This window comes from Lepidochelys kempii, chromosome 3 (assembly GCF_965140265.1).
Source record: "Lepidochelys kempii isolate rLepKem1 chromosome 3, rLepKem1.hap2, whole genome shotgun sequence".
NCBI lineage: Eukaryota > Metazoa > Chordata > Testudines > Cheloniidae > Lepidochelys > Lepidochelys kempii.
Window position 1 is genome coordinate 33,471,756 of NC_133258.1, and position 72,089 is coordinate 33,543,844.

Here is a 72,089-nt window from a genome sequence, read left to right on the forward strand (position 1 = left end):
GGGACAGTCTCAGGGTACAAGCTCCTTCCTACAAGCCACTCTTTTATTCCATTCCCCTTTAGTCCAAGCCTTCTTCCATAGACCAGCTTTCCTAGCCTTGCCCCTCTTTCTGGGCTTAATTCCCTTTTCAAAGCCCTACCCCAGTCCTATTCTTCTCTTATAGACTCCTGCCCAGGGGTTCTCCTTTCCCCAGAAGTCCAGTTTTTCTTCATAACCTTTTCCTAGTCTGGTTAGGATCCCAGGGCTTTTCTCCTCACTATATCTCCATCTCCAGAGAGTAACTGCAGACTCTTTCCCTGCCGGCCGGGAGGCTCTCCCTCCCTCCCTCCATCCCTTCCTTTCTTTCTTTTTTGTGGCACAGAGCCTATTACAAGTGTCCTTAGTTTATATTAACTAGCTGCAGGATGAGTTAAGCCTGGCTCTCCCCTCCAGGTTCAGCCTGATATGTTAATTGGCCTTTCAGGCCACATTAGCCCATTCAGGGTATGCATGTGGTACATACCCATATTTTTCTAGTTTGAACAAACAAACAAACAAAGTCATCCTGTTACTCCTAGTCAGACTCTGTTCTACCATGCTGGATTCCTCGCCCTCCTTGGTGTTCTCTAGTCATTGCTTAGCCAAGTGATATGTATTTAACTATTTTAAACTTAAATGTAATCTTTCCTCATTCTATCTCTGCAGCCCTTTAGGAACTAGTCCTAGCCCCTATTTAGCAAGGATGGGAAGAAGACTTTCGGACGGCAGCAATGTGACCATTCTGCTGTGCAACAGCAGAAGAGATTGGGGTGGGCGGGGGTACACAGCCCTTCATGGAGCCCAGTGTGTGGGGGCTCCCTGTGTGTGGGAATGTAGAGAAGGTCTGGGGGTCGAACTACAGTGACCAAATAGCAAGTGTAAAAAATCAGGATGTGGGTGGGGGGTAATAGGTGCCTAGAACCAAAAAAGCCCCCAAAATTGGGACTGTCCCTATAAAATTGGGACATTTGGTCACCCTAGGTGGAACAGAGCTGAGCTAAGGGAAGAGTGGTGGGAAATCTCTGACATGGTCTGGTGAACTGAAGCTTTTCTTTCTTCTCCAGAGGTCTCCAGTGTTATGCAAATAGCTCGGTAGTAAGATGAGGATTTATGCCTTACTCATTTTTTGTTGCACTTCTCTGAATTCCTTCCACTGTTCTAGTATGGTGGTATCTTTCTTACTACATCCTTCCCTGAAGTATGGCTACATACATGTTCTGTTGATATTGCTGAAGCTGAAGAGGAGAGGGTGGGAAATCATAGTGTGCTCTAACTATTTCTCATCTTTCCCTCCCTTTTTCTATCTTTTCTCCCCTATATTTTTCACTGGCAGTGGTGAGAATTGTGGGCAGGACATGTGGCACACATTGTCTACCTATGCCTCCCCACTTTGATCGTTGTACAGTAGTGTCATAATGTGCATCAGTGTATTACTGATGTGGCTGGTTTTCCTATTAGCTGTGATTTTAAAAAATCATGCTATAAGACCCACTGAAAGTTACACTGTTATGAGTTGCTTAATTACAGTGTTATGTATTATATACCATTCGTTCAGCACAGCTTTTACATGGTCCTCATAGCTGTGATGAGCATAGCCAGTCTGAGCCCTGGCACAGGAATTCTGGTGGTCAGCTGCCTACTGTTGGCATGACGTTGCATGGGGGCCAGACAGCAGCTCTGTTTAATCAGTGACCATGAGAATAGGTTTGTAATGGAAATGCCATTCAAAAAAAAATTCTTTATTATGACAGTTTCTTTTTACCACTTTATTCAAATCTGGCATGAGACACTCACAAGGTATCTGCTTTAATTCAGAGCCCCAGAAATTTGTGGGAGGAAAGAAGGGAGGAAGGAAAGAGAGAGAGATGGAAGGAAAGAACTTTTGTATCCTCTCTCAACCAATACAAGGAAACAAACAAGAGAACAAGAAGGTACAGGTGATCCTTCGTATTGGACTGACTCCAAATAATATGAATGAACTGAGAATCCTGGTCCGTGAGACCAAGTGCCTTATACTTAGCTCCTATTGTGTCTCTCAGCTTTTTCATTAAAGGAGGAGGCAGAGAGGGAATCAGAGGTTTGCAGATCTCTTTAATTAGATTAGTTCCATTTTAATTGAATCCTCGTGACCCCAGGCCTACTCTGTGGCCTTCGTTTTAGTCTCCCGTGCCTTCTCTCCTTTCCCAATTATTTAAATTTGTAAGCTTTTTTTGCACAACAGGAAGACATAGTAATATAATTATGACTGGAACACTGTGGCTAAAATGCAGAATTTCCCCCTCGTCCACCTTCAGTACATTTTGCAGGGTCTGAGTCACTGTTCCCAAGGCTGCTATAACAGAAAACCCACCCAGTGATGAACTGGGCAGTGGAACAAGCTACCTGCAGCATCAACTCTGTCACAGGGCATGATCTGGAAAGCACATTCCAGAAAATGGGTGGAATCTGGTGGGGAAAGGGGCGTGGCCTCTACAACCAGCCAATAGGGCTGCTATGGATCATCAGCAATAAACTACAGCTGCTCACTACTAGCTGAGCTCCTGGTACCATTAGGGGTAAAAAGGACCATAAATGTAAGCGAGAATTATTCCCACTGACAGAAAGGGGAGCAATCTGCTGGCATGGAGCTGGAGATAGGTGGCCTTCACCAGAACCCGCACTGCCTGCAGAAAAGAGGAACAGGAAATCATAGCCATCCCATTAGGTGGCAGTGCGGAGAGAGAAACAACATCTTTGGCTTCCCAGTAAGTGCAATGAAGATGGAGGTGAGAGCAGTGGGCAGCAAGGACCTTCCCACACGGCTGTGGCAGTCACAGGAGTTGGTGGCTGTGGCTTCCTCACAGAGTTAGCGGAAGTACTGAAGAAAGAAAAAGGAGTGAGCCTGTCTCATTGTGGCACATTGTGGTATGAGAGGGAAGCAAATTTGTTCATTCAGGTGATTGTTGGGCTGACACAGGGGTAGCGTGACCAGACAGCAAGTGTGAAAAATTGGGACGGGGGTGGGGGATAATAGGAACCTATATAAGAAAGAGCCTGAAATATTGGGACTGTCCCTATAAAATTGGGACATCTGGTCACCCTACACAGGAGGAAAGCTGCAGGTGTTATGACTGGGGATTATGAGGGGATGGAGTTTGACTGTGCTGGGAGCTGGAACTGTGTGCCAGCTGAGAATGGAGCTACTCCCTAGCTCACAATGCCAAGTATTGCTTATGCTGCTCGAGGAGGGTCCAGACCTGCCCCGGATGAACTTATAGATTACTGCACTGAGCTTCCACACTTTGCTACTTTTGGTAGTTTAATATGTAATACCAAGATTCACCATATAAACTAAGAGGTTTCAGAGTAGCAGCCGTGTTAGTCTGTATCCGCAAAAAGAAAAGGAGTACTTGTGGCACCTTAGAGACTATAAACTAAATACATTTTTGTTCTTTCTTCTAGTTGGGTCCATTTTCCTTTCCCCTTAATCTTGTGGTACGTGCAACACATTAATAGCCATTATGAGTGTTCTCATATTGTACAGGTATTAAAACTGAAGTCCTGTATTAGTTGCACAAACTACTAAGTTAAGCAGAGATCCCTTCTCAGCTATCAGCCTAGCCTTCTCACAATGCCCATCTGCAGTTTAAGCATAAAACAGATCAAGGGATGAACAGATCCTTTTAAAGGTGATTCTCTCACCTGTCTTTAAACCCCATATGTAAGGAATCATACCAGATTTATGTACCTGGCTTGAAATTTAGAACTCTACTGTTACACTATACGGTGCTATGTTTCCTATACATTACAGTACAGTGCACAATTTAAAAAAATATACAGCGGTGAACACTTGGGAAATCCTGTGTAGCGAGCAAATAACACTTCATATGAAATAAACAAGGCTCATGAAGCAAAGGGAGAACTTAATGCAGTTCATTGTAGATGTTAGTAACTGTACAGGTTTAAAACAAAAGTTATTTCTGAGGCACAATATGTACAGTCATTTCTCCTCTGTATTTTTCTTCTGATGCCCAGGTCTTAGAATCATAGAATCATAGAATATCAGGGTTGGAAGGGACCCCAGAAGGTCATCTAGTCCAACCCCCTGCTCGAAGCAGGACCAATTCCCAGTTAAATCATCCCAGCCAGGGCTTTGTCAAGCCTGACCTTAAAAACCTCTAAGGAAGGAGATTCTACTACCTCCCTAGGTAACGCATTCCAGTGTTTCACCACCCTCTTAGTGAAAAAGTTTTTCCTAATATCCAATCTAAACCTCCCCCACTGCAACTTGAGACCATTACTCCTCGTTCTGTCATCTGCTACCATTGAGAACAGTCTAGAGCCATCCTCTTTGGAACCCCCTTTCAGGTAGTTGAAAGCAGCTATCAAATCCCCCCTCATTCTTCTCTTCTGCAGGCTAAACAATCCCAGCTCCCTCAGCCTCTCCTCATAACTCATGTGTTCCAGTCCCCTAATCATTTTTGTTGCCCTTCGCTGGACTCTCTCCAATTTATCCACATCCTTCTTGAAGTGTGGGGCCCAAAACTGGACACAGTACTCCAGATGAGGCCTCACCAATGTCGAATAGAGGGGAATGATCACGTCCCTCGATCTGCTCGCTATGCCCCTACTTATACATCCCAAAATGCCATTGGCCTTCTTGGCAACAAGGGCACACTGCTGACTCATATCCAGCTTCTTGTCCACTGTCACCCCTAGGTCCTTTTCCGCAGAACTGCTGCCTAGCCATTCGGCCCCTAGTCTGTAGCTGTGCATTGGGTTCTTCCGTCCTAAGTGCAGGACCCTGCACTTATCCTTATTGAACCTCATCAGATTTCTTTTGGCCCAATCTTCCAATTTGTCTAGGTCTTTCTGTATCCTATCCCTCCCCTCCAGCGTATCTACCACTCCTCCCAGTTTAGTATCATCCGCAAATTTGCTGAGAGTGCAATCCACACCATCCTCCAGATCATTTATGAAGATATTGAACAAAACCGGCCCCAGGACCGACCCTTGGGGCACTCCACTTGATACCGGCTGCCAACTAGATATGGAGCCATTGATCACTACCCGTTGAGCCCGACAATCTAGCCAGCTTTCTACCCACCTTGTAGTGCATTCATCCAGCCCATACTTCCTTAACTTGCTGACAAGAAAGTCTTGTGTCTAGGCAGTTCATTAAAGGGAGCCTCAAACACACACACACACAAAATCAATAAATGTAAAAGGTCTGGTTCATAAAAAATAGTGGAACAGACTGAAGTTCAGATAATAGTTCTATAAGTAATGTATGTAGGGTTAATATGAAATTTATGCCAGAACCAGTGCTAGAACTTGGGTCTCATTCACTATACTACCTTAATGCCTTATCACCTGCAAAATCTCACTTTTCACTAAATAAATGATGCTATTGCAAAGATTGGCAATCCTCCCCCCATTGCCTTTGGAATAAGATTTTCAAGACCAAATAGTAACTACAGCTGTTTAGAAAGGTGTGTATGCAAATCTCCCCTCCTGGAAACAAGGCAAAGGGCAACATACAAAGCCCGATCCTCCTTATTGTGGCTAGCATATTCTATTAATAAGCAATTTACAATTCATTGGAAATATGGCTACATGGAACTTTTACAATAGTAGTGGGAAGCTGGTAGTGGTTTTCTGAGTTAACCATTACAAATGAAAGCATAGATTTATACAGAATAAAAGATATAGAACAACAAGAAGTGTTAGATTTATACAGAATAAAAGATATAGAACAACAAGAAGTGTTAGCCCACCATCTGTCCTCCCATACTTCTTCTGCAATTTAACAGATCATCTGGAGCTTAAAAGTAAACTGATAACTGTGACATATGGATGCAGGCTTCTTTGAGCCAATGTTCAGTGAGCAGAAAAGTATAGGTTGTTAATGCATGTAAGCGTACATTTTAAAGTCTATGTGAGTGACCAGGCAACTAATTTGTGGCTTTGTCTGTTTTCCTTAGCACATAAATATTCTCACACTTGAGATGCCAGAGCAAAGCCAAATCCTTACCCGCAAGTGCTGTCTTCTTGAGAAAAAGGCCTTACATTTTAAAAAGATGCTTTTACTCTAAATTTAATATTTAAATGCAGGGCGATGTCTCCTTCTTCTACATTTTCAAAGGTCTTTAGTGTGTAGGGATTGGCTGAGAATGGACATTTCTGTTTAGATAATCATGGTTTTTCTTTAGGTGATAGTAACTGAGTCATGCTGTTAACTCCCTGAATGTCTTGGGATGTGCAATGTAAAAAAAAAATCCTTTTCAGACGCAGTGATGGTTAAGATTGCATTCTACAGAGGCATGGTCAGTGGCTTATAACTTGCTCAATCATTCACCTTTCCAGTGGAATTTTTGAGTGTCTGATCTTAGATTGATAGTAAAAGATTGTGGAAAGTTTGAGCAAAATGGTTCAGCCTTTTTCAAGTAGGAAGAGAACTAAACATTCACTTTTACCATTATACTTTTTTACTTTATTGTTTAACAACTCTACTGCCTTAGATTTAGGTAGAAACTTAAAATCTGGAAGGGACACAGGCTCCAATTCAGTAAAGCATTTAAGCACCAAATCAACTGGTCTTAAGCATATGTTTAGAGTTAAGCATGTGCTTTGCTGAAGAAAGGTTTACTGCTGAACTGAGGCCATAGTCTCTAGTTGTAAGTGTGCTTTCCAGTCGTCTAATGAAAAATTTTGCCGATTTGGCCAGGTTTTAAGAGTTTAAAAAATATCTGGTTTGCACATGTGCATTGGTTTCTCTCATGCAACAATTGTTTTTTACTCACAGTCTTCCAATATTCTGTTACCATTGTGCATATATAAGTTGAGGGAAATTTCACATTCAGTATATGACCTCTGAGTTCTATTAGCTCTACACAAATGTGTAGCTCTGGCCCCCCAAACTACATCCATGTTAAAAAGTGGGGGGCATGGCCCCCGGTCTCCCCCCAGTTTTGGCACCACTGACTGGGTCTCAGGAAATGTGGATTGAATTCCTACCTGAGCCATAACTTTCCTGTGTGTCAGTTTCCCAACTGTAAAATGGAGAGAATGCCTCCTTACTTCATAGGGAGGTGCTGTGAAGATAAAATCCATTACATGATTGTGAGGCACTCAGGTACAACAGTAATGAAGACCTTATAGGCATCTACACAGACAGAAACCTAACTGCAGATATAAATCAGTAAGTCAGAGTTGCAAATACTCTGTTTCTACAGTTCATATTTCCAGGTGCAAATAGCAGCCACAGACCGGGAGGCTACACCCTTTGAAAATGTAGCCCAGGTGTCAATTAGTGTTCAAAATCATGTGCTTAATGAGGAGCTCTTTCTCCTGTTGTCTAGCAAACAGTCCATGTGATAGAATAACTTTGTTTTATATTTTTCATTTACAAACCTTTGGAAATTCCATTAAAAACATACATGACAAATATGTTATGGTTACACAAAGAAACAAGTATTCAAAAGTCAGGAAACGCAAAGTCAGGGTTGCCTGTGCAACCTTAACAACGCCCCATTGTTAGATGGTGAATAGTGAATGAGCTGGAGGAGCCACAGATTGAATAGTTGGGATTAAGATAAATCTTGATCAAATGACTCATTCATTATGCACTATCCAACTTGCTTCCCAAGGGAGGCAAGGGTTCTGCAGGGGAAAACAGTTAATATGTATTTAAATCATGACACACAATGGGGAAGAGTTACAGCTGCAGAGATAAACTTCACATTAGTATTTCCTGACTGTGTGCTTCACTGTGCAACGTTAATATTCTTTTATGTAATATTATGGATAGAATCTATATACTATAGTATCACACTCTCAGTGGGATCAAAGCTGAGTATAAATATCCGATATCCCTAACCCTCCGTCAGAAGTTCCACAGGCAATTCCACAATACCAGGACAGTAGTGTATGTGGATTCTGGCTTTAGCTACATTCTGTGGTGTGTGGGAGACATTATTCCGAATGAATGAATTCTGAATGAAATTTCCCAAGTATCATGAACTCTTTCAAAGATTTTTCTATAGAATTATTGGTTAGTTGATAACCTGTTTGTGGAATCATTTCTAAAGTAATTTCACAACTTTATTTATTTTTGATAAGTGACACTGGGTTTTTAGGTACACAGGGAGTTAGGGTACTATTTATGAAAGCTGGGTAGAAAAAAAAACAGTATTCTGAAATCTGATAACTGAAAAATGGGCACAGTGTCAAATTTAATCACATTTGTATTCACATGTTGTTGAGAGCAGATGCTGATTTATGATCTATCAACAGTCACCAGATTTTCTGACTGCTTTATATACATATGAATGGATGGACGGATGGATGGCTAGATAAACAGACAGTGAAATTATGTTGCAAATTACATGGCACCAGACCCAGTTACAACATATATCTCATCCAACTGATATTAAAAATATGGCAGATTTTGTCAGAGCAGATCTCTGGGAACTCTTCATTTTTTAATATGGGAATCTTTCAAAGGAAGATGTATCCCTTTGGCTATCCAGTGTTCAAAACTACCATTCAGCAATCCCTGTTTGGATATAATACATTACCTATATGCTATCAAAGACTGGAGGTAGGGAGCGTTATAATGATTTTTATTTCATGATAATATCATGCAACAAGTCATCACACACAAAAATGTTGCATTAAAAGACCACCTCCCCCCTAACAAATATACAAAACTTAGGAATACATATTATAGATGGGACGTAGAGAAAAGGATAAGACATCCAAAAGCGTGTATGTGGTGGAGAGAGAGAGAGAGAGAGAAAAGCTGAGCATTCAGGGAAAGATAAAGACAGCAGTTGAAATAACAATGAATAAAATGTATTTCTCCTCTTTAATGTATTTACACAGCGATACAAATGGAAATGACCAAAGCACACCACCGAAGGCTGGTGTGGATTGCACAGCCCTGATCTTGTTAACTGATCTGCACTCAGTGCTCTAGAGAAAAACAACTCGGAATGCCACTGTTAATGTGCTAGTGGGATAAAGATTAATTAATAATCTAACGAGTTTATATACTAATAGAGAGGAAGAGCGTTCTCAGCAACAAAGCTAATAGAAAGGTGGCAGGGGCAACTGTCCCCGCCCCAGCAGCCATTTAGGTGTATGTATGGCACCTTTTCCTAGCATACTATGCAATTGACAAAAGGAAGGGTATGACATGAATTTTCACACAGGGCTAAAGAGCAAGCCTGCCCTGCACTCACCTGGCATGTGGGGTCATCATCTTGTGCACTATTTTGCAGTGCCACACACTCAAATTTGGCCCAGCTGATACTCTGTCATGACAGAGGGATGCCCGGGCCAAACCTGAATGGTGCTGCCACCCTGTGCATCAGATTGCAACACCTGGAGGGGGAAGCCAGGCCCAGCCCCCTGGGACAGGAGCCGTGCTGCCGGGTAAGTGTCAGGCAGGCTCACTTCCCATCCCATCTCCAATGAAAGGCTCAGTTGCAACACCTGGCTCCACCACTGGTCGGTCTTGTGATTATGGCACTGGACTTGGGCTCAGGAGAGCTGAATTCTATCCCTGTCTGTGACACTGAATTCTTGTCTAACCTGGGGGAAGTCACATGGGGCCAGATTCTCAAGTGTTCAGCACCCACAGCTGGAGGGAGTGTGTCTAAAGAGCTCAGCTCCCACTTAAGTACCTAAATAAGGGCCAGTTTTTGAGAAGTGCCAGCACCTAGCAGTTCCCATTGTGGCACTTATAGCCATATTTTTAATGGAGCTTAGTGCATTGGGTGCTAAATTCTATCAAAAACCTGACCCTTAATTTCTCAGTACACGAGTTTCATCATGTGTTAAAAGAGGATAATAATACCTCCTTATTTCACAATTATGAATGGCACTTCAATGCTGTGATAATGGAATCCCATAAATTAATAAAATATAAAATTTGTACTGAATTCACGCAGAACTACGTTATTAGGACTAATTTCTGCAGGCTTCGTGTGAGTAGTTCAGTGAAGTCAGTGGGACTGTTCACATACATAAGTTTTGCTCATGTTTCTGACTTGCAGGATCAGACTCTAAGACTGAATAAAAACTGAATATGTTTCCATCGCTCTAAAGAAAGAGGACTGAAGCAATAAGAATAACACAGTCCCCTTCAAGCCTCCCACTCATCTTCCTTTTCCGCCATTTGACAAACTTCTGACTGCTACCGTGCCCACATTTCTCAATTTATTTTCATGAGGCATTTTGCTGTGATAATTTTGTGGATTTAAAAATAGGTTGATTCTACTTTTGAATGACTTATAAATCTTAGTCCTTTACAAATGTAGATCCAGAAATAAAGACTTAAGCTTGTAAAGAAAGCTGCTAGTGAGAAGAACAGGAGGAATGTTTTCTCAAAGGTTATTTAAATTTGTATTTTGGCCAGATCTGGTGTAAGTTAGTGTAGTTCCACTGAAAACAATGACACTATACTGATTTACATCCAGTGGGGATATGGCCTATAGTAGTTTATTTTAATATAAAATCGTCACTTCAAAAGGATGCAGTCATATAAAGAAACAGATAGCAGTTGCTACCAGATCATCCTTGAAAGAGAAAGAATTTCATATGGAATTTGTGTCTCAATCATGTTGGAAAACAGACTAATTTCTTGCACTTTCGACATGCCATTGTTGTGCATATTTCTTCTGCCAATTTTAATGTAAACTGCCCATCAGCCACTCTCCCACATTAGTCTATTAAGCTTATATACCCTGAGCATCCTAGAACTTGTATGTCTGAGCTGTAAAAAGCATTCTTAAAACTTCCATGCTAGCTTTGTGCCGCCTGTCCCTCGGTCTTTAAATCAGGATCTGTTCAGGGGGATTAACATCTAAAGGAGATGCGAAGTGTCCCCATTCATTTCAACGCACTGTTGACTCTGAAGCACAATGCTGATGATGATATATAATCACCAGTGCTAACTATTTCACTGGTGACCATTTTAGTAAAAGCATTTAGGTACTGGGTCAATTTAGAAGGCCAAATGGGTGGACAAACTGAAGCTTAGCGAACTGAGAGAAAGAGCAATCTGTTTAAAAAATCTACTCCTTCCCTGGAAATAGGAAGCCCTAAGACACAAAACAGGGGCCTGGTCTACACTTAAAATTTACATCAATGAAGCTATGGAACTCAGGGTTGTGAAAAATCCAGACCCCTGAGCCCTGTAGCGATATTGACCTAACCCTGGTGTACACACAGCTAGGTCAATGGAAGAATGCTACCATAAACCTAGCTACTGTTGCTAAGGGAGGCAGTGTTCCTACAACAATGAAAAAAACTCTTCCATTGATGTGGGCTGTCTACACACGACAGGGTTATGCTGCTGGCATAGCTACAGTGCCGTAGCTATGCCTCTATACTCCCCATAGCAAAGACATAGACATAGACTTGGAGACTTTCAGAGGGAAGAAGCTCAGGAAGCAACAACAGAAGCCAGCTCTTTGCCATGGGACAGGAGCCCAGCAATAGAGACATTATTTTTTAATTTGATGAGTCTCAAAGTGGGGCAGATTAGAATTTGAAAGGTCATTCAGAAGCTAAAAGGAAAAATCACCACACGACCAATTTACAGCTGGGCTAAAGATCTAACATTATATCAGTTATAGCCGTACTCTGCTGGAAAAGTGGACATGGCAAGAAAAACACATTGAGGCCATCTGCTGGTCAGTAAATATTTGTATTCAACTAACTATTGTCTGGCTCCAATTCAGCAAACTAACCACTATGATTTGAGGTAGACCAAAGTCCAGTACCTCCCATGCAGAGGAATTAACCTTGTATACAGACAGGACTGCACCTTAAGAGCAACATTAGAAAATAGGGCAGGGGACTGTTTAAAGCCATACAACAGTCAAGCCATGGCAGGAACTTAAGCAACTGGGAAGCAGAGATTCAGTTTAGCAATGGAGGTGGATAGACTTAGTTGGAATTGAAGTGTTTCAAGAATCAGCACTACGTTGAGTTTATTAACTAGAAAACGCCTTTGCCCATCGGCAGAGAATGCGAGGCTCCAGTCTGGGCCTAAGATTCTCACAGTGGCACCAGCAGCCAGAGGGGTGAGAGTCAGACAGTGGCAGCAGTAGGATGTGCAGGAATCAGGCATTTATTTATATTTATAAAAACATGCTTAACAACCTCTTGGCACATGTAAAAAGAGTTACAGGAAAAACATATACCCGATATTACACACTGCACCAGCCAGATCAAAAACCCCTACAACCTCTAAATTCATCCAGGCTAATATATCCCCACCCCTACCCCCGGCTATTACCCCTTTTACTCCATCCACCCTTCAAAAGCCTGGGCTAGAGGGAAAATCCTTGCAACTGGCCTAGAAAGACAGCAGCTTCGAGCTCCGTCAGAGTACTGAATATCCAAGTCAAATGCTCCTCATTGAAAATATGCTGTTCCCAGACCCCTTCCATGTAAAGCAGGGGGCTGCTAGGTCAAAATCCTGTGCTGACCTCAGCTGCTCAGAATGGCATAAACAGAGAGGCAGCCTCTACCTTTATGAGTAAAATCAAAATCTTAAATAAAGCAGGTAAACATATTAGACAGGGGTCAGCAACCTCCGATATGCAGCCCATCAGGGTAATCCGCCGGCAGGCTGTGAGACATTTTGTTTATGTTGACAGTCTGCAAGCACGGCACCCTGCAGCTCCCAATGGCCGCAGTTTGCCATTCCCAGCCAATGGGAGCTGCGGGAAGCTGCGGCCAGTATGTCCCTGCGAACTGCACTGCTTCCCGCAGCTCCCATTGGCCAGGAACGGCAAACTGTGGCCACCGAAGCTGCTGGGGAGTGTGCCTGTGGACAGTCAAAGTAAACAAAATGTCTCACGGCCCGCCAGCAGATTACCCTGATGGGCCGCGTGCTGAAGGTTGCCGACCCCTGATATTAGAAATCAGGGCAGACCATGGAGCATAGGTGCCATTTTGTCCCTTCAAGTAGGGTGACCAGATAGTGAGTGTGAAAAATCGGGACAGGGGTGGTGGGTAATAGGAGCCTATATAAGACAAAGCCCCAAATATCGGGACTGTCTCTATAAAATTGAGACATCTGGTCACCCTGCCTTCAAGCAACACCATTAGGCAAGCAAACATCTACATTCTGCAGTTCTACAGTTTCCACATGGCCTTCAAATGTAGCTTTGTGTAGCGTACACTGCAGTAATCAGATCTGGAGGCGCCAGAGGCACAGATCACTGTGGGGAAGTCCATAACTAAAGGAAAAAGCATACAACCTTCTTGCAAAGCACAGATAGATGGTACAAGGCGCTTTGTTACTGGGGCATTCCAGAGCAAGTGAAGATCTAACAAGCCCCCGGGTTACACACCTGACTAACAAGAGGCAGAATTTTTCCATCAGTTGAAGGAGTTGATGTGTTTTCCTCCATTTGTTTCCCCCATCCTGCTAGCATAAACTCAGTCCTATCCAGACTGAGCTTCAGCCATATTGCTGTAGTCATCCTCGCATACATGCTGAATGAGTAGGGATGACCAAATAGGACTTTACGGCACACAAGGGAGCCCTCAGGGCTGATAAAAAGTTGCCTAAAGCTGCTGTGTGCTTCCTCCCTTAAACAAAAGGAGTCGCCAAAGAGCAGTTCCATCTCTCCCCTTTAGGATCTGCACTGAGCCCCAGTAAGAGATTACTGATAGATGGTTGGGCGGGAAAAATCAGCGTAGCCACTTGATTTTCATCCATTGCTGGAGAACACTGTCATCCAACAAGACTACTGCAGCTCTGTGGCACACCCTGCCCTAAAACCATATTGCCAGGGAACAAAATTATCTAAGGACTCTAGATTTGCTAAAGATGCCTTTCTCAGCAGTTGTCCTTAAGAGATACATTGGCTCTGATTTTCCTAGGTGAAACAATGGGAATTGGAGGTGTTCAGCCTCTGAAAACCAGGCCCTAAGTGTCACTCTAAAATGAAGGCCTGCATAATTAATAGGTATTTTTGAAAGTCTTAGGCCAGCCTTTTTGAGTTGCCCCTATACCTTGCTCCAAGCAGAATACAGAATTGATATTTAAAGAAAAAACCCAGAATTTTCATTTAGATTAAAAATATTTTCTTTTTTTTAAAAGAGCTTTGTACAGATTTGAATTTATAAATTTGCTAGCATTGATCCAGTAGGAGTGGATAACATCTGACAAACACTCAGTTTATTCTTTCCATGTCTGTCTGAATGTGAGTCATGTGATCTGTCAGTCAAAATAGCATCTGGGGGTTTAGGAACATCTGAGGGATTAGGACTAGCACATTTACCAAACAATGGATGTTTAACATGTCTGAAACCTCTATACAAGACACTAGTCTAGAAATGCAGTTGTATTTTCCAGTACTGCTTTCTAGCCATCTTCCTGCAAAGGAAGGAGCTAATTTATAATCCCATCAGACAGGAGTTTTACCTGGTAGCAAATTGTATGAGTCACAGACAGCTAGCAAGGATGAGTCCTGAAAACTCGACTGATCTCCCTACATATAAAGAGGTTTACAGGAGGAATAGTGAATGTAAAAAACACCCCCAGTATCCTGTAGAATCTTAACACATCATTACTTTAGTATGAACAAGAGCCATTGTAGAAGGCCAAAGCCGTCACTGATGTAACTACAGTTACTGCCTAAATCAGTTCACAGCTCGCGGATGTGTTGTTTACTAGTCTTGCTTTCCCCGCTATTCCACTACTCTCTGCCAGTGACCTACTGTTAGCGTAGTGATGAGATTTTAGTTTAACTCTGAAATTTTTTGAAATCCTGGTGGAATAATCATGCTTTTACTTCTCCTGTTCTGTAGTTTCTAAGAGTATTTAGTGCTCATAAAAATATCAAACTGGAAGCATCAATGGCTGAAATTCTCCATCGAGTTTCAAATTATGTGGTTAGTGTTATTGTATTGCAAATGGTTTTGTTGCCTGCTCCACTAGGGAGCACCTTCAGGGTGGAGAGGGCAGTTCAGTTGTCATGCTCAGTCCTTGGCCTCTCTGCTGAGATTTCCAACCAAGGTGCTAACGGATATCATTGATGGTTGAGTTTCTGTGATACAGAAAGCTACTTGCTGGGCTGAAACTTATTTCTCATGGTATGGTACAGAACAGCTACCAGATTTAATGTCATGACATACAGGTCTCAAACCCAGCTCTGCCGGGTTCATGGGAGTGGCCATGCACCACCTCTCTGGCTGGCAGCCTGCTGACAGCTGCTTACGTGGGACCCCTGAAGCCCAGCCCCAATGTGACGCTCTGCCCCAAGGTCCAATTGGCAGAATCCCAGAGCCCCTGATTTGCCTTATGGTCCTAGGTAAGCCAGCAGCAGGAACAGGAAGCTGTCTGAACAACTGGGCTCCTGTTTGTTCTGGCTTGATTTCCTGGCATCCTGACTTGGTGTGACTCCTGGCATCTGACTTGTGGTTCAGATCTCCAGTTTCTCTCCTGCCTCTGACCCCTGGTATCATGACCCAGCCTGACTCATGGTTCTGATCTCCTGGTACCTTTACCCAGCCAAATCTTGACTCCTGTCTCATGACTATGGACTCTGGTGCTGTCTACTAGGTCCGACTGCTCACAGCACTGTTGTGACATTGGCGGTCTTGGGCAATATTTAAACAGGGACAAAGAAATGAAAAAATTCTGAAATAAAGTGGTTCCAATAGCACTGGATCATTCAGGGGCTGGGTACGAGGAGGCATAATGCACATTTCTTATCCAGGGCTGGCTATAGGTTTTTTGCTTCCCCAAGGAAAAGATTTGCCGCCCCAAGCTCCAAGAGCGCAACTGCCCAAGCCGAAAAAAGAAAAAGGGTGACCGGAATGCCGCCCCTGGAATTGTGCCGCCCCAAGCATGTGCTTGCTTTGCTGGGGCCTGGAGCCGGTCCTGTTCTTATCCCAAACATCAAAACCTCTTGCATCTGTAAAACTGGGATAAGTCAGGTGAAACCCCAATGAACCAATATTTCTGATGTGAAGGCCTCCTTCATAGTCACTTTTCAACAGTAGATTGCTATTTCACAATTTCAACAGTGCTATGATTGATAGAACTTCTCCAGTTTCAAATAGATAAAGCAAGCAGAAAAAAATACTTCGGAGGGCTGGGGCAGGTGGAAGTCTCCTTTATAAGAAAGCCAAAAAGATCATAAACATGAAACTTTTATCCCTTCATGTCACCTTTAGAGAACAAAAGTAGAATACATTTTGCAAGTTGCCTAAAGAAGAAACAAGAACCAAAACAGGCTAAAATAATAATTTTTAAAAGGTAAATAAAACCACTATCAAATTGAGCAATATCAAAACGGTCAATTTCAACTCTAAAATTTACCTCTACCCTGTAGCTAACCTCCCCACTGTATAAACGGATATCCTGGAGTTAAAATATATGCTGCGCAAAGTGGAATCCTGGATTTAAGCCCTACACTATATAAACTGATACCCTGGAGTTAAAATTGCAGAAGCTGGTACCAAGGTTCTTCACTGTGTAAACTGAAATAATTATACTGACAAGCACTTAGTATTTTTAGTATCACCAGGCACATCAAACAGAAAATAGTTCTGAAACTTTCTGACAGTGATCCATTATACTGGGGCCTTGTCTACAGTAGGATACCAGTATAACTGTGCCAGTGTACCTGCTCCAGTGCAAACCCCCAGCGGAAATAGATTGTACTGGTGCAGTGAGGTTTGGAAGAGTAAAATTTACTCTGGTTTGAAACTGTGGAGTAAGATGCACCACTGCAAATGAACCAGTGTACACTCCAGTGGTGGAAAACATGCTGCATTGTGTACTCTATCTGTACCAGGGCCTAATTTTTCTGTTGCCCTGCCCTCGCGTACGCTAGTTTGAAGTAAAATGCTCCCAGATAAGAAAGGTAACTTTTATGCAGTGGAGCAACTGTGCTGCTGACTGAAATCCCATTGTAAATGAGGCCTAATACAGTGCAAAGTATGAAATCTCAGCTCAACTGAAATCAGTGGCTGTTCAATGGGGCCAGAATGGATTTTGCCATAAAATCCTTCAGCTTATTTTTTCCTGTTTTCCCCATTTTTTGTAAAGACTGCCTTTAATCTGTAAATAATATTTGTTTATCCTCACTCTTACTTTTTTTACCTACAATAATGGCTTAGTTTTTTTTTTTAATTTTGATGTTTTAAAACATAACATTTAATTAAATTCTCATCTTGGGTTTTCTACCCTGAATAAGTTTGCAGTTCCAGTTGTACCTATCCTTCTAAAACATACTCCATTTGCACCATGCACAACAACTCTTTTGTGATAGACTGAAAAGAAACAGCAGGGATTAATTTGTGACAAGAGCTCATGAGGAGAGATTGAGACTTGAGGAAAGAGCATGTATCTGTAGGACTGCAAAGGGTCAACTCATCACTTGGCAACTCCTCAGGCCAGGGATGGCATGACAGCTCTCTTCCCACCTGGGGTCTGCAGCCCTGGCTGCAATGCCTCTGCAATAACCTGCCTCTTCCTGTAACTTGGCCCTCCAGCCAAGTAACTGCAAAATCTCTCCCTTTCTGGGATTGTCCTTAAATGGGGGGTGGGGGAAGAATACCTCCTTCTCAGGGCATACGGGAATCAGACCCTCTCTTCCTCAGAGCAGGGTCTTCGGCAGTGGGTGTTGGAAAGATCCTACCTTCCCTCAGCCCTTTTCTCAGGAGCTGAGGATTGAAGGTCTGTTCTCTTCTTTGGTCTACCCAGTGATGAGCTGCCAAAATCTGAAGAACCGGTTCCTTCAGTCGCTCTGCGTCTTCGGCGGCAGTTCGGCAGCACGTCCTTCACTCGCTCCGGGTCTTCGGTGGCACTGAGGGACCCGTGGCCGAAGTGCCGCTGAAGACCAGGAGCGAGTGAAGGACCCACAGCCCAAGTGCCGCCGAAGATCCGGAGCGCTGCCAGGTGAGTAAAAAGGGATTCTCAAGGGGAGCCTCCCCAGCTGGGAGCCCAGGCAGGCAGGACAGGATGGTCCTGCGGGCCAGATGTGGCCCGCGGGCTAGAGTCTGCCCACCCCTTTAACAACCAGTTCTAAACCGGCTTCTAAATTTAACAACCAGGTTGCGCGAACCCGTGCGAACCGGCTCCAGCTCATGACTGGGTCTACCCCCAAGTGAGCTGTTCTGCTTCCCTTTGAACTCCTCCTCCAGCCTGTGCATGTCTTGTGGGTATGGCGGGGTGCAGCTGGCTGAGCCCAGAGCAGCTCCTTATCCCCTTGTTGTCCAGTATGGGGTTTGTCAACTCCATTACAAGGACACCAAATTTCCAATTTCCAGTCTGTGTGACTGAAAAAGGAGGCCAGTCACCATATGATGTGTGACAGAAGAGACATTGTATTCTATTTCTTTAATACAACATCACATTAATTTGAGCTACAGAAATGATCATTTGCTAATGGAGAGAAAAAGAAATAAAGAATGGTGGTGAAATTAAGTTATTCTAGGTTGTTCTTCACTCAAAATGTGTGGCCTTGTCTCAAGTGCAATAATGATATGTGTCTCACTCTTGAATTAAAAAAAGAGTGAAAGGATCCAGTAAGAATATAGATTTGGTAGATGACTTTAATTATATGCTAATCAAAAAAACTACACTAGGTTTCACTTGATAACTAACCAGTTACAACATCTGACTGTTTGTTTCCTTTTTGACATGGTATTAGAGCAGACGGTGCCTGGCATTCTAAGGACAAAAGACGAACTTCCCTCATGAAGTGTGATTACTTTTGAAGGATCAATTCTTCTGTGTAAGCATTAGGGGGCCAATAAAGAACACAGTGCCAGGAACAAGAATGATTTACAATTGGACTTAATCTATTTGAAAAATTCTAGGAACCACATTTTAAAAACCCCCAAAATCTCATCAAGCAACCTGAATTTCCTCAGTGCCATCTGTCTGCAGCATTAAATGAAGCCCAGGAGACCTGGAGAGAGAGGAGAAGCAAAGTTTTAATGATTAACCTAACCTCATTGTCAGAGTGGATAGCCTGATAAATGGGACCTTGGTTGCCAGTTATCCCATACCTAGTTGCTAATGTTGTAGAAAAGATTTAAACCAATAGGAATTCCCTCTCTATGTGCAAAATAGAATAAACTCTCCCAGGACAAGCTTCACAGATTCTGTGTGCAAAATGGAATTTACTCAGCTCTCCACAGATTCATGGTAAATATATGTCCTGTAATTTTATCCCCAAGCACAACTATATCTGATTTCTTAACTGAAGTGTTAAGCAGTTCGAAGCAGGTGTATCTGGTGTTACTAACTGCCAAGGATAATGAAATACCATCAGCACACAAAGAACGCCAGAACTTCACAGGAGCACTGATTCTGGGTCCTGACTCAGAAAGATGTTTATGCATTTGACTGTGTTGAAGTGCTTAAAGTTAGGCATATGTCTAAATATTTACCTGGCTGAATCAGGGCTCTAGAGTGAAGGAAATACTAGCTTCCATTTTACAAATAGATATGTGTGAAAACTGGTATTTTCATGAAGATTCACAAATTTGATACACAATAAAGTTTGGCCATATCTAATCAATTACAAACAGTTTTTCTGCGCAGCAATCTCAAGCCTGGATTTTATGAATTTGCCTATGGTAGAAAGTTATAATTTCTGGAGAGAAATTGTCATTTTTCAGCAAAAGCAGGTTTTTGTGGGGAAAGGAAAGTTTTCCACCTGTATAAAAATACCATTATTTTTAACCTGCTGCTTTTCAGTCATTCAAAGCTTTCCATAGGTTTCAACTCTGGCTGAATTTTTCGAAAAGTTTAAGAGTTCATCCATTTGGGAATTATGAGAAGAATGGGAAAAATGCACTTTTCCCATTAGAAATAATTGTACCTCCTATTGAGGATCTCATAGTGATTTATAATCATTAATATATTAGTTCAAGGGATGTGACCATTCCCCTCAATTCGACATTGGTGAGGCCTCATCTGGAGTACAGTTTCCAGTTTGGGGCCCCACACTACAAGAAGGATGTGGAAAAATTGAAGAGAGTCCAGCGGAGGACAACAAAAATGATTAGGGGACTGGAACACATGACTTATGAGGAGAGGCTGAGGGAACTGGGATTGTTTAGTCTGTGGAAGAGAAGAATGAGGGGGGATTTGATAGCTACTTTCAATTACCTGAAAGAGGGTTCCAAAGAGGATGGATCTAGACAGTTCTCAGTGGTAGCAGATAACAGAACGAGGAGTAATGGTCTCAAGTTGCAGTGGGGGAGGTTTAGGTTGGATATTAGGAAAAACTTTTTCACTAGGAGGGTGGTGAAACACTGGAATGCATTACCTAGGGAGGTTGTGGAATCTCCATCCTTAGAAGTTTTAGAGGTCAGGCTTGACAAAGCCCTGGCTGGGATGATTTAGTTGGGGATTGGTCCTGCTTTGAGCATGGGGTTGGACTAGATGACCTCCTGAGGTCCCTTCCAACCCTGATATTCTATGATTCTATGAATTCTTCAGTGCCTTGAGACATTTACACTTCTGTAAAGTGAGTGTGAAATGGTAGTGCTTTACACCCACCTTGGTGCATATGTTCTGGTGACAGACTACCTGTGGTTCAGGGCTGTGAAGAATTAGCCCCTCAGAAATGTTCAAAAATTGGCAAGACAATACAGTAATTCAGTGATAGTGTCAGGATTAGAACTCAAGGGTTCCTGGCTCCCAGTCCTGTAAAAAAAAAACAACCCACTATCTATCTAGGTACCTATGGCTCCCATCATTATAATGATGGATTACTCCACAATCATCAATGGATTCTAAGACCACAACAGATTTGTGAAATTCTGAATTACTTCCTCTATTTTTACAGACAGAGAATTGATACCCAGGGTATATTAAGTGACAGGCCAACTTCTCTTGGGAAGTCAGTGGCTGAGCTGGGAACTGAAGCCATGTTTTCTGAGGTGCAGTGCCCTTTTAGCTAGACCATTTTCCTGTCACCTGTGGTCCACATGTACATCCCTGACAAAATAGGAGAATTCCAATAATATGCATGAAGCTGTTAAATAAGACAAGACATAACTCCAATATCTGCAGTAACCCCATTAGCCATTTTCTCCCAACTTAATACACTATTATTGTTTATCAGTGTCTTTTGTTTATTACCCTAATGTCTGTTATCAGTCCAGTTTCATATCTAAACTCATCTGAATTAATGCTGACTGTAAAATTTCACAAGCTACTGTGTCAAATGGTTTACTAAAAATCCAACTGTATAAAATTTTACATCACTGTCTTCATCTATTAATATTTCAATCAAGTTTGTGTGGCATGATCTTTTTTGGTAACTCAAGCTGCTTATTGCAACTGGTTATGTTATCCTCTGGATGGTTTAATTTTCTCACACTAGGGTGAAGGTGATAAGATGGCTGTAATGGCCATTGCTGATCCAGAACGATTTGTGCTAAAGCCTCAGTGGGAAGGCAGAGGTATTCAGTTTCTCTGATATGTGATTCGTGAGCTACAAAGCCCAGCAGCCTGGCTGGAGGATCAGGCTGCGATGGGTTCCCCCAGGGTGCCACTTGGAACTGAGGTACCAGTGAGCCCACCTAACCACTAGCCTGGGCTCCTTTTCACACTGTGGTGCTGTGATAAGTTATCAAGGTCTCCAAGCTTTCTCTTTCACCAGCATACACACAGATAGGGACACACCCCACTGCAGCTTCACACACAGATGCTGAGATCAGCTCTGCATGGGAAGGCTCAGCTAAGGCACCTCCCAGTTGCATGCCACACACCCCTCTGGAGTGTAAACCCAAAATTATACCGTCTTGCACTGCACAGGAAACTGTATAGTGTAAGCTCAGAAAATTCACCCCCTCCCTCAGTGTGGAGAGAAATATGCAACAGCTTTCTGCCCCAAGCTATAGTTTCCAAACACACTGGTTTTACACAAAAGAAAACAAGTTTCTTAACTACAGAAGATAAATGTTAAGTGATTATAAATTATAGCAAACAGATCAAATCCAATTACCTTAGTAAATAAATAAAACCACAAACTGCACTTAACACACTAGATAGGTAGGATATGAATTAGCAAAGTCTCATCCTGAGTGATAAACAGGCTGGCAGATTCTTAAGGCATAAGTTGCCTTGGCTTTCCTAGGTTTTCATACATAGGCTCAAAATCCCTCTAGCCTGGGACTATCACTTCCCACAGTTCAGTCCTTGCCCTCAGGTGTTTCCCTCAGGTGTTTCCAGGTGTGTTGTTGTAGGGAGAGTGAGGTACTATCATTATGTCATTTTGCCCCTTTTATATCTTCTTCGCAGTTGCTGGAAAGCTCTTTTGCTGTGACCTGAGTCAAACAGTTCCCATTGTGTAGTGCTATCTCTGAGAGGTTTCTATTGTATACAGTTCCTGGGGTAATCCTTGTGCTTGTGTGCATTTCCTCAATAAGCCTTTAACATTGTCTGGGCTTTTTACTGTTATACCTGAAAGGCTGCTTGTGGGTGTTTTCAACCTCACAAGATGTTTCAGTAACACATACATAGCCAAACTTCATAACTTCACATACGACGATAGCACATACAACCCAATGAGATATTAATGTCTAGCAGATGAAGACTTTTAGAATGATATCTCACAAGGCATACTTTATACAAAACATATCCTAATTACATGATAGTGGTGAATATTGGGGTGCTAGGGAGTCACATAGGCCTTTGCAGGTTTAAACTACAGTAAATGGTGGATTCTCTGTAACTTGAAGTCTCTAAAACCATGATTTGAGGACTTCAGTAATTCAGCCAGAGGTTAGGGGTCTATTACAGGAGTGGGTGACGTTCTGTGGCCTGCAATGTGCAGGAGGTCAGACTACATGACTATGATGGTCCCTTCAGACCTTAAAGTCTATGAGCAGTGTTTATTGTAATGTTAAATATGACCACATTCCATCCTAGATATATCTTCATTTTAAACGGTTGGCAGGCATATATGTAAAGCAGTGATAGTCAGACCTCAATGGTTTAGGAGCCAAATCAGTGATCAGCATTACCCAAAAGAGCCACAGTAGTGTGAATTCATTGTTTCATTTACTATAATTCTCACAGCAAAATGACTGACCAAGTATTATTATTTTATCTGCTACAATTGGTTAATAACATAGTAAGAGCATCATGGCTGGTTAATAACTTAGATTGGTTAATAATTAAATCACACAGTGTTTTAATATGTGCTGCAAAGAGTCGCAGGAGACACATTAAAGAGCCACTTGTGGCTTGCGAGCCTCAGTCTGAGTATCATTGCTGTAAAGGGTCATTCTCAGGCACTCAACATACAAGCAGGGGCAAAGGTAGCTTTTCACCACTTTTCCCGAACTCTCTGATCCCCAGAAATTCTGGGGTTGTTCTGCCAGGAGGGGGCCATTATAGAGATGGGGATTGCTGGAGTACAGCATGCTCTGGACACAATTTCCTCCAGCTCCTGGCTTGCTGTCGTTCCTGGCTCTTCCAGTATATACTGATGTAGAGCCATGCTGGCTCTTTCCCAACTGAAGATACCTCATGCTGCCTACTTAGGGAAATTTTAAGTCCCCTCTGTGTCAGAAGTAGGACTGAGGAATTGGCCCAAAGTCTTTAAAATGTGCTGTGGGGTCCTTTAGGATGAAAGAAGCTTTATAAAAATGACCTACTTAACCTGGGGCTAATATATCTGCCTTCTGTTACTCTCCTGTAGCCATCTGGCCCGACCCTGTCACAGGGCACTTTCATAGAACTTTGTGACTTGCTTTCCCCTGCCCTGAAGCGCAAGAATACTAAGATGAGAGCAGCCCTCACAGTTCACAAGTCAGTGGCAATAGCCCTGTGGAAGCTTGCAATGCCAGACAGCTACCGGTCAGTCGGTAATCAATTTGGAGAGGGCAAATCTACTGTGGGGGTTGCTGTGATGCAAGTAGCCAATGCAGTCATTGAGCTGCTGCTATCAAAGGTAGTGACTGTGGGAAATGTGCAGGTCATAGTGGATGGCTTTGCTGCAATGGGATTCCCTAACTGTGGTGGGGAACGCATATCCCTATCTTGGCACCGGACGACCAGGGAAGCCAGTACATAAACCGCAAGGGGTACTTGTCAATGGTGCTGCAAGCACTGGTGGATCACAAGAGACATTTCACCAACATCAACGTGGGATGGCTGGGAAAGGTTCATGACGCTCGCATCTTCAGGAACTCTGGTCTGCTTAAATGGCTGCAGGAAGAGATTTACTTCCCAGACCAGAAAATAACTGTTGGGGATGTCGAAATGCCTATAGTTATCCTTGGGGACCCAGCCTACCCCTTAATGCCCTGGCTCATGAAGCCGTACATAGGCATCCTGGACAATAGTAAGGAGCTGTTCAACTATAGGCTGAGCAAGTGCAGAATGGTGGTAGAGTGTGCATTTGGACATTTAAAGGGTCGCTGGTGCAGTTTAGTGACTCGCTCAGACCTCAGCGAAACCAATATTCCCATTGTTATTGCTGCTTGCTGTGTGCTCCACAATCTCTGTGAGAGTAAGGGGGAGATGTTTATGGCGGGGTGGGAGGTTGAGGCAAATCGCCTGGCCACTGAATACACGCAGCCAGACACCAGGGCACTTAGAAGAGCACAGCAGGAAGCACTGCACATCAGAGAAGCTTTGAAAACCAGTTTCATGACTGGCCAGGGGACTGTGTGACACTTCTGTTTGTTTCTCCTTGATGAAAACCAGCCCCCTTGGTTGACTCTAAATTCCCTGTAAGCCACCCTCCCTTCCTTCTTCAGTCACAGTTTGCTTGCAAAGGAAATAAAGTCACTATCATCTAAAAAACATGTATTCTTTATTAATTGATTATAAAAATAGGGAGATAACTCACAAGGTAGCCCGGGTGGGGTGTGGGAGGAGGGTAGGAGGGAAGGAAAAAGCCACTTTAAAACTTGTTGAATGACAGCCTTCTGTTGCTTGGGCTGTCCACTGGGGTGGAGTGGTTGCCTCCCCGGACCCTCCCCGCCCCCATGTTCTTGGGCGTTTGGGTGAGGAGGCGACGGAACTTGGGGAGGAGGGAGGGCGGTTAAACAGGGGCTGCAGTGGCAGTCTGTGATCCTGCTGCCGTTCATGAACCTCCACCAGACGCCAGAGCATGTCCGTTTGATCCCGCAGTGGCCCCAGCGTTGCCTCATGCCTCCTCTCCTCACGTTCATCGGCCACTTCCCTGTACTTTGCTATTGTGTCCCTCCACACAGTCTGCTGAGCTCTGTCAGTGCGGGATGACTGCATGAGCTCAGAGAACATTTCATCGCGCATGCGTTTTTTTCGCCTCCTTATCTGAAATAGCCTTTGGGACAGAGGAGGGAGGCTTGAAACATTTGCAGCTGCTGGAGGAAAAAAAGGGAGTGAAGTATTTAAAAAGATACATTTTACAGAACAATGGCTATACTCTTTCACGGTGAACAACACAATTCACATTACATAGCACATGTGATTTTGGTACAAGGTCGCAGCTCAGTACCAATGGCCCCTCTCCCCACTGCGTGCCTAACTACGGGGAGGATTTCTTTTCAGCCACAGGCAAACAGCCCAGTAGGAACGGCCACCTCTGAATGTCCCCTTAATTAAATTCCCCTATTTCAACCAGGTTACCATGAACGATATCACTCTCCTGAGGATAACACAGAGAGATAAAGAACGGATGTTGCTTGAATGCCAGCAAACACTGGAACCATATGCTGCCAGGCTTTGTCATGCAATGATACCAGATTACTTGCTACTAGCATGGCGTGGTAAAGTGTCCTACCATGGAGGACAGAATAAGGCTGCTCTCCCCAAAAACCTTCTGCTAAGGCTTTTAGAGTACCTCCAAGAGAGCTTCATGGAGATGTCCCTGGAGGATTTCCGCTCCATCCCCAGACACATTAACAGACTTTTCCAGTAGCTGTACTGGCCACGAATGCATCCCAAGTCCTCAGGGCTACTTAATCATTAAAAAACACTTGCTTTTATAACATGTATAATATTTTAAAAGGTAACTCACCAGAGGTCCCTTCTCTGGCTTCCTTGGGTTGGGAGGGTATTTCAGTCAGGGTGATAAAAAGATCCTGGCTGTCAGGGAGAACCGTGTGCTGTGTGCTCTTCTCAAGCTCGTCCTCCTCCTCCTCCTCCTCATCTTCCCCGTCTGCAAAATCCTCAGGCATGGCAGAGAGTACCTCATCATCGGAGTCCATGGACAGGGGTGGGGTAGTGGTGGTGGCCCCCCCTAAAATTGCATGCAGCTCAGCATAGAGCAGCATGTCTGGGGCTCTGTCCTGGAGTGTCCGTTTGATTCTTTGGTTTTCTGGTACACTTGTCTGAGTTCCTTAAGTTTCATGCGGCACTGTGTTGTGTCCCTGCTGCAGCCTCTGTCCCTCATGGTCTCGGAGATTTTTTGAAATGTTTTGGCATTTCATCTTTTGGAACGTAGTTCTGATAGCATGGATTCCTCTCCCCGTACAGTGATCAGATTCAATACCTCCTGTTTGGTCCATGCTGGAGCTCTTTTTTGATTCTGGGACTGCATGGTCACCTGTGCTGATAAGCTCGCCTGGCCAAACAGGAAATGAAATTCAAAAGTTCCTGGGGCTGTTCCTGTACACCTGGCCAGTGCATCTGAGTTCAGAGTGCGGTCACAATGGTGCACTGTGCCGGATGCCAATACCTTCGAATTGCGTGCACACTAACCCGAATTCGAAACAACGATGTCAATTTCAGCGCTAATCCCCTTGTTGGGGAGGAGTACAGAAATCGGTTTTAAGAGCCCTTTATGTAAAAAAAAATGGCTTCGTTGTGTGGATGGGTATAGGGTTAATTCAATTTAACGCTGCTAAATCTGACAAACTCGTAGTGTAGACCAGGCCTTCCCCTCTGCTCGCCTGTCAGCAGTGGATACACCTGCATGCAGAAGTTTTGAACTGGCTTGATACATTTTTGGCTGTTATCCTTATGTCAAAATAATTTCAGTGCTCCTGTCAAGTTTTCTAGATGCTTGTTCTAACAGGTTTGAACAGCGCAATTTGTTACACAGTATGCCCCATTTCCAATAGTACAATCATTCTTTGGCCAATACAAATGGATACACGTTCACTTTCCCTTGAAAACACTGTCTGTGGAACTCTGTATCATGTGTTGTGTTTTTGTTTTTTAAATGTACTCATGTCTAGAGCTGGGAATAATTTTTCTGAGGAACCTTTTTTTCTTTTTGGCTGAAAAATGAAGATTTGGGTTGACTGAAACATTTTGCACATTTGTGTCAAATTCACCAAATTGTTTTGGTCAGAAGGCAACAAACCAACCAAACACCCCCCACCCCCCAAATACTGAAAATGTTTCATTTACACATTTTTGAAAGCAAGTGTTTTGACTTTTCCATTTGAAATGATCTTACTGAAATTTTATTGAACATTTTTAAAAGAAAGGTTAAAAAAGCCTAAAAAATGAAAAGAAGCATTTCTTGTTGGGTTGAACACAATGTTTTGTTTGACCAAAATAAAATCCCCCCCCCCCAAATATTTTGGTTCAGCTGCTGAACTGAAAAATCTGTTTTTTCTACAGCTCTCCTCATGACCACATACTTGAGACTAAATCCTACAGTTCTTGCTCAGGTAAAATACACACTGTTGTCAATTTACTTATAAAACTCCCACTGAAGTCCTGGATTTTCTATGGATATTATGTACAGTCTTGGTAGGCAATGAAGTTTCAAACACCCAGCATCTAAACTTCATTTTTAAAGAAGTTTAAAAAAATCACTTTGGTTAGTGCTAACCTGAAGCCCCACCAAGATTCCTCTTTCGTTCTTTGTGGAGAACAGATGATTATACTTAAATTGCAAGCATCTTGAAGCAGTGATCCTGTCTTCCTTGAACAACATTCTGAAGAGCACTGTCAGCTCTCAGCGAATAACGTCCAAAGCCTCATTAGGCTTAATCTGGACATTTGCTCTGTTCATTATGAATACCCCAAGGTGTATTATGCATCCAATATTAACTTCTAATGGAAGGTGACCATTACAGTTCAGGTTGACGAGAACAGTGATCACCACATAAGCAGGGGTAAAGGTAGTTTTGCACCACTTTTTTACATTCCACATTCCTGATCCCAGGAATGCTAGGGGCTGCTTCAGCCACTAGGGGGCCATTATGCTGGTGGGGATTGCTGGAGTATAGTACACACTGGGAACATTTTCCTTCTTCCTTGGCAACCCCACCACAAGATGGGCTTGTGTAGGAAAAGACATTTTAGATGGGTGGTTCCCAGTTCACCCTCTGTGGAGCACTGGTGGCCCACAGAGCACTTGACTGTGGACTGTGAGAGCTGACTAGCCACATGGTGCTGACTGTCTCCTCTGCCTTGCTTCTAGCTGCTAAATTGAATTAAAAGAAACAAAGAGCACATCAAATCCTTTCCTAATCCTACTTTTCCAGGTAACTACTTGCTATAGTTGCCACAGGAATCGTATGATTGCGAATGGCAGGGGAGGTGGTCCATGTTATCATGACTGGGAGGGTGCGTGGGCCACAAGACAATCTGTCTAATAAGATGCTCACACAGTGAGAAAGCTGCAGAACCCCTATTTTAGATAATATATGGTTCTCCATCCCTTTATGAGGCTAGAGTCTTTCCTATACTTCTCTATACTTCCCTGTACACTCCTCTATACTTCACTTTTAACCACCCCAAACACAAACTGCACATAATAAATTATGGGCTACATTGAGCCTTGAATGGACCTTTAAGCTCAGTACGGAGTAAGGGGTGGCAGGAAGCCCACACCACCCCAGAGAAGCCCTATGAAGGGATTATGACTCAGTCACAATTTCTCCTCTGCTCCTTTTTTGTACCGTGCCAGGGTATCCAGGGGGAATGAGCAAAAGTTCTGCCCACTCCCTGCCCCAACCCAACCATTTGCTTGTAGAGGGGAGATACAGCCATGCTGAGGCTATGCTTCTTACAGGAACCAGACTGCACCATGAGCAGCCCTAATACAGTTATGCAGGGCAGGTGGCCTATCTCCTCACATGGCTGTATTAGAATGAGTCAAAATCTAGCCAAATATTAGCTACAAATCTACCCTCTTTCCCCCCAATCATTTGTGAACTGTTCCTGATGTTCCTCAGCTCTGTTGATTATTGCAAGTATTTGGTGAATAGCTTGGGTGAATAATTTTCAAACCATGGGTTGTTTATGAATTGTTCACTGACTACTTGCTAGTCTGCTGTTGTGTTGTCGGTCATCTAAGTCACATGGTTTTATTTCTGCCACCTAACCTGGGCGACTGAATAGCAATCAACAAACACACTTCCAGAAGGAATATTTGGACACATCATTGGTCATGAAACTTTTGAGATTCATGAACACTTTCACAGATACTACTGCACAGATGTCTGAATAACATGAACAACAAACAAAATGGGCCAATGATTCATAGCAAGTGGAACTTAATGTTTTTATTCACAAAAATATAATCAAATCAATGTTTTATTTGTCAGCTAACTCCAGTTCCAAACAACTGGCCCTCAACCACTGGAGTCTTGTTTCTTTTCCCTTTTTCCCTTGCTTCCTTTATTGCTTTTTACTGCTGAATGCAATAGGAAGACAGAGAGAGAAATGCCATCGAGGTGAGTTTAAGACCTTGCTTCGTCTGGCCAAAAAGGATTACAAAGAAATACCTTATGGTCATAGACGTTGACTTTTCCTTTTCCCTGGGGTTGCTCCACCCCTGCTCTGCCCCCACTCTGCCCCTTCCCCGAAGGCCCTGCTTTTGCTCTGTCTCCTCCCTCAAGGTCCCGACCTTGCTCCGCCTCTATCTGCCCCCACTCCACCCCCTCCCTGAGGCCTCCACTCACCTGCGGCACTCTGCCCTCCCCCAAATCCCTCCCCGAGCCTCTGAACAGCTGTTTGGTGGTTGTGCCCCCCCCCCCCAGCAGCTGTTGGGTGGTGGTGGTGCTGCCCACCATTAGCTGATGAGCAAGGGAGGTGAATAATTGTGGCTGGTGGGTGTTGAGCACCCACAATTTTTTTTTCTTTGAGTGCTCCAGCCCCGGAGCACTGCCAGAGTCAGCACCTATACTTATGGCAGTAGAGTAATTTTTTAAAAATCTATTTCTTGAACTCAAACTGAGGCAAAATATCAAGTGATGCAGAGAAACCTTTCCTATCTTCACTTCAAAATTACATTCTGTCACACCATTCTATTGCCAAAATCTCTGGAGCATTTTTAAGGATGAATAGCTTGCAAAATGAGTTTTTTTCTACACTTGACAATTTTAGTATTTTATTTCATTCCTAATAGTCCAACAAAGTGAACACATTTTCTTTTTCCTTAACTCCGTTTTGCCTCCTAAGTTCATGTTGTATGTGGAACATAGGAAGACTAGGGTCATGAAGAATTGCTTCTCATTGACCACCTCCTCTCCTTGCATTTTCAATACTCTCTTTATCTTGTTTTTCTATTTTAGAAGTTGGTGAGGAGCTTTTAGTGTTGAATCGCAAACACTAAGTCACATGAGATGGATACTGCTACAGCAGAATAGGTTCAAAAGAATGATGTTTACTCTTATTTCTAACCTCAGTGGAATAGTTATGTTTAGATTTCATCTGGTTCTTTCAACTCTTTCCAAATTTTAAAATAAAGGATCTTTATATTTAAAAATTTTATTGTTATTAGTATGATAGTATAATGTATCTCCTAGATTTGCAGATGATCTTCTGAGGGATAGTCTGTTTCCCGGGGCAGGACTTTTGTTAACAGTCCAGTATAATGGAAACAAACATTTTTGCCCCTACACTTGAAAAGCAGCAGATTTTTGGACTTTGAAGGTTGGCTTCCAATTGGAGGAGAAATCAGTGATGTGGATCTTGGATATATTATTGATGCAAATTGTTTATTTTAGACTTTGTATGTCACAACTTGGCTCTGTCCTCTTTTCTGGAGACCAGGCTGTTGTGAACAGACCCAACTGCTGGAGCCCATGTGCTTCAAAGCCCTGCTGGGTCTGGGTAGCAACCCATCCCTGTTCTAGTTCTGGGCCTCTCAAGCACGGTGTCAGGTACAGACCCTATGTCTGACACCACAAGCTATGCATGTTATTTATAATGGGCCAGATGCTGTGTGAACCTTATGAAGGCAAACAGGTGAGAGACTGCACCAGGAGCCACCCCCTTTAGCTCCTGGGCAGCACATAGGAACTTTTAAAACAACTGCAGTCCCTGGGCTCAAGGGCGGGGAGAGAGTTTTCTTTGTGCACTCGAGGGAGCATTTTGTATCTTAAAGGGTGTAGGAGGAGTCATGCCCATGGTTCCCACTCCCTCTATAGTAACTTACTGAGCAGGATGATACACTGAGCAGGATGGGGAACTATGCTCAAGGTGCCCTTCCCCCCAGGGTGGAGCAGCTCTGCATTGCCCCAGCGAAGGCTGAATGCCCATTAAACTCAAAGAACACAATGCTATTTGATATAGCACCCAATAACCGAATCCTTCTTAACTTTTGTGAATGTATCTGTAGTAGCGAGAGAGAGCCTGGAGCACGGGATCTGATGCAAGATCTGAGGGCTGAACCACAGGCTGTGAACCAGTCAGGCCATGTATTAAAACAGATGCTTCCAAGTTCACTGCCCCATACGTGAACTTGGCAAAGTTGTTGTTACTGTTCTAGGCAATAGATATTTATGTAAATATATTCCAGCTAGTACAAATACATCCCAATCTAGTACAAGATAAGATGGTTTGACAGAACAATGCATAGGGATGTTTTGTCCTAGATATCAGGAACAAGGGGAGGTAACAAACGTCATAAAACACATAAGGTGGCGTGTAAGTTGTTTGTTTGTCTCAGCCTATAAAAGGCTTCCTATAAACCTGTGTGTGACCTGGGGACAGCAGACACTCCCACTGCTGATTGAACCACTCCTTGCCACTAGGCACTTTATGTTAGTGCACCTGTAACCACAGAGCCAGAGTACCAGAACTGTGCCTTGAGGGCAATAAACCTGGCTGAGTGCCTTTGTCACTGTGCCTGTGGTCTTTCTTTATGAGTAACATTGAGGTCTGCTAAATCAGTAGGCTGCATTATCAGCTGTTAGTACTGATAATACTGGAGCTCCAAGGACAAAAGCACTGAGTAGCCTGACAATGACATTCCTGCTTTCAGCACCGAACAACAGCATGTACATGTATACCCCCCCTTCAACTACATCCAGTTCAGAGTATAGCATTATTTATGATTACTTAGTTCCAAAGATTCAGAGATTCTAATGCCAAAAGGGACTGTGGTCATCGAGTCTGACCTCCTGTATCACAAAGGCAATAAAACTACTATGAAATAATTCCTGTTTGAACTAGAGCATATTTTAGAAAAAAAGAACAAAATTTATTCCCTAGTAAATCATAGCTATTATTCCTTCCCCCATCTACACGGATAGGGTTTTGGTATGGGAAAGGCTTGCTGCTTCCAGCAGGCTATTCTGAAAGGGGCACCATTCTGTTGCTGCTGGTCCTCCATGATCAGTGGCTTTGCAGAGAGGTTCAGCAGGCTTGCTCTTAGATAAAACCATGTGGGTATTTAGTATGCAAGGGTCCAGCAGCAGGGCATCATCTCATTAACTCTTATAGTCCCATGTTCTGAATACTGCTGTGCTACTAATTTATATTAATGTAATATTCCTTCTGCAGTTCAAAGAATACAAGGACTGAGAGACTTCACAAGAGATGCTTGTATTAAAGCAGCACATTAGTTTCCACTGCCCTGAGGATGCTTTATGTTTTAAGGTAGATGGAGCATTTTGTCTTTTACAAAATGTTCTGCCTGAAAGGTGACAGGTTCAGGGAGGGAAACCCAGCTTTGTCCCAAGTCTGACAGCTGTACTAGCCAACTTAGAAGAAGTATTAGCTCCCATGAGGCTTGACAACATGCATGTAGTATCCAAGCTTGATTAAGAAAAACAGGACATCACTTGCTTATTATATTGAAAGCATGTTAATAAGATTTGGTCCGAATACATTTCATGTAATCAAAATATGCCCCTTAGTCAAAGTTGAAATGTTTTGTAGGGATTGATTTTGACAAAGTTGAGGATCTGGCCCATATAAATATATTCCCTCCCTAATATTCTAACAGAGTACTTTTTATCACAAAATACTTTGATCTGTAAGAAGGACTTTCAGGGTTTTGAATATGTTTGAAATTAGCTGTATACAATTTCTTAAAATCAACACACTTGAAGCAATGCAAAGTAATAGGAGAGACTTCAATACCAAGGCAGAATTAACTTTTTGTGGAGATCTGGCAAAAAGGAAATAGTCTGAATTTGTAAATTGATGAGCCAATTTCTCATAGCCTAGTATTATCACACCAAAGTAGCAGACAGGAACACAGATTAGGATGAGTCAGTGGTACATATGGCCTACAAATCAAAGCCAGTTAGTCTGAATGGTACAAACACATGTTCCAGATATTGTTATAAAGGAGAATGGTCTATAATCCCTCTTCTAAAGCATCAATCTTTTCCCTAAAAACTGCTTATTAACTGAGCTGCAAAATACATAAACTATGCTAATAATGTAGTAACCAGAAGCTGAGAAAAAAATAAATCACCAAATGTTCATTTACATTAGGATCACAGCAGCGTTCTGATAATTTAACCCCCTGTCCTCTGGAAAACTCTCAGTGTGGCATTATCCACAGTGAGTGAGGATACAGTAATCGAGATAATTCCAAAGACAAGTGAAAGTCTGTTCACTTCATCAAAGACCAGATAATAATCAGTTTGATGCACTGAGGGAATGAGATGTGAGCTAGATAGAAATTTGGGGGTCAGTGAGTTACCTCAAACCATCGTGAAGTCTGAGGTTAGAGAGAACACATGGCTTCTCATGCTTTTGAAAGGAATGTTACACTGGACATGAAATATTACTTTAAATGATAAAAAGGGGATGGGTATTTTAGAAAAGGTTAGTGATCATACACAAGAAAGTACTGGAATAGTAGGTACTTCATACCCACATTTGGAAATGACTATAATAAACTCCCATTTATTTTCCTTTCTTCTGTAATTTCTTTCCTTCCCCTCATAAGTCATGCATGCATGTGAAATTTCAGAATCCTTATTATCAGCAGAAACAGCTGGCCATTATAACAAGATTATTGTTTTAAGTGATATACTGAGTTTGAATTGATGAATTAAGTTAACCATTTAAATGCTTTCGGATGTACAAACATACATCGAACTACACTATGAACATGAGGTACAAGATGCTCTACTTTATGTCCCAAATAATTCTCTGTTTTAGGCTAAATTTGTTCATTGACATAAGAAATTACATACTAAGAATCAGCAGGACTCCAAACCTTCCCCAAAAAATTGTAATCTTGTGGATAATTTTCTACTAAAGGTAAAGAGCCCACACCCACCAGTCAGAGCTCACAAATATTCTAAAATTTCACTGCACATACAAGAAGAGTTTCATGTTTGAATAGCTATTCAAACATACCAGCTGATGTCATTTATTTCCTATTTAAATAAAATACCAGACAGAATTTTTCGTTTGTCCAGCTTTTAGTTTTAGTAGTATAGGTTTCAAAGAACCCATTTGTTTGGGTAGAAGCATTGTTGTTAAACTATTAAAAACAAACAAACACTTCCAAATAGAAGGTTGTGCTCTTCATCCCTATTTTGTGCCAGGTTTCTTCCAATACTGCACTTCTATACGGATATTCTGTTTATATCAAAATTTGCTGTTAGTACTAGACTGATCTATAGAGCTACTTTGAGTAAATGGATTATAATGACAGTTAGTCATCTTGTGTGGCACCCCATCACTGTAGCAGTGTCATATATGTTAGAGGTTCCAATTTAATAGAAAACATCTCAAAAAAGGAACACATGGAATCACAGATGTTAGGGTCAGAAGGGACCATTATGATACTCTAGTCTGACCTCCTGCACAACGCAGGCCACAGAATCTCACCCACCCACTCCTATAACAAACCTCTAACCTATGTCTGAGCTATTGAAGCCCTCAAATTGTGGTTTAAAGACTTCAAGGAGCAGAGAATCCTCCAGCAAGTGACCCGTGCCCCATGCTACAGAGGAAGGCGAAAACCTCCAGGGCCTCTTCCAATCTGCCCTGGAGGAAAATTCCTTCCCGACCCCAAATATGGCAATCAGCTAAATCCTGAGCATGTGGGCAAGACTCACCAGCCAGACACCCAGGAAAGAATTCTCTGTAGTAACTTGGATCCCACCCCATCTAACATCCCATCACAAGCCATTGGGCATATATACTGCTAATAGTCGAAGATCAATTAATTGCCAAAATTAGGCTATCCCATCATATCATCCCTTCCATAAACTTATCAAGCTTATTCTTGAAGCCAGATATGTCTTTTACCCCCACTGCTTCCCTTGGAAGGCTGTTCCAGAACTTCACTCTGATAGTTAGAAACCTTCGTCTAATTTCAAATTTAAACTTCCTGATGGCCAGTTTATATCCATTTGTTCTTGTGTCCACATTGGTACTGAGCTTAAATAATTCTTCTCCCTCTGTGGTATTTATCCCTCTGATAAATTTATAGAGAGCAATCATATCTCCCCTCAACCTTCTTTTGGTTAGGCTAAACAAGCCAAGCTCTTTGAGTCTCCTTTTATAAGACAGGTTTTCCATTCCTCAGATCATCCTAGTAGCTCTTCTCTGTACTGTTCCAGTTTGAATTAATCTTTCTTAAAACATGGGAGACCAGAACTGCACACAAAGCCCCATGACTCCCTATAGCACCAATCCAGTTAATCTTAGGCTAGAGTAGAGTGCCAGAGCTCATTTTCCTTTTAAAAGACCATCACATTGTACTTTTTCCATTTTGCAGTTTGGCACAGATATATGAGAATCTTTTTTAAAGGTCCCAGTCCAGTATAGCTTGTGAGCATATGCTTGTCTCATTAACTCCAGTGGGACCTAACTACATGCTTAACAGTGAAATCTTCAGTGAGCTTAAACTCAAAAAGGAAGCTTACAAGAAGTGGAAATTTGGATAGATGACTAGGGAGAAGTATAAAAGTATTGCTCAAGGATGCAGAGGTGTAATCAGGAAGGCCAAGGCACAACTGGAGTTGCAGATAACAAGGGATGTGAAGGGTAACAAGAAGGGTTTTTACAGTTATGTTAGCAACAAGGAGGTGGTCAGGGAAAGCATGGGACCCTTACTGAATGGCAAAGGCAACATAGTGACAGATGATGTGGAAAAAGCTGAAGTACTCAATGCTTTTTTTGCCTCAGTCTTCACAGACAAGGTCATCTCCCAGACTGCTGCACTGGGCAACAAGTATGGGGAGGAGGTGAGCAGCCCTCAGTGGTGAAAGAACAGGTTAAGGACTATTTAGAAAAGCTGGATGTGCACAAGTCCATGGGTCCAGATCTAATGCATCCAAGGGTGCTGAGGGAATTGGCTGATGCGATTGCAGAGCCATTGGCCATTATCTTTGAAAATTCGTGGCAATCGGGGGAGGTCCCGGAAGATTGGAAAAAAGCAAATATAGTGCCCATATTTTAAAAAGGGAAGAAAGAGAATGTGGGGAACTACAGACTGGTCAGCCTCACTTCAGTCCCTGGCAAAATCATGGAGTATGTCCTCAAGGGATCCATTTTGAAGCACTCGGAGGAGAGGAAGGTGATCAGGAACAGTCAACGTGGATTCACCAAGGGCAAGTCATGCCTGACCAACCTGATTGCCTTCTATGATGAGATAACTGGCTTTGTGGATAAGTGGTGGATGTGCTATATCTTGACTTTAGCAAAGCTTTTGACACGGTATCCCACAGTATTCTTGCCAGCAAGTTTACAAAGTATGGATTGGATGAATAGACTATAGGGTGAATAGAAAGCTGACTTGATTGTCAGGCTGAACGGGTAGTGATCAATGGCTCGACATCTAGTTGGCAGCCAGTATCAAGCGGAGTGCCCCAGGGGTTGGTCCTGGGTCCAGTTTTGTTCAACATCTTTATTAATGATCTGGATGATGGGATTAATTGCGCCCTCAGCAAGGTCGCAGATGACAGTAGGCATAACATTAGGGCTAGATTACAGACCACCTGACCAAGATGGTGTTAGTGACTCTGAAATGCTCAGGGAGATTAAAGAGGCTATTAAAATAAAAAAAACTCAATAATAATGGATAGATTTCAACTATCCCCATATTGACTGGGTACATATCATCTCAGGAAGGGATGCAGAGGTAAAGTTTCTTGACACCTTAAATGACTGCTTCTTGGAGCAGCTAGTCCTGGAACCCACAAGAGGAGAGGCAATTCATGATTTAGTCCTAAGTGGAGCACAGGATCAGGTCTAAGAGGTGAATACAGCTGGACCACTTGGTAACAGCACCATAGTATAATTAAATTTAACATTCCTGTGGCAGGGAAAACAACTAACTCCAGGCTAAGAATTCCATTGGGTGGCAGGGCACGTAGGAGTTAGGCATTGCAACCCTGAGTGGAGCAATGCCTAAGTACTTTTGAAAATATTGGTCTAAGTGTCGAGGTCACTCTTTAAAATGAGCCATAGGCTCCCAAGTCATGTAGGCATTTTTGAATTTTTTACTTCTGGTATAAAAACATTGTCTCAACCCTATAGGTAGAAATTCACATTGATCTCTCTCTTATGAATCAAGACAACAGTGTTATACCAATAAAATAAAAACCAGCAGGATCTTATTAAAGGGAAAAAGGCAAAATACCACATTTATTGTGAATACAGAAAGAATCATAGTAAGCAGTTAGTTATAGCTATAACATTCCATTCAATTTCATATTTATTCACACATTCATACACACACACAGGTTCTGCAAGGTTGTTATCATAGTTACCAGCCTTAGAGTTGCTCATGCCAAGCCACTGGCCAGGTGGCCTGGACATGAGGAGGGAGCAGGGCCTTGTCAGATGCTCATCTGATGCTCTTGGAAGTTGGTTTGCAGAATCAGACCCCAAAGTTCTCACTTTCTAGAGTCTATTTTTATAGGAATTTCTTCCTATGCCAGTCTATGGGAATTGCTTCATCATGCTGTTGCTGAATCAATCAGCAGATGGCACATTCCTGACGGCTCCGTGCTGCCAGATGTTATCTTGTTCTTTGGTTCTCCCATTCTTGAGGCTGTTGGGTGGATTCCAGTCTGCACTCCCCGGGGTCCTCTGGTTATTTCCACTTGGCGCCTTCTTCAGCCGATGGACACTAGATTCTTAGGCTGGCACCTCCCTGATCATTCAATTATTCACACCAAGCATCCATCCACAAACATCCTCTATCTCTATTTTAATCACAATTGTTAATACAACAAAAGGGCAGGGAGTCTCTGGGTGCTGTTTCTGTTGTTACAGAGTATTGCTTTGAGTCTCTCTCTGTGTGAATTGCTTTGAGAACAGACTCTGTCTTAGAATGTACTAATGCAATTAGCAGCTTGCAAGTTTCACACATAGAGGGAGAGAAACAGTACCAAAAACCAAGAGACCTCTTAATTAGTAATACCCTGGAATTCAAACTCTGGGGAATCAAACTCATTTGTGATTTTAATACAGAACTTCTTTAATATGATCCAACAACAGTGCTTACAATGAAAAGCAAATGTCCTCAAACACTATCTTCAAAGTCTGCAAAAATAAATTATTTTGCCAAACCAAGAATCCAGATTTGAAATGTAAAAGAGCCATCTATTTCTATTGCTTATTCCTCCCACTCATGCCAAGTGTTCTTTGTTTGTCTGTCTCTGCTGTTTGGGTTTATTTGTTTCACAGAGATGGCAACATTGAATTGTTCTTTATTTTCCCTGAGTGCCTGTAATGTTGATAGACAGACAGTGCACCTGGGTGGAAGCCTCAAGAGTACATGATTAGGTCTGTGCAGAAATGTTTCCTCCCCGACCCCCCTTAAAGGTTGTATGTATTGTTCATCTATCACTGAGGCCTGGTCTACATTGGGGGCTGGGGGGAAATCAAAATTACGCAACTTCAGCTATGTGATTAACGTACCTGAAGTCAACATACTTAGATCTAATTACTGCAGTGTCTTCACTGCGGTAAGTCGACGGCTGACACTCTCCTGTCGACTCCATCTGTGTCTCTCGCCCTGGTGGAGTACCAGAATCAATGGGAGAGTGCTCGGTGTTTGATTTATCGTGTCTAGACTAGACGTGATAAATCGACCCCCGCTGGATTGATTGCTGCCCGTCGATCGATCCAGCGGGTAATGTAGACAAGCCCTGAGAGGTATACACTATGTACCTGAACGTTTAGAGATGAGAGCAATATTTTGTCGTTTTAGTTATTGTTTTCAAATTGATGTAAGAAAAAATAATCAAATTCAATAGTACAAAAGCAATTTGAGTGGTTCCAGATGAAAAAATCAAACCTATAGACCAGGGGTGGGCAAACATTTTGGCCTGAGGGTCACATTGGGGTTCTGAAATTGTATGGAGGGCTGGTTAGGGCCCCTTCTCCCTGTCCCCTGACTGGCCCCTGCTTCTCCATCTGCCCCCCCATTCCTTCCTGACTGCCCCCCCAGGACCCCGTCCCATTCAACCGCCCCTTCTCCCTGACTGCCCCCAGAACCCCTGCCCCTGACTGACCCCTGCCACCCCCTCCAGCACCCCTCTCCTTCCTGATTGCCCCCCTGGAATCCCTACCCCCATTCAACCCCCCTGTGCCCTGCCCTCTGACTGCCCCGACCCCATCCACACCCCTGCCCCCTTACCACCACCCTGAACTCCCCTGCCCTCTATCCAACCCCCCTGCTCCCTGCCCCTTTACTGTGCTGCCTGGAGCACGGGTGGCTGGCGGTGCTACAGCCGCACTGCCCAGAGCGCCAGGACAGGCGGCCGTGCTGCCTGGCTGGAGCCAGCCACGCCACCATGCACCACAGAACACGGGGTCAGGCCGTGGCCCTGCAGCTGCTCTGCATGGCAACAGCTCGCAGCCCTGCTGCCCAGAGCATTGCGCTGGCGGTGCAGTAAGCTGAGGCTGCAAGGGAGAGGGAACAGCAGGAGAGGTACCGGGGGCTAGCCTCCCAGGCTAGGAGCTCAGGGGCTTGGCAGGAGGGTCCCGTGACCTGGATGTGGCCCGTGGGCCATAGTTTGCCCACCTCTGCGATAGACCCTATTCTGGTCTCATATTAATTTTATACTAGTGTAATTCCATTGATTTTAGAGGAGTCACTCCTGATTTACAGATATCAGAGTCAGGCCTTATGTTTTTAAAATTAAAAGGCTTGATTCACCATTGCCCTGCACCTTGCTTAGTTATTGAGAACATTGTAGAATGTGAAGTGGGTATACCAAATCAGAATGGTGGTGCATGATTCTTATTTACACTCCCTTTCTGTGCTCACAGAAGGCCCCTTTTCACTCCCAGAGTGGTGCAAAGGGGCCTTAATATGAATGAGAATCAGGCCTGTAGAATTCACCACTCACTTTACACCAATGTCAATGCCTGTACAAAGGTTCTTGGCAATGGAGAATCAGGCCCAGATTATTTTGGGTTAAGTTGGTTAAAAATGCAATAAATATTTGCAGCATTTAGATTTATACTTGGAAAGAGTTCATGTGCACTATCAGTTGCATAATACAGATAAAGAAAACATTAAAATAACTTTATTAAGGCTGTAAAGTCGCACACTGAAAGTTAGGAAACGCCAGAATGAAGGTTGCCTGTTCCATCTTTATTTGTTTTCTCCTTGTTACTCAGTGTGTGGCCCCAAGCTTTATTTACTACACACTATTTAAACTTAGATCTGAAGTCAGAAATTATTATTTTTCCCCAACTGCTTTTCTATGGTGCTCATCAGTATGGTATCTGAGTGCTTGACAAACATCACTTAATTTATACAAGTGGAAATTTAAAGATTCTCCAGTGTACAACTGTGGTCACCCACAAAAGACCATGGAACATATAACAACTCAATATCCAATTCACAAATACAAAGGAGGTATCACAGTGATACACTCTGCTTCTCCTGATGCAATTATCTGGCTTACCCATCTGAATGAAATATTATAGATGTTGCTCTACCTCATCCCTACGAAGAAGACGACAACTTAATTTATTTCCACAACAGTCCTGTGAGGTGAGGGGTAGAATATCCCCATTTTACAGATGGGGATTTGAGGCATAGAGATTAGAGTCAAAGGTATCCATTCCTTTTGGGTGCCTAATGTGAGATGAGTAGGACCTAATTTTTCTGAGTACTTAGCATTATAAACTACTTCATATGTTCAGAGCACAGCTCCCATTGACCTCAGCTGCAGCCAAATATAGCACAGCTAGTTTATAAAGATAAGGCAGGTCCAGGCCTGTTGCTGACTGACTACTACTTGTTTTTCACAGAATTATTTCCCTCATCGATTTCCCTTTCAGTTCTTTACATTGTATGCATACTGTTTAAATACCTGACCATTTTTTTCTGTTTTCTTGTTGGACACGGTGCATAATCCTCCACTCACCTACACCAGTGTAAATCCAGAGTGACTCCATTGTAGTTAACGGCACTCCTATAAGTCAGAGGAGAATCTGACCTGCTAGTTAGTCTCAGGTACTCCTCTGAATCGTCAGCTCTTCCTGCATGCAGTACAATGGTCTCCAGAGTAACAGTCGTGTTAGTCTGTATTCGCAAAAAGAAAAGGAGTACTTGGGGCACCTTAGAGACTAGCCAATTTATTTGAGCATAAGCTTTTGTGAGCTACAGATGCATCCGTAGCTCACGAAAGCTTATGCTCAAATAAATTGGCTAGTCTCTAAGATGCCACAAGTACTCCTTTTCTTTTTGAGAACACAGACTAACACGGCTGTTACTCTGAAATGGTCTCCAGAGTGATTCAGAGGACATACTGCTTCTGAAGGTGCTGACTTAGCATGGTTGGAAAAGGAGGCCGGCAGCAGAGCCGCTGGACTGATGGATGATAGTAGAGGCTCTCTAAATATTATTTAATCAAACAGGTGAACTCATGTGCTAGAAATCATCCTGACCTTTTTCTGGAAATACCACAACTTTCTCAACTAGGATATTAAACCACTATTCAGAGGTAAAAACAAAGAAACAGGAAATTAAATCTGTTTTCTGGTATCTTTTTTCTCTTTCCTGTTGACTTGCATAGGAAAAAAAGCAGGTATAAAGGATAAATTTTCAAAGCACTACCAAGAATGTTAGCCAAATGATTCCCACTAAAGTAAAAAGGAAAAAAAGAAAAAACCTGTGCAAGGTTTTGCAAGTGTATCTCCTAAAATGCTCACCTCTTTCAGCTCTCCCAAGAAAGCTGTAGGGTACATCTACACAGCAAAAGCCATGCACAGCCTATGCAAACTAACTTGAATCCATCTAGTATGGGTTACAATAAACACAGACTTCAGAGCAGGCTAGTTGGTGGAGTATGTACCCAGGGTACATGTCGGGTTTGTACTTTGCTGAGGTCTGCACTGTCCTACCTTCACTACTGTTGTTACTTGCACTAGCTGGGTTCAAGCTTGGTCAGATAGGCTAGTCTATGCACAGCTTCTGGTGTGCAGGCATACCCTTAGAGGTTGAAAGAGACTTAGAGTGGCAGGAAATTGAAAACATAGGATTATTTTATTTTATTATTATTCCTAATGCTATTTTAAGTCTACTGTAGCCCTAGGCTTTGAAATTCAGGCTATGCAGAATCCTTGACAACTGAAAGTTATAGGACCAATCTTCACTTCCACTCCGTTATGTGAGGGAGGAATGGACCAGAAACATGTGGGGAGCAGGATAATATTTCCACTTCCTTTACCCTACCAAAGCCTAGCCACAAGAGTACCACAGTACTGGGACTCTACTAGTCAGGAGTGGGCAGGACAACGGGAGATGTCACTTGAGGAAGAGGTACACCTGATTCAGAGGAAAATAGAGGAGTTAATTATAATAAATTACTAGCGTACAAAGCATTGTGAGAATAAATTACATAAAGAGGCAAAATCTGCCCTGTTCTTGATGATAAAATTGAAATGATAGTTTCTCTAGATGACTGAATCACATCATTGTTTAATGATCACAGTATAGAAAACTGACTACTTTTAACAAGACAGAGCTGAATCTTGGCCACAAACTACCTTCCCCTCTACTACCTCTCATCAGGGAACTTTGGAGCTTAAGAAGTGTCACCAGAGATAGCTAAAAAAGACTGGAGACAGAGAATGGTGGCACTGAAATAGCTAATGGCGTGCTTTCAATACCTTGTCTATGTTGGATATGTTGCATCAGTGTAATTAAATCAGTTTAAAGATTGCACCAGTATAACTAGATCAATGTTTCTAATATAGACAAGACCTTTTGGCTTGATCCATAGCTCATTGAAGTCAATGAGAATCTTTCCATTGCCTTCAAGGGGACTTTGGACCAGGCCTTAGGAATGTAGAGATTGCCATACTGGATCAGACCCAACATCAGTCTAGTCCACTATCCTGTCTCTGATAGTGGCCAGCACCAAATGCTTCAAAGGAAAGTGTAAGAGCCCTAAAGTCAGGATAGTTGGCCCCTCCCACATAGGTCTCAGTCTGGTCTGTAATGGCTAACAAAGATGGACTAAAGCTGGAGTGATTTTTGAACGCTTGCGTGTCCAAGCTTTTCTAGCCATGGTTTACCATTTGGGTATGGTAATGCAGGTTTTACTGGTACAATGTGGGTATGTGTTTTTGCAGGTGTATCTCAGCTATGTCATAAGCTCTTCACAGTGGTGATCACCTCTTCCTTTTAGATCATGTAACACAGAATACAACAGGACCATGATTATGGGGCTCTGCAATAGAAATGATAGAAATAAAAAGCAATATCCACCCAGCTCTAGTTGTAATGCATATGCAAAAGGTGGCAACTTTAAGGCTCCACATTTGGCCATATGCTAGGCATCTCTTGGCTTTTATGTGGTTAGCCACATCCTTAACATTTAATATTATTTTTTGTTTAAAAAAATAGTAGGAAAAATGTATCGGCATGGAATTTGGCTGCATTATGAAAAATACTTTGTCTTTGTGGTCAAGTAAACTGATATTTTCAAGCAATAGCAATAATTATAAATAAATGAGGTCAAATAAAGCTTCGAGTATGTACAGAGCTCAGTATTACTAATTATTATATCACATTTCAGCTCATCAAAACAAAGAAAATAAAAAGTGTGATGGTGACAATAAACCTCATTTTAAATTCACAACGCTTGATTCCCCACTCGCACCTGCTTTACACCAGTGCAAGTCCGTTGATCTCAGTGGAGTAACTCCCAGTTTGCACTAGTGTATATAAGAGGAGAGACAGGCCCACACTCTCTGTATGGTGTCTTGAAACCAGATTAAATTAACCAGAATTTGCCAAGAAGTAATCCATTGTTCTTCACCGACAGAAACTAGGGAATATGTATAAGCACTGCTTTGAGACTCAGTTCTTTTTGTTTCAAAACAGATGTCTGGGTGGGGGTTTGTTTTGTTTTGGAGCAGGCCCTACTCTGTCAAACAGCACAGCTTTGACAGTTACTTGCTTGAGGGACAGCTGAAATGCAAAGCATTTCTGATCAGAATATCATATTCAGCTGGAAGTTAATTACTGTGTCTGCCTTGGTATAAATAATTAATTATGCAAAACCCACACAGCTGCGGCTGGACAGAGTTAAGTAACTTGCTGTCAATGCTCCTCTATTCTAGAAAGGATGAAGGGATTTAGAAAAATAAGCTCTTTAACTGTTGGGCCTTGCTATTGTGATGACCGCTTCCTGATCAGATGAGAATATGATTACCACTGAGCATGCTTTTTTACAGAAAGGACATTTCCCAATTTAGGCCGGTTGGGCCCCAATAATAATCTCTTGCCAGTGACACTGCTGTGGTGCACTGACAAGCCAAACACATCAGATTGTCTTAGGGAAACAGATTTGTAAAACTTCTTTAACTGTGCACTCATGTCCAGAGGAGTCACAAACCAAAGCAGTGTTTGTATTTGAGAGAGAGAGAGAGAGAGAGAATGAAGGCATATGGGTGTAATAATCAGTCTGTCTCCTTTCGTATCAGGCTATGTGAAGAAAAGGCCATTTTTGCAGAAATTATGAAAACTGATGACAGCAGTATTCTGAAATTCAATCAGACAATGAACATGTACATAGATTAATTCTATTTGCCAAATAAATAATTATTTCTCAAAACAGAGGGTGGGGAAATATGACTTTCTATTTGTCCCTTTGTGCTGATCCATTAGCTCTAATGTATCTTGGGTTTTGAATGTACAAGTATAACCATGAGCCTAGACGGATACGGGATAAGTGTTTTTCTCTGTGTAACACTGATTTGGCAAAAATATGTTGTGCCTGCAGCACTAGTAAATTAAACATAAAATAAAGGCTTAATAAATGTATCAGATACTTGGTTGTATGCAAACATTACTTGCAATAAAATAAACTGCTACAAGCGACGGGATATTTTGTACATACAAAGAATCTAATCTCACCTCAATTCATCAAGATCAGACTAGGTTTTACTACATATTTTATTCTTGCCCTTAAGTTAAGCAAAGCAGTGTAGGCATCTCTCTACCCAAATGAGTGAAAAGGGCCTTGAAAGGATTAAATGGAGAAAACAGTTATCTGTAAACCCATTTATAGATTTGGTTGTGCAGCTCCTGTGCTGCACTTTGCTCTTGCTGTGTTCCAAATATACTACAACATAGGATAACTTCAAGATAGAAGGCACATTACAGAGCAATGAGTAAGTGAGTGGAATGTGTAGACAAAAATACAGAAGCAATTACATGCTCAGCAATTAACCTTAGACATTATAACCTGTGAAAGAGAGAGAATACTACCCAGAATGCCAGGGACTATCCCCTACCCACTGAGGCAAGTTCTATGGGATCATTCACTACACCTGGAAAGCTACCAGAGCTAGGCATGACAGTATATTGGGTTAATGGTTTTCCAAATCAAAGTACTTCTTACAAAGCAGAAGTTGCCTTTGTGCTGAACTACAGTGGCAGCATTGGATAGGAACAGGAATTCAGCTTATGACTCCTGGACAAGAATACTGCCAACTGAACTATGGAGACATTGTGGGACCAAGTCTGCTTCTACTGAAGCCAAAGGTCATTAGTCTTTGCCTCCAGTGGAAGCAGAACTGGATCCAGCATAGCTGTCAGTGAAATGATTTTATAGTACAACTGGAATGGTAACATATTAATGCCAAGGGTTAGCTTTACTGTACACTTAGTTTAACAGTATAAACAGTTCAGATGTTAGTGTCATCAGGAATCAGTATGAATGGTTAAAAGAGCCATGGCCTGCCAAACTTAATGGATCTGAAAAAAGTGATTTAACACTGCCAAAACTGCATCTCTCAAAACACTTATGATGATTTACATTGAACCAGATTGTTTTCCTGCATTTCTTTTACATAAGAACATAAGAATGGCCCAGCCCTACTGGGTCAGACCAAAGGTCCATCTAGCCCAGTATCCTGTCTTCCGACAGTGGCCAGTGCCAGGTGCCCCAGAGGGAATGAACAGAACAGGTAATCATCAAGTGATCCATCCCCTGTCACTCATTCCCAACTTCACTAAGACATTCCTGCATGTTTGCACTATGTCATTTCTGGCAATGTCTGTGCCTAAAATCTAAGAAAGCATTGTTTAGTAGCTCTTTTCTAACCTCTTGTGAATTGAATTGGAGTAGTAGTGAGGAAAGCATAGCTAGAGAGAGAGAGAGAAATATATGAAGGACTAAGACCCACCAACGCAATCACAAGACATTGATAGTGTGGCTAAGTAACCCACTAGTGAACCTGTGTGACATGTCCCCCCTTCTGCTGAGCACAGAAGAAACAAGTTGTGATAGTCCCCATCTATGTAGGGATAGCTGTTTTGCTCAAGCTTTTACAGCTCATGCTTTTAGCTCTGGAGGGTCTGAATTCAATCCCTGGTATTGCATGGGGAGATTTCGGTCGGATGGCTGTGTCTCCCCTGATTTATTTCTTGACACCACCTTGCACAGAGTAAAAGTTACCAAGAGCTTTGGGTTGAAAGAACCCCGAGTAACAGATATCTCGGCCAAGAGGGAAGCCATCACAGAAATACCCACTTGATCCTAGAAAAAAAAAAGAAAACAGTCCATTTTATCTGCTAACATGTGGTGAGGGGAAAAATCTGTAGTGACCCCAATTTGGCATTATGTGGTCAGGGAGCCTAATAAAGGATTTAATTCAAATTTATCCTGAGAAACCAGGTATTTTTCTTGAATCCAGTAACATGGATTCTACTAATACTTTCTGAGGCAGCAAATTCTGAACAGATTACTTACGTTGCAGGGTATAGTATGTATTCTGCAAATGCTTATTATGTGTACTAAATTAACATCAAATGTCTGTCAGTGAATGGAGGAACAAAAGCTAACATTTGTGTTTCCTGTCCATCCCCCCGGGGGTCAGCAACTCAACACCCCATCTGTTTCCTCCAAACCCTTACCTCATCTCCGCACCTATTTGCCTGCATCCGGACCCCCTCATTTGCTCCTTCCAACATCTATTCCTATTCAGCAACTACAACATCCTCTGTACCCAGCTAACACACCAGGCTCTCAGATCCCCTCTGCCTTGCTTAATTATATATATATAAAATGTGTGCATGTGTATATTTTGGGTTTTAACTAATGAGGTTATTCCTTTTTCTGCATATTTTTTCTTCCTTATAAAAAATAAAGTTTTAATTATAAAATTATATAATAAGTTCATCCCAAAATATACTGCCCCCAGCGTATAACAACTAAACTAATCTGACACCCTGATTTCTATTGTGGAATATGGTTTGGTTTATTTTATATAATGATGTTGCATAGAAGTAAACACAACAATCCTTTTATTTGTACTGGTAATTTTTATATAACATGGACATTAAAATGAAGTATACTTCAGTTTTGTTGAAGAGGAGGTACAGTAGCACCATTTCTTTCAAGGAAAGATTCCAATTAAAACCCCCAAAAACCTAACACTGGTGCACTGTCTGACAACAGCTGCTGTATGGGACTGGGAGGAGGTCCTTTTCCTAGCCTGGTCTCAAACACAGTGCACAGACTGCGGAGAGACCAAAGTCACAGAAAAGGAAGAGTGGTTGTTTCTCTCTCTCTCTCTCTTTTTTTTTTTTTGGGGGGGGGGGGGTGGTGGTGAGGCAAAGACACAGAACTAGGACTTTGGAGATGTGAGGTCAATTCCTGGCACTGTCCCAGATCTCCTAAGTGACTTTGGGCAAATCACTTCATTTCTCTGTATCTAAGTTCTCCATCTGTAAAATAGTTAACATAATACTTTCCTACTACTCAGTGGGGTTGAGTGGTGCTTAGATACTATGGAAATGGGGCCATATATGTACCTAGTTAGCTAGAAGTGAGCAATACTACAACATAAAATTCAGCTCATAACTCCTCCCCAAACTGGGGTGCATCCACTTGCCTCAGGGCTAAATTCATCTTGGTGAAGCCAACACAGTTACCACAGATATGAATGTAGCCCCCAATGAGTCTGAAGAACCTATCCTAGCAGGATCAATATCTGCTAGCAAGGTGGGGTTTTTCAGGCAAACACTTATTTTGTAACAGGAACTTGGGCCAAAGACAGTTACACTACTGTTCCTCCATGTATTTTAACCCCCTGTAGGTTTCTAGGACATTCTCAGGTCCTTTGTAGAAAGTTAAGTTACAAACCTCTACTCAGTCATTATCGGCCTCCTCCATTGTGTTATTCATGTTCTCCCCTCAAACCTCTAAGCACATGGAAATTCTACCCCATCTGTCATCTCTGTCTCTAATGGAAATAGTCTTATCTTTACAGACATCCCCAATTGTACTGTAATTTGAATTTCATTTTCTGGAATTTTAGCATTTGTACATGATGGACCAATTTCATCCCTAAAGTTCCACCAGAGATGACCTTGGCTCGGTTACCTCTTTGGAGTCTTCTCTGCCATGCCAAAGGCATCTCATACTAACACAGTATCTGAGATTCCTGGATAACAGTGTGGGATCTCACTAAGAATAAGTTTGGACTTAATCCCTATTAATATGACAGTTCCAACACCTGTGCATTTCAGGGAGATTATCTTATTTTTCCAGGAGGCTCTGATAAAGTGACTTCAGTCCCTAATGCATTATTAACTGAGAAGAATACTGTGTCTTCCCTATTACAAACCTCTGCTCAGAACTCCTGGCAGGAGCAAGGCAGGTCACTGAGTCACTATTAACCAATAGTTGACAGCTAATTGATTTTACACTTGTGTACGGAAGCTTGTGAACCATAATTTAAAAACTAATTTGCTTTGTACTTTAGTATCATAGGCAGTTATAAAACCTTACAAAATCTAAGCATGTTACAGTCCATCCTTTTTACTGATCTTGGCTTAAAGACTGGTCTTTTGCAAATTCATTCTCCATAACACATTATCTCTTAACCGGAATGCAAGAACCAACCCTCCAGCACTAGTTGCCTCATGGAGATATTAATATAGAGTTTTCAAAACAAACCACTTTAGGGTAGTTTTAATGAGGTAGTATTTACTAAAGCATGATAGACAGAAATAATAAGTCAGCATTTATGAGGGAACCCTTAGAAATGGAGCTGCAGCAGGCAGAGAGCCAACAGAAATTGTTGTGTGGAGAAATATCTCCTAAAACAACTCTCCTAGCTGAGTCTAATGCAATGAAAGTTAGTGATGTACGTAATATGAAAACTGGGAGCTCTTCCTGCTAATAACCACTGTGTAACTGGGCAATCCATTTAATTAATTTAATATACACTTATATAATCCCCTGGTAGTGGATGTATAATTAAAATTATAGGTTCTGCATTCCAAAATAAAATTTTGCAAATGACAGAACAAACAAAATTTTGGCATGGTTATTGCTCATTGTTTGCACATTTTGTTTTACAAGCAATTCGATCTGAAACTCGAAACCAGCTGTTATTTGAACTGAAACTTTTTTTCATGGATGTCATGCTGTGTCACACAGTACATCTCTCTCTATATCATCTATCAAGAAACTACCATGTGACCCCAAGAGGATAGGACAGACTTGGTGCAATTACTATTATCCTTTTAGTAGACGGGTGCACATACTATTTAATATTGTGTTACTGGTCCATGAATAGAGCTCCTAAGCACTCTGGCAATACAAATAATAAAAATCCATCATGCCATAAATACTGTTTTTAATCAGGATCAAATGACTGACTTTTATAAGGGTATCTATTTTAGATTGGGGAAAGATAGTTGCTCACTCTCAAAACTTCTAGACCACCGTTTAAAGAGGTGTTAAAAGCAAAAAAGTTATTGATGGACCAGAACGGTGACAATTAGCTTATAAAACTAGGAGCTTAGAGAGAGATGTAACAGATGAAGATTAGTAACTAAGAGCTGATGTAAGAATTGAAATAAAGGTGCTGAGACGCTTGGGAAAAGAGGAAATATTAACAAAATCTGATTATCAAAATAATATAATTAGACTATAAAGATGCAAGATGGTGAAGTTTTGGAAACCTAGCAAAATAAGTCATGCAGTAGGTAAGTAGGCTGCAAGAAAGAGGCAGTCTTAATAATTAAATGTGGATGTCTCTAAAATAGACATTTCCCTTTTAAAACAAAAAGGAAGATTAAGGTCCAAGGAAACTAAATACCTCATGACAGTGCATAAGTGGAGTAATTTATGATGAGAAATGAAATAGACCTCACACTGTCCCAGACATCTCAAAGTTACTAGGTATATGTCTTTCAATTAATCATGTCTTAAAATTAAGGGCGCACAGTGGTATTCTTGACAAGTGGCCTCCATGCCTATGTTGCTAGTGGAATAACAGAACCCCAATATAATGCTACGAGTGCATAAGATGCAATTCTTATCTTATAAATAAGTGCATTTCTATACCGGCTTTGAAAATGAATAGATAGCTTTGGAGTGTTGTTGCAGCCGTGTCAGTCCCAGGAAGAGCTCTGTGTAAGCTCAAAAGCTTGTCTTTCTCACCCACAGAAGTTGGTCCAATAAAAGATATTACCCACCCTCTCAGGATAGGTTTGGAGCATTTGGATATTCCTTCATGTTTTTCTTCCTATGTGACATCCTGTCTCAGAAGTAAAAACACACATTTCCTTATACGTGATGATTTACTGGTAACAAATCTCATCAGCAACCTCTCATCTGGTTCAAACTCTGGGAGAAGGTCAAAGGAGAAAAAGAGGTGGAAATTAGTGGAAGTAGTGAGATTTGCATGTCATTCAAGGGTAGACTGAGGTGAGTTTTGCTATAACACTTATCTGGTATGGGTCCCCATAGGGGAAACAGAGGGATGAATCATGCAGCTCCCAGGGTTGCTGGTGCAGCCTTTGTACTTGCTGAAGACCAGTCAAATAAAGACACATTGTTCTTCCCTGCTTATAGGCATTATTAGTGTATATTCCGAGTTCTAAAATCAGAAGCTAGGTCTCCTTTTGTATGCATCACAAGTGGATACCTAAACTGTTTAGCCATCTAACTGCTGCATCATCAAGGGTAGAAAGGCATTGCAGTCCACCCTCCAATCTTCTAATTGTGCACTCCACCACGTCTCACTATCTGCATGCTGTCCTGCAGTCACATTGTGAAGATTGAGCTAAGCCAAAATTTTCCACTGTGGCCTTTTGGTGGCATTCTCTCATGAACAGCGTAAAGCAAAACAAAAGTAGACAAAAAACGGAACAAAGGCTCACATTCGAAGAAGGGAGGGTTTTGCCTTGCTGTGGCCTGAGAATGGGAAAGTGCTGTTTAATCATTGCTGCTAAGTTTTGCATTCCTCCAGGTGTGACATTTAATGAAAATTATATAATGAATTGATTTGCATATTTCCATATATTTTGCATTTAATCAACAAATCCAGCTTTTGAAATTGTGCTGGTAAAAAGCAACAGATTTACCAGAAATCCTAGCCCCAGTGAAGTCAATGGCAAAGCTCTTCATTGTCTCAAATGGGGCCAAGATTTCACTTGGTGAATGGCAGGAGAGCAGAAGGGCAAGTTTCCTAAATGCATTGCTCTGCCAGCCTGCCTTAGCCCTAATCTACAGGTAGGCTCCAAATCCAGAAGGTAAGTAAAATTAACCTCAAATTTATTATTTTCTAAAATAATCTTATAATTTATAAACCAAACTTGTGATTTTTAGTGGGAGGGGAGAACTGACTCCTGATTTTGTAATGCTTAAGTGTTTGGATTGGCCATATTCTAACAGGGGTGGGTCAGTCTTCATGGTCCTTGCAGTTCTTGGTCTGTCAGCTAACTCTGCCAATTAGTGCAAACCCTGGTGGTCAGTTTGATGCAGAACTCACTTGATGCATCAAACATCTAGTAGATGGGACCAGCTTTCACCGAGCTGTGCTGGATTCACACTGGTGGCCTACAGGTGAAAGTCTGTAACTCATTAATAATGCCCTGAGGCATTCAGGCCCCCCAAAAAGTGCTCACTTAAGAGGGAAGAACGGGCAGATGGACAGCCACACCCACAAAATGTGGTATACAAGTTAAGGTTGCATACCTAACACAAACACATGGAAATGAAAAAAAGTTAAGGCACCTAATAGCACCTACCCTTTACTCCTTAACTGAGTGATATATGGTTACTTTTCTAGTGGGGAGGTGCATAACACACGCTACACGCCACAGTCATAACTCTGCTCCAGGAGGGATGGCAGCCTTCCAGCACCTCTCTCCTCAAACTCTCCAACACCATAAATGGACTAGACTGTCCCCCTCCTGCTACCCAGTCTGCATAGTTCTTAAAAAAAAAAAAAAAACACCACACACACTCATGTCTGATGAGTAGTGGGCACTAGAAGTCATGGATACTCAGCAGTTGGCCCATTCATTTGATATGGATTATATAATAAGTATTTATACTGGTAACAAATTAGACTAGCTTGACTGTTCTCGGCTTATTTCTGACATATGGAAAGTATGCTTCATGTACACTAGCCAAGAGCTTTACATGTTTTTGGCTCTGTTCTGATCTGTAAGTTTGAATGCATATTCTGAGCACAACGTTGCTGCAGTCTAGCATTACGATGATTCAGAATTATTTTGTCTCCTTTGACTGTAAAAAGGTTTTGCCATCATAGTTTTATGAAATGAATTGTGCTGTCGGACTGTCATGTGTTATTTCATACAGTAAAATTTACTGTTCAGCACAGAACAGATACACTCATATGAGTGGACAGGCTGACGGAATACACAGGACTTTATTCATTCTGTAGTAAAAAGTACAATGAGCTATTCAGCACGTGTTAGAGTAGTGAATCACATCAGATGACTGCCTCTGTAGTCTGTGGTTTCAATGGATGAGGAAAGAGATGAGAAAGTATCTGAAAATGAAGAGTGATTGACGTGCTGCACTTTTTTGTATCCCCTGCACTACAAATGCCATCTCTCCCCTTACGGTGGTAAAATGTTGTGATATTCATTAATAACAAATAAAAAGAATACTGCTAGCTGTCCAGTATATAACTATTAAAAATAAAAAGTGCAGTTCTAATACTGAGCTAACCAGGGGTGAATGCTAGTTTAATACTGGCAGCCACTGTATGTTGTACAGCAGTTTTGCACATTAGGAACATTGGAATTGCCATACTGGAGCCAGTTGTCTATCTAGTCTAATATACTGTCGGACAGTAGCCAGAAATAGATGCTTCAGAGGAATGCGTCAGAACCCTGCAGAAGGCAACATAAATCTCATCCTGATCCCTAATAGCTAGAGATTGCTTCAAAGCATGAGATTTAGTATCCTTTCCAAAATGTTTATATTTGGTAAGTGTGATTTCTCTGGATAATCTTGAAAACCATATAAATGTCCATTCCCTTTTTGAATCTCACTGTGTTCTTGGCCTCAATGACTTCCTGTGGCAATGAGTTCTACAGCTTAATTATATGTTGGTAATTACCAACCATGAACAGTCACTATTACAGAAAACTGAATTTATGGAAGAGTTAGCAAAATTGTACAAGTAAAAATGCCAAGTGCCTGTAGCGAAGTCGTGGACTCACCGGCAAGGTGCCTCCTGCTGGTAATCAGCTCTTTTTCAGCTCCAGAGCACCTGCAGCTGGCTGGTGGCTTGCCTACCTTAGGTCCTGTGTCCCTTTACCTCAGGGTTCTGCCCCAGTAGAACCCCCACACTGTAGGTCTTCTCTCCCAGGGGAACCCCCAACCCTCTAAGCCTGCCTTGCCTCAGTGGCTACTGCCAGTCATCATCTAGTCCCCTCTCACTGGGGCAAACTGCAGTCTGTAAACCACTCATCATTGGCAAGGGGGTCAGACCAGCTGCCTCTGCTTAACCCTGAGTTGCACTTCTGCAACCCCAGTACCTGCTTTGGCCTTTAGCCAGGCCTCAGCCTGGGGATTTGCCAGGTTGTAGCTCCCCAGCTCCTCTTGCCTTTCCCCAGCACTGCTCTATTTCTGGTACCCTGAACTCCCAGGCAGCCAAGTCCTTCTTTCTCCACAGCTAGAGAGAGACTCCTTGCCTTCTGGCCCTGCAGCCCTTTTATAGGGCCCAGGCTGGCCCTGATTGGCAGCCTCTCTGCCTTTTCTGATTGGTTCTCAGCCCCAGCCCTCACCAAGGGCTAGCTTTTAACCCTTGCTGAGCCGGAGTGGGGTGACTGCCTCACTACAGTGCCCAAAAGAGTTTGTCTAGATCACTGTTTCATTAGTGGTCCATTGAGCTGCTTCTGTCACAATGGGGAAATATAAGTTAGTCTTCAAGAACTGATGATTCATGCTAATAGCAGGTCAGTCCAGGACAATCTTTATGGTTTTCAGATCTCTGTCAAATATTTCACAAACAGAAAATAAAACCTACATGAATTGGATAAATAATAATTTGTTGATTTATTCAACAAGTTCTTCTTGCAGCATTGCATACTGGCACTGCCCAGGACTGAGCCCAGAATCCACTCTAGCGTAGCCAAATCAGAGAAGACAACCAAAAGAAATCAAAAGCAAAATTTGCCTCTCACTAACATTAGCTTAAGTGAGGAATGAGGCCAACTAGCTCACGGTATTGCATTGTTGAATAACCAGTGCAAGTTTGAGGAGAATCAAGCACTTCTAATTTTCTTTGGAATATAGAGGCCTTCACCTAATCCATATCTCAGGAATCTATTTCCTTCTTGATTTCAGGAAAGTCACAGGACAGGTTATAAAATGCAGTGGATTGCCGAACTTCTCCCCTAATGTGCACACATCTGGTTAAAAAGAAAATGAATGTGCTGAGTAAGTCCTTGTTGACAATACTTCCCATGAGCTGTGTGGCTCATCTTCCTCTTACTAACTCAGCAATACCACCAGGGTCACTGATATCAGTAGGCTAGATGAGCTGCAAAGTTTTTCATTTCCATTATAGGACACCATTCCCAATAGAGCATATTTGTGGTGACAGAAAGTCATATAATGGCTAGCCCTGGGGGTCTCAGCCCAGTTCCTAAAAATCACCACTACAATTGACATTCAGTTGCCTACTTGTTGGCACTGTCAGGTCTGCTCTACACACAGAAATGGCACCAATTTAACTAATTGTTTTCTATGCAAGTTCAGTTAAATTGGTGCGAACACTTTGAAATCAAGTTCAGGTGGCATAACATATAAAATATAACATAATTTGGGTTGTTACACTGGCCACTTTCAGAAGAGATGGGACTGGGACAAGTAACTTCCGCTTCTCTTCACTAACTAAGCCACCTGCATTTTAGAATGGATTCACCCCGGAATAGGGGCAGGCAATGTTATTGAGAGACCATTTTACTAGGCACTGAACTTACACATAGTAAGCCAATCCCTGTCCACAAGAGCAAAGTAGAAAAGTCATTCAAAGGGTGAGAGGATGAACAGAGGTGCAGAGTTTTGAAATGACTTTCCCATAATCACTTAGCAGAGCCATATCTACTAGATGATATTACCTCACAGCTAATTTTATGGTGCTCTTCTGAAGCCACAATCTCATTCCTTGGCTGATAAGTGGTCACCAGAACCCTCTGCCAGCATTTATGCTGATGTAAAATAGCATACACCTTTGATGACTCTGGATCAGCCAATGGAATATAGATACCAGTGTTATATGAGTAGGTATGTGCTGATGTGAGATGTTAAGGCAGTACTCCATTAACTGCAGGACTAGGGCCCAGCTTTTAAACATTTATTCAAACGTAATATGCAAGTACTGCATTGACACAGCTTTTTTCTTTTGCTTGTTTGTTTGTTTTCCACTCTCTTCCCCACTTTCCCCAAGCTCCTCCCCCCCCCACACACATTATTGAATTTAAAAATTAGTGGCAGGTCAGCAGAGACTATAAATTAAGAGTATATAAGGAATACAATATATAATCTTAATATGAGTATATGGAAGAATGAGAAATTACATCTCCCAGTTTGTGAGGAATTTTTAACCCTTTGTTTCTGTACATACACACACTTTATAAATAATCCTATTCAGAGTAAAAAGACTTGTTTTCAACACCTGTTTGCATGTAAATAGTTCATATGAATACCTCAGTCTGGTCGTTAATATTGTCAGTCTCATGGATTTCCTTAAATTTCATTAACTATAGTTGGAGTGAAGTCTCATGTAATTGGTTTATTGTCATGCAATATGTTCCTATTATGGACAATATTTTGAAGGGGTATCATTCTTTGTATGATGTCTGAGGTCCAGTGAGACACCGGCTGGTGTGTAATAGAGGGAGAAGAAATCCTATCCAGTGATCTGTCTGGCATTTATTGCTGTCATTTTTGGTTCATTTTAACTGAAGCACAAATGTCAAGGCATTGTTTCAGTGGAAATTGAGCACATTGGTCATGGAAAGTGAACATGGGGCCGGGAGAGGGAAGAAGAGAGGGAAATATCGGGACCAAATCCCCTTTGTCAGCAAACAAGCAGAAAGAGCAGGGCTAATACAATGAATCCTGGTCTAGTAAAGATGGGTATCCTGATTATTCAAGACCAGCGTGAAGGTGGGAATAGAAAGAAGCCCTTCTGTGTGTGTGTGTGATATATATGATATATAAAATGCTATAGAAAATCTCATTTTCAGGTGGTGTGTGTTGTGGGGTGCAGGGGTTGGGTACCGAGGTTTCAAACAACGGTTCTTTATGGCAGAAATGTAGAAGCAGTCTAATTTCATATAAAAAGAATGATGCTATTCCAGCAGAGGGGGTAGTGTTAGTCAGATCCAATTATGGGGAAACCCCTGCAATTGCATAATTCATAAGATTCCACTCATTTTCTTTAGCCTTTAACTACAAACCATCCACCAGCCCTATCCCTATTAACATGCACCCCAATGTTATCTTATTTATCTACAGGTCTGTATATCTGTGATGTTTGAGATTGCTTTAGGAACAGTTCCCGCACAAAGTTTCCTTAAAAGAAAAAAATAATAATTAAAATCTGGGATTTTTCACCATTTTGTCTGTTACTTTGACTTTCTCAGGCATTGCTGAAAAGAACCAGCAGGACAACATGAAAAGCATGTCAAACACGGGTTATTTTTCTTTCAATATATAGATTTTTTTTTTTGGTAGTTTGCTTACAATGTAATGGACTTCTTGTTTTGGGAAAAGCACTTTCCTGTCAGAAATAGCTATTATGTCAAATCATGTTCAATTTCAAGCAGAAAGAGTGAACAAAGAAAGAAAATGCACGATCCATGATAGTTTATCATATTGCTGGTAATTGGACCAGACGAGCTCTGTGGAACTTGCTGAGTCTATTTCTATCTGGGCAAAGCTTATTATTATTTGCAGTCATTGAACAATGGATTCAGTATTCCGGCATCATCTCGAGAAGTGTTTTTATATGATGTAAGCTTGCATGATTTAAGCTCTGGACTGTTTCAGGCTATGATAAAAGCTGCCATCACCTCACCAGGAATTTCCTGTAATGTATAAACACTTGACTTCACACTAACCTTCCCTCCTGCCTCTCGTACATCCTTGCATGCATATCAATGACTGCTGAAAAGGGCACTGCTGTGTACCTAGGCCTAGTCAACAGCCTGCATTGATCAAGGCCTAAGGATTACTGCCCCACTGACTGCTAATCAATAGATATTGAGTGCAATCCTCTGCTCTAAATTCAGCAGGGTTAATAAGTGTCTACACAAAACAATGGTCTGAAATACAATCTTTCTATTCAGTGAGCAGAGAGAGGTAGAAATGTTTGCTTCAGCAGCTGTAGATAAAGCCTGTGGGAGGCAAAGCTTTAGCTTTTACCCAAATTTGGCCTGAAGCATTCTTGATTTGCTAAGTGTGCTGTGCATTAGAGGCAGCTATGTTGCTGACAAGAGAAATACCTCATATGATTACATGTTTCTGAGCTCCAGAAAGTCTTTGTTTGATCACCTTTGCACATGGAGGGCATATGAAGCTCCTTAAGGTCCCCTCTGTTAGGCCTGTAGTTTTACCTTTTATGCTCAACAAACAACTCTAAACACACTCAGGATGGGAGAAAGAAATCAAATTTAATAGCTGGCAAAAAGCCCTCTCTCTTTTACATGGTTGATGATGCTATCTTGAGATGAGAAGCAGAACTCAAACAGAGAAGCAAGAATGGTTGTAAGAAGCCTGATTTTTAATCATTTTGATTGTTACAAAAGACAGCCCTAAATTTCAAACAATGCACAGGCCGACCTTAGTGTAAAACCCAGCACAGAGATACAGTTAGCCAAAATATCTGAATAAATTGGGGTAGTCAACCAGCTGCACTATCTGCTAGTTTATGATGAATGGTGATGTCTTAACGTTGGCTCAACATCTGTCTGCCTACTTCATTTCTAATTGCATAACCTTGGCTAACTGGTATTGGTGGTATGCTAGATTTCAGTGCTGCAATGTGAGACGAATGATCCATGAATGGGAAGGATTAGGTATGTTTATGCTCTCTAGCCAAATCTGCCTTCAGCAGATTCCCAATTTACTACAAGTGGGCATATGCTGTTAATGATGTATTGATCATTTCAAGTGGATTATTGGAACCGTCTTCATAGTAATACAGGAGGGTAAGCTTTTGCTTATTATTAGGGTTTTACTAAAGTACTCTCTACCAGAAGAGTTGCACCTGCCATTAGATTATGGCCTAAGATGTGCATGACGTGTGTCCATTCGTAAGGGTTTATGAAAACAGAGTGCCTTTTGCAAATAAAGATAAATATCTTACACTGTCAGTCTGCTGGCATACGTACGTACCTATCACACAGCTCTTCAAATGAAAGAAACGTTATTTGTAGAAACCAAATTATCTGTCATTCTGCTTTTCTGTGCAACTGTCCTTGCTTGTACATTAAAATGGGGGTTCCATTATGTTTTTTAATCCAAGTTTTGTGTCTCTTCCGCAATGATCCACACTCCCATGCCAACCTAATGAAATAGAAGGCCCAGCTGTGGCACCCTTACTCATGCTGTCTTGTACATTTCTCCATCACAGTAGTCATCTCAACAACACTAAAAGCAAGAAAAGGGACTCGTGTTGTATGAAGTGTAACTTGCTAAAACAAGCAACTACATAAACTTATGTCAAAGACTCCCTCCCTTCCTCTCCCTTGCCTGATTTCCTCTCTCCCTGTGCTACATCATATCTAAGCTTGGACCTGTTCCTACCGACACGTTTATACATGTGATCTGAACTCACATTAGTCCCAGTGACGTTACAGAGCTATGTAAGATTGTGCCCCGAGAATGTAAACTCCTTGGGAGAGGGACCTTATTTAAACTTCCTCTGTTAAGCAACATGTACACATATGGTAACGATATAATAATAATGGACATTTAAAAAGTCAGACTTTCATATTTAGGACTTCAGATTTGCCAATTTGATTATGAATCTGTGAGTAGACAGCTTGGTGCAGAGGGTAACCATTTTCCCACTGCCAAGGAGGAGATCTGGGTTTCAATTTTGGATTTGGTCCTCTTGAATCACAATTCAGAGGGATCTGAGACTGGTATATGGATGTGAAGAGTCATAATGTAGATGATTTTTAAAAATGTTTTGCTAAGAAAGGGGGGAATCAAATCTTTCAAGAAGGTGCTGACTTGAACCATTGCCCAGGCTCTAGTTTTCACAATTTAACTTACTGTTTACTGATATGGTCACTCTTCTGCGGAGCAGTAGCAGATGTCAAGACCTTTCAGGTTGGCTTCCCATTGGAGGAGAAATCAGTAACATGCGGTCTTGGTATTTTCTTAGTGTAACTTGTTTTTTTTCTCTATCACACCAGTCCTTGAACAGAGGCAGCCAAAAACACCCCACAGCCAATTCCCTCTTTCAGGGATCTCAGACCAAACACTAATGCCTCATTCCCAGGAAGCAACTCTGTCTCAATAACTGGCTTTAATTCATCAGATTAAGGCAGAGACTAAATTTCCTTGCTGCTTGCCACAGTGCCTCCTTACAAAAATGTACATAAAAAACTAACAGCATTACCGTGTTTCTTCAAAGCCTGAATGGTGCTCTCACATGGAGAACTTGTAAGACTGTGTGTAACAGCACCACCTGGTTACTCCCACAGTAACAATGTTATGGCTAGGGCCCTACCAAATTCAGTCCATTTTGGTCAATTTCACGGTCATAGGATTTTAAAAATAGTAAATTTCATGATTTCAGCTATTTAAATCTGAAATTTCACAGTGTTGTAATTGTAGGGGGACCCAAATGGGAGTTGTGTGTGCGTGTGTGGGGTCACAAGGTTATTGTAGGGGGAGTTGCGGTACTACTATCCTGATTTCTGCACCGCTGCTGCCAGACGTCCTGCCGTCAGAGCTGGGCAGCTGGAGTGCGGCAGCTGCTGGCCTGGAGCCCAGGTCTGAAGGCAGAGCCACTGCCAGCAGCGGCACAGAGGTAAGGATCGCATGGTATGGGATTGCCACCCTTACTTCTGCATGCTGCCTTCAGAGCTGGGCCCTTGGTCAGCAGCTGCTGCTCTTCGGCTGCCCAGCTTTGAAGGCAGCACAGAAGTAAGGGTGGCAATACTGTGACCCCTTCCATCCCCCACAACTCCCTTTTGGGTCAGGACCCCCCATTTAAGAAATGCTGGTTTCCCCTGTGAAATCTGTATAGCATAGGGTAAAAGCACACAAAAGACCAAATTTCAAGGCGTTGGAGGGGGGGGGGAAGACCAGATTTCAAGGTCCATGATGCCTTTTTCCTGGCTGTGAATTTGGTAGGGTCCTAGTTAAGGCAGAACCTAGAAATCCCAATGAACGATCAGGGTCTCATATTAGTTGTACAGACAGGAAACATAGGAGTCAGTCCCTGCGCAGAGAATGACAGGTGGATGGACTAAAGACTAAATCATCCCCTTGTATGTAAAAAAAAAAATCAAAGGGCAAAAATTAGTCTTTCTGTAGTACCATCCTCTCATTGGGCTAGGTTACAGGGCCTGCAAAGGATACTGGAAACTAAGCTACAAAATTTTGACAGCAAGTAAGTCGCTGGTGCACTACATGCTAAGTAATATTGTCTCATTGTTTCCTTGTATTTCCGTGTTAGTCTGTTGCACAGCCCCCTGTAATCTCTTGTCTTATATTTGAATTAGAAGCTCTCTGGGGTGGGGAGCATCTATTTGTTCGGTTTGTACAGCACCCAGACCAATGGGGTCCTGGTCCATGACTAGGGATTCTGCGTGCTTTGGGAATAAAAGTATTGAACAACAACAACACAGAACACCAGTGACAATGTATAGGTGGCCTAGGAAGAAACCATGAAGAGAAGCAGGTGTACTCCCAGTGATGCATCAGATGAGCTGTCCTGCTCGTTTAGGACATGGTGCGTCTAGAGCCAAAGGATCTGCATCCAGTGGGGAATGAGGGGCAGTTTCACATAAGAAGATGTTGATGGGTTCAATGTTACCTTTCCCAGTATTTTTACTAGTATCTTTATCAAGCATTCTTAAAACTATAATACCCACCTGGGGAAGTGAGGAAACAGATTGACAGAGCGAGATGGGTACCCAGAAGTCACCTACTACGAGAAAGGCCCAACAAGGAAAATAACAGAACACCACTGGCCATCGCTTACAGCCCCCAGCTAAAAACGTCTCCAGCACATCAACAATCTACAACCTATCCTGGAAAATGATCCCTCACTCTCACAGACCTTGGGAGGCAGGCCAGTCCTCGTTTACAGACAGCCCCCCAACCTGAAGCAAATACCAGGAACTACACACCACACCACAGAAACATTAACCCAGGAACCAATCCCTGTAACAAAGCTCATTGCTTACTCTGTCCCCATATCTACTCTAGTGACACCATCAGACGACCCAATCACATAAGCCTCACCATCAGGGGCTCATTCACCTGCACCTCTACCAATGTGATATGTGCCAGCAATGCCCCTCTTCCATGTACATTGGCCAAACCAGACAGTCTCTACGTAAAAGAATAAATGGACACAAATCAGACATCAGGAATGGTAACATACAAAAGCCAGGAGGAGAACACTTCAATCTCCCTGGACATTCTATAACAGATTTAAAAGTCTCCATACTTCAACAAAAAAACTTCAGAAACAGACTTCAAAGAGAAACTGCAGAGCTACAATTCATTTGCAAATTTAACATCATTAATTTGGGCTTGAATAGGGACTTGGTGTGGAATGGCTCACCACAAAAGCAATTTTCCTCTCTTGGTATTGACACCTCCTCGTCAATTATTCCCTGACACTAAACTGGGAGGAGTGGTAGATATGCTGGAGGGTAGGGATAGGATACAGAGGGACCTAGACAAATTAAAAGATTGGACCAAAAGAAATCTGATGAGGTTCAATACGGACAAGTGCAGAGTCCTGCACTTAGGATGGAAGAATCCCATGCACCGCTACAGACTAGGGACCAAATGGCTAGGCAGCAGTTCTGCAGAAAAGGACCTAGGGGTTACAGTGGAAAAGAAGCTGGATATGAGTCAACAGTGCGCCCTTGTTGCCAAGAAGGCTAATGGCATTTTGGGATGTATAAGTAGAAGTATTGCCAGCAGATCGAGAGACGTGATCATTCCCCTCTATTCGGCATTGGTGAAGCCTCATCTGGAGTACTGTGTCCAGTTTTGGGCCCCACACTACAAGAAGGATGTGGAAAAATTGGAAAGAGTCCAGCGGAGGGCAACAAAAATTATTAGGGGGCTGGAGCACATGATTTATGAGGAGAGGCTGAGGGGACTGGGATTATGTAGTCTGCAGAAGAGAAAAATGAGGGAGGATTTGATAGCTGCTTTCGAGTACCTGAAAGGAGGTTCCAAAGAGGATGGATCTAGACAGTTCTCAGTGATAGTAGATGACAGAACAAGGAGTAATGGTCTCAAGTTGCAGAGTGGGAGGTTTAGGTTGGATATTAGGAAAACCTTTTTCACTAGGAGGGTGGTGAAGCACTGGAATGGGTTACCTAGGGAGGTGGTGGAATCTCCTTCCTCAGGCGTTTTTAAGATCAGGCTTGACAAAGCCATGGCTGGGATGATTTAGTTGGGGATTGGTCCTGCTTTGAGCAAGGGATTGGACTAGATGATGTCCTGAGGTCTCTTCCAACCCTGATATTCTATGATTCTATAATTCTATGATTGGGAGTGGACCACATCCACCCTGATTGAATTGAGCTTGTCAACACTGGTTCTCCACTTGAAAGGTAACTCCCTTCTCTTCATGTGTCAGTATAATTATGCTTGTATCTGCAATTTTCACTCCATGCATCTGAAGAAGTGGGTTTTTTACCCATGAAAGCTTATGCCCAAATAAATCTGTTAGTCTTTAAGATACCACCGGACTCCTCATTGTTTTTGTGCATACAGACTAACACGGCTACTCTGATACTTTCCCAGTATTGTTTACAGGGGGTTAGAGGCGTTGATGCCATGAAAAATCTCTCATCCTTCCTGCCCAGCCATACCCTAAAAAACCCACAGAAGAATTTCCACAGATTTCCAGAAAGGAAAATCATTTGGTTTGGACTTATCTACCACATTTCAGGCAGACTGACACAATGTAGTAGTTAGGCTTGGAAGGATTTGATTTTTTATTTTTTATGATAAACACCAATTGCACCATACACACACATACTGACCAAATGTATTTCCATTGATAACAGTCAAAATTTACACATAGGCAAAGTAAGAAAAACACTGCTTGAGAACTTGTGATAGTTTGATTTAAGGATGTTTGTTTTGTGTATTTTGATGTGTGATGTTGATCATTTGTGTTTTAATGGTTACAAAGCTTTAACTTTTAGAACCTCAACATCTACTGGCATTAAATAATTATTGTCCAACTTCCCTATTGTCTGACCCCACCCTAATTTTGCACAACTTTGGAAATTTAAAATAAAAAAAATCAAAAACACTTAAAAATGAACATCAATATTATCCAACATTATTATAAAAAAACCCCAAGAATTGAATTCAAACAAGCCTAATTATAATCTAGACTTTCCAAAGTTTGCTCCTTCCATGTCGGCTCATTGACCAGGAATGAATGCCCCAAAATTTCCTGATCTATAACATGCTCCCCTCACATCTTTCCCTTTACATAATTTCACAGCTGCCTTTTTTATATGGGGTTTTGAACTGGTGCCACATGGTGGCAGCAGTGAGCTGAGGTTACCTAGCAGTGGAGGTGGTGGAGAAAAAAAGCACTTAAAAAGGGTGGCCAAGAAGGTTAGTCCTTCAGGGCTGAATTTTCAAAGCAGTGCACTGGGGTGTACAGTGATATTAATTGGAATTGCTTGGCAAAATCCCTAAGCAATGCTTTGAATGTTTATCCTTAACTGTTAAGGGTTCAACTGCAGTCCTGAACTTTGTATAATATTTAGCCTGAATATAGCACAAGAAGATTGGAACATATTATGAATATTTAATAGTCACAGTGAAGGCAGTACTTGTGCATTTTCCAATTACATCCCTCCAGCTGATAAAGTAGCTTCAAAAGAAAAAAATTCTATGCAGACCCTGCCAATGAACAATTTGTTGCTTGTTCCACATATGCACTGTAATTACCTACAGAATATATTGGCATTATTTTGATTGTGAAAATTAATTTTTCAGCTGAATTGATGATTCATAGCTCTAGTTAAGATAATGGATACCTGCAATTTTCTCTCTCAATACCTTACTCTAGAAATAAAGCATGGAATGTGTATAACAGTAGCAAATGCAGAAGACAGGCTTGCTTAGGATTTCTGAGTAAGATTTTTTTGTTCATAAAGAGATTTAAAAATTAGAATTTTATTTCTCAGCCATATTTGTACGATTATTCTAATAGCTACCAAGGTCCCACTTCACCAAAGTGCGTTAGCATGTACTTACCTGCTGTGCTGAAACAGGCATGGACATAAGCACATGCTTAACTTTAAGTGCTTTGCTGAATGGAGGCCTGATTCAGTAATGTATTGTGCACACTGTCCCTACATAACAACTGAGTCCTCATGCTCTATGCAGATGGATGGTTAGAGAGGTGAAGCCCACACCTCACCCCCAGGACAGGGTTAAGTTGTGGGACTGTTGCACAGCCCCTATCCCCCAAAGTCTATTCTTCCATCTAAAAGGATGGAATAACATTTGTAGCCCCTCTGTGGCAGAGCCACATTGCGAAACTGCAGCACAGTCCTCTCTATCCAACTCCCCACAGCCCAACTGTTATTCTAACTGATGGGCTGGAATACCACCTGAAGACTCTCTGAACCAGTTGCACTGGGTACTGGGCCACTGGAGCTGCCTACATGTGGCCTTCCACACTGGACTATACGTGTCTGGCACAGAGACCTTTCCCACAGCACACAGTGGGTGTGCAGGTCCCCCTGTGGGACTGCTCTGCGAATGGGAGCCCCACATAGCTCCTATGCATGTTTAAGTGTTGGCAAGGTCCTTGGCATGGTCCTCGGAACCTTGAATAATTTCATCCTGTCACCAGAACTATTAAGTTAGCTCCTGACTGACACATTCACACATCCTGGTGCTGCTTGGAACTTATTTTTCCTTTGATTTTCAACATGGAAAATGTTTCCACCAGAGTAGGCCTTAACCAAACCCCAGATCCAAACACAGATAAGCTTTCAGGAAGTGCAGCTCCATCTCAAAATCCACATCCAAGCTGTACAGCTCCCCACTTCTATTTTATACTCAGACTCGCAACTTTCCAACATTTCCAACAGGGCAAAATGCTAACGAAAACAAGAAGGAACATGATTTAAAAGAAGAGACATTTGTGCCCTCCTCCCCGCAATTCAAATCATACTGTACTTGAGCAGTACTGCTCATACAGAAGATTTGTAAGTTGAAAATTGATTTGTAAGTCTCCAGAAACTTCAATCACTGGACATTAACTTCACCATCATCAGGACTAGTGCTCTTCCTATGGTAGAAAGAACAGGAGTGAAGGCTTTAGCAAAGTGTGGGATTCAGCCGTTATTCATATGAAATAGCAATGCTAATGAGTGTTCTGTAAAAGCTAACTTTAAAATGCTGGGATACATTCTCAAAGTGGTGCAAGGGAGGTAGTTGCTTGTATGATGCATTAATACATGTTGTTTGGTCATGTGCAGATGTAGACAGTGGTTTTGAAAGCAGTTTTTCATGGATGAATCCTATCTACTATTAATGGAGCAGGGATCCTAAAGAATCCCTCCTTCAGCCATAAATGTACTGTTGGTAATGAATGTGTAAACTTAAATCACAATAGGCTTTTTCATCACAGAGTGAATAGCATCCATTTGATGTTTTTCAGGGGACTGACTCTGGACTTATAAATCTGAGGCTCAAGAACCGGTCTTGCTATGCCACAAGGGGGAGTTCTCAACTTCTACTGCTGTAGGCAGAATCTGATCTCCTGACCCTTCTCTAAGACTAGATGAAAATGCACAAAGCCTGACTGAACCCACCTGTCTAACACTTTAACCATTTTTCCACAGTGCTGCTGAGTGAAACTAATTTATTTAACCAACTCCTCACACAAACACGACTGCATACTGTTTTGCAAAGAGTAAATCATTTCATCCTTCTGCTTTGATCAGGGTGACACATGTCATTCACTTGAAAATCTGAGGCAGATATGGCAGGGTGTGTTTGTATATTTGTCAACTTAATGACTTTTAAGCAGTCATTTACGACTTATCTGGTTCAAATACCTGGACAAATGTAAAGAAAACATTAAATTAAGTCAAAAGTGCAAAATTATTAATCAAGTTGTGCAAACAAATAAATCTAGCCTCAGTGATTTGTCCACAGACATATTTCTGGGAGTTGTGCAAATGAAGTCAGGGAGATATACAGGGCTCTGTGCTTATCAGCCCAGTTTATCTCAGCTTCTTGTTTACTCTTCATTAGCTCCCAGAAAAAAAGACCAAATTGGCCTGTAAAGGATGCACAAGGCCCATCATGTGCTTTGCTTTTAATTGCTAACACCATTCATTAATCAAACAAAAGAAATCCATGCTTGGAGGTACCACTGGGGAGCTAACAGGTTTAGGCCTACCTAGTTTAGTATGCTAATAACAACTGATTTTCTTAATATGCCAGTCAAAAGCTCCTTTCTCTAATCTATTCTAAACTGTTGTGACAATCAGAGCGTATGGTGACAGCTGTGAAGTCAGAATGCTGCATCCCACTCTGAGGGGCTTGGGGCTTCCTTTCCATATCTCATGGGGAGCTTGGACACATGGTAGATGGAGCCTGAGACTGCACTAGTGTATACTCTCTCACACTCCTACGTTATGAATTTCAATCAATATGTACTCTCAGTGGCAAAGAGGAAAAACTGTTCAGGAGTCAGAAGAGCAAGAAATAATCCATGCTATGATTTAAAAGGCATAATAAACATAAAATTACCAGTTGTATGTGTGATCCTTACAAACAGAACTATTTTATACTTAAAATATGCAGCATTATTTAATCTCCATAATTTCTTGGGTCTTCTATTATCTCTGTGTGTTCTAGAATTTTTCTATAAAGGCAAATATTTGTAAGTGGGTTTGTAATTTATGAAACCTTAATATGGGAGGGTATTCTTCCCACATCATATGCAGTAGAGGTAATGGAAGGTCATACACACTTACAGGAGACTAGGGCCCAACTGTTTTTGGTAGAACAGGTTGATTTTTTTTTTAAAAAACAGAATAGTAAATTCACTAAAAAAATGCATTTTTCTGGACACTAAAACTATTCACAAATACAGGTCAAATTCAGCAAATAGTTTGGGCTGGGGAAAAAAAGGGGGACAATGTGGAAGTGTCAGAATGTTGTGTGCATTTTTTTAAATGAACCATTTCTACATTTTGTTTTGAAATGACATTTTCAAAACAAAATGTCTCTCAGCTCTGTGTTGCACGTAACCCCGATATGATGCTTCTTCTACCGATGCACAGGGATTATACACCTAGCCAAGCTGCTTCTTTTAGCGTCTGCACCAATTTTTAAATAATAATAATATTTATATACAACAGGGTACAATGAATCCTAGTAGTCAGAATAGATCATTTGTTTGAAAGCTGGCTGACAGTGCAACATCTTCAGAAACAGCTCAGGTGCAATGGCAGTTGGCCACAAGGGGAAATTTTAAAAATCCTTCACAATACAATCCATAAATCTCTGATGATCATCCATAGGAACTTCAGAGACATTTTTTCTGTTATATGTGAAGAATCTTTTTTTAATTGAAGCTGCTAAAACAACTTTCAAACTGTCTGTCTAGTGATGGAATTGGACCAATGTAATGTTGTGGCTGATCACTGTCTATGGGCTTAATGCGTGAGTGTGCTAAGTACATTTTCAGTCTTGAGGTTACCCATTCTTTTTCACTGCAAGCCCAAAGTTGGAAGCCAGGATTAATAAAATGCAATTAGGTTAGACTATCTGGTGCTTCAGGCAGTCTCATCATTTAAATACTTTTCCTGTGACACCTGTTATTTATTATTTATATTATGGAAATGCCTCGAGGCCAAGCGAGAACAGAGCCCCATTGAGCTAGGCACTGATCATCTGCTAGTTTCTCAAGCTGTTGTAGTGTCTTTTCTAGGGTCAGCACATTGTTTTCATGCTTCAATGGATTTTCCACTGTTGATGTAACTGGTTGGTGCAGCACCCCGCAATTTAAAGTCAGGTCTTTCAATTAAATAGAAAACACTTCTAGGACAGAATGCACGGCGGATTGGAAGCCTTCCAACTCTTGTTCCAATGCTAGGGTGAGGTTTGGTGTAATTTCTTCCACAATTCTGACCACAGAGCTGTTTTTCATTGTCTTAGTGGTGCCTGTGTCTGTGGACATGCTGCTGTTGTTGGCACTATTTTCTTTCTTATCAGCGTTAGGAGGCTGTTCCAGTCTCTAAGTCCAGGTCTATTTTTCTCTGACTAGAAATGTGTCTAGGGATACTTTTGCCATTGTCAAATCGTAGCTGGGTTTGGTATTCTCCTGCTGTTCCACATTCTCCATAAATGCGATGGAGGGGAATGTAGGAAGAGCTGGTTAAAAAGAAAATAAAAAAATGAACAGCAATTGTGAAGAATTTTAAAACTTCAATGTTGTTTTCATTTCAAAGTGTTTGAAGCAGACCCATTTTTTCCAAAAATATTCACAATTTGTTGTTCCTGATTTTTTGGGGAGGGAGAATTTTTATCAACATTATTGAAATGGTTATAGCAAAGTTTTGTTGATTGAAAACCTCGATCTTGGGTAAGCTAAAAATATCAGGTTTCAGAGTAGCAGCCGTGTTAGTCTGTATTCGCAAAAAGAACAGGAGGACTTGTGGCACCTTAGAGAGCTACAGTTCACTTCTCACGAAAGCTTATGCTCAAATAAATTGGTTAGTCTCTAAGGTGCCACAAGTACTCCTTTTCTTTTTGCTAAAAATATCAATAACCATTACACCATGTTTTCATTTATTCTTTAAGAAAAAAAACCAAAACTGTCAACATTTTTCATTAGAAATGTCAATTTTTCACAAAAAAAAATCAGTTTAGAACTGTTTAACAAAAACAGCTTTTTGTCTGGAAAACATGGCGTATGTCCAGTTACAGAACAGTATGCTTTCATTATCTCATTTCCTTCCGACCTCTTGTCTCTTCAGAGGCCCCCAGAGCCTCCCTATTCACATTGAGGTAGCTTAACGTGGTCCAGAGGGGAAGGGCTGAAATCTGAGCACTTCAAATAATTGGAGAAGTGGTTGGGAAGGTGGAGGCAGGGAGGAATAGATGTTCTACTGCCCAAAGGAGGCTGCTGTGAGCTGATGCAGTAGGGTGGTAAGGAGAAGGGTTTGGAGAGAGGAAGGGGAGAAGTAAGGAAAGGCACTTATTCCAAACTGGAGGGTGGTAGTGGTTGAGGCAAGATCCGTAAGCAGCAGGGCAGGGCCTGTTTCATTGGAAGAGGTGGAGGCAGCCATGGCTAATACATGAGGCAGCTAGAGCCCCACCAGAGCTTAGATCCACAGAAGTGCCTAAGCAGTTTTGTCCTTGCACACAGCCCCCCTGCAGACCTGCTAGCAGAATGTCCCTCAGTGCTGCTGACATTACTACTCCACTCTGTGCTGTTGCCAGAGACATTGGATTGGGAGGAGGCAGGCAAAGCAGGGCTGAGGCTCTTGTCTCCCACTGATCAACAGCGTGCTGTCAAGGGCAGAGCCCAAACCTTATACTGGTGCTCCTGGAAGCTGGAATAAGCTTCTAAGAGCAAAAAAAGGCTGAATGCCATTGGCTGGCAAAGCTGCAAGGGAGAAGAGCACAGAAGGTGTATTTTCTCCTGGGGTTTTTCAGGCTTTTCTCTTGGCCCTGGAGTTTGTCAAGCAAGAGGTCTGGCAACTTTCTGTGCTGTTACCATACTGAACTTTGGGAGAGGTTTCCAGAAAGGGGAACCAAGACTCCATCCAGTGACGACAGGCCTACTCCTGCCTCCTCAAACTGCAGAACAGGGAAAACCTACTGATGGAGTGACAAGCCCGGATAAGAGAGAGAAGGACAGTCAGTCCCCAATAACTTAGCCCTGTCCCTGCTGCAGCTGTTGCTATGGCCTCCCCAACCTCTCCATGGCATATCATAGGAATTCTCTCTAGCTCCTCCCAACCTGGCTGTCATTCAGCTAAGCAAGGAATGGTAAAGAGGCTGTATCCCCCAAGCTTGACACTTTCCCCACCGACAGCCCATTGGACAAAGGATTTCCCATGCCTCTGTCCATCAAATTACAACTGGAGACAGCTCACACTCTCAGCTGATTGTACTGGGGGTGGGGTCTCTCTATCATCTGCAGTCCGGCAAGCCTCTGTGCCTCTCAATTCAAAGTTTGTTTATTGTTTAAAATTCAGCCCTAACACATCCTGTATCTCCTAGATGGGCCTATCCACGGGGGTTGCTTCTGATTGAGAGCTGCAGTAATTTCAGCAGAGGCACAACCCCAGTGGTTGGGAAAGACCCAGGTCTGAGAGAGGGAACTGTGATCTGCAGAAGCAGATCATTTTCAAGAGCACTACTCCCTCTTCTCCTGCAGCATTGCAACGATACACGGCACTGTTTTCTCTCCCCCACCCTCCACTTTGACCTCTTTTCATAGAGTGTGTGTACAGCTACTGTGTGCAGCCCTGAAACCTCTATCTAAGGGCAGTATTTATATTTCAGAGTAACAGCCGTGTTAGTCTGTATTCGCAAAAAGATTAATCCGATGAAGAGAGCTGTAGCTCACGAAAGCTTATGCTCAAATAAATTGGTTAGTCTCTAAGGTGCCATAAGTATTTATATTGGAGATATTCAGATATGAGAGAGAGAATGAGAGTCAAAGAACCTATGGTACTGTATTTTAGGATCCAGACCTTTGCAACAGGAAAATTAAATTCCATTTTCTTTAAACATTTTATTAGTTGGCTGAGATACTCCAATTTCTCAGAGGTTATTTCAATTTGAATTACAGCTTCTAACTTTTTAAAAGCGACACACTCCTTTTTGTAATTAGATGTTGCAATTAGATTATCTTTTTATATCCCCCTACAGTTTTCTTTTAACCTATCAAGGGAGGAGGTTGTGATTTCAGGTTCCCTCAGGAGGACTAAATCTTC